The sequence below is a fragment of the Malus sylvestris genome, chromosome 17 (genome assembly GCF_916048215.2).
Source record: "Malus sylvestris chromosome 17, drMalSylv7.2, whole genome shotgun sequence".
NCBI classification, from domain to species: domain Eukaryota; kingdom Viridiplantae; phylum Streptophyta; class Magnoliopsida; order Rosales; family Rosaceae; genus Malus; species Malus sylvestris.
In genome coordinates this window covers 26,815,458-26,885,661 of record NC_062276.1, presented here as the reverse complement: position 1 = coordinate 26,885,661, position 70,204 = coordinate 26,815,458, and the positions used below count along the sequence as shown (strand labels likewise).

The 70,204-nt window shown below is 39.3% G+C and overlaps 8 protein-coding genes across 10 annotated transcripts in view; 3 read left to right on the top strand and 5 right to left on the bottom strand.

Moving 5' to 3' along the window:
* LOC126611351 (probable receptor-like protein kinase At1g80640) overlaps positions 1-3,428 on the bottom strand; it is a 4,119-nt gene extending 691 nt beyond the window's left edge. The window contains exons 1-8 of one of the 2 annotated variants that reach the window (XM_050279577.1): positions 2,914-3,428; positions 1,788-1,961; positions 1,430-1,680; positions 1,206-1,338; positions 1,037-1,100; positions 833-929; positions 654-756; positions 1-109 (exon numbers count right to left, since the gene is read on the bottom strand). The exon at positions 1-109 is cut by the window's left edge and continues 10 nt beyond it. In XM_050279577.1, the coding sequence (XP_050135534.1) occupies positions 1-109; positions 654-756; positions 833-929; positions 1,037-1,100; positions 1,206-1,338; positions 1,430-1,680; positions 1,788-1,961; positions 2,914-3,091 (1,109 nt within the window). In that variant the 5' untranslated portion in view covers positions 3,092-3,428. The remainder of the gene's footprint in view (positions 110-653; positions 757-832; positions 930-1,036; positions 1,101-1,205; positions 1,339-1,429; positions 1,681-1,787; positions 1,962-2,913) is intronic. The other variant, XM_050279578.1, reaches the window with a different exon arrangement.
* A 25,897-nt stretch (positions 3,429-29,325) lies between these two features.
* LOC126609859 (leucine-rich repeat extensin-like protein 3) lies at positions 29,326-35,232 on the top strand. Its single transcript, XM_050277791.1, has one exon. It carries the CDS (start codon positions 31,479-31,481, stop codon positions 32,949-32,951), a length of 1,473 nt encoding a protein of 490 aa, XP_050133748.1. The 5' UTR covers positions 29,326-31,478; the 3' UTR covers positions 32,952-35,232.
* Positions 35,233-37,620: 2,388 nt separating this feature from the next.
* LOC126611933 (uncharacterized) lies at positions 37,621-38,292 on the bottom strand. The gene has a single exon (XM_050280241.1). It carries the CDS (start codon positions 38,290-38,292, stop codon positions 37,621-37,623), a length of 672 nt encoding a protein of 223 aa, XP_050136198.1.
* A 5,333-nt stretch (positions 38,293-43,625) lies between these two features.
* LOC126610736 (uncharacterized) lies at positions 43,626-45,677 on the top strand. The gene has a single exon (XM_050278852.1). It carries the CDS (start codon positions 43,721-43,723, stop codon positions 45,467-45,469), a length of 1,749 nt encoding a protein of 582 aa, XP_050134809.1. The 5' UTR covers positions 43,626-43,720; the 3' UTR covers positions 45,470-45,677.
* LOC126610737 (uncharacterized) lies at positions 45,654-50,703 on the bottom strand. 2 transcript variants are annotated; one of them, XM_050278853.1, is made up of 5 exons: positions 49,641-50,703; positions 48,790-48,875; positions 48,332-48,443; positions 46,862-46,914; positions 45,654-46,143 (listed from the first exon to the last, which is right to left on the bottom strand). In XM_050278853.1, exons 1-5 carry the CDS (start codon positions 50,611-50,613, stop codon positions 45,964-45,966), a joined length of 1,404 nt encoding a protein of 467 aa, XP_050134810.1. In that variant the 5' UTR covers positions 50,614-50,703; the 3' UTR covers positions 45,654-45,963. The 2 variants fall into 2 exon arrangements, with proteins under 2 accessions (XP_050134810.1, XP_050134811.1); XM_050278854.1 differs by having other exon boundaries at positions 48,790-48,872.
* Positions 50,704-52,115: 1,412 nt separating this feature from the next.
* On the top strand, positions 52,116-56,722 carry LOC126609558 (uncharacterized). Its single transcript, XM_050277404.1, has 5 exons — positions 52,116-52,707; positions 54,499-54,549; positions 54,952-55,014; positions 55,104-55,172; positions 56,031-56,722. Exons 1-5 carry the CDS (start codon positions 52,339-52,341, stop codon positions 56,319-56,321), a joined length of 843 nt encoding a protein of 280 aa, XP_050133361.1. The 5' UTR covers positions 52,116-52,338; the 3' UTR covers positions 56,322-56,722.
* A 1,690-nt stretch (positions 56,723-58,412) lies between these two features.
* Positions 58,413-59,798, bottom strand: LOC126612359 (mitogen-activated protein kinase kinase kinase 20-like). The gene has a single exon (XM_050280755.1). The coding sequence runs from the start codon at positions 59,758-59,760 to the stop codon at positions 58,783-58,785; it is 978 nt and encodes a 325-aa protein (XP_050136712.1). The 5' UTR covers positions 59,761-59,798; the 3' UTR covers positions 58,413-58,782.
* Positions 59,799-61,165: 1,367 nt separating this feature from the next.
* Positions 61,166-65,435, bottom strand: LOC126610146 (beta-amyrin 28-monooxygenase-like). Its single transcript, XM_050278130.1, has 3 exons — positions 64,864-65,435; positions 63,943-64,361; positions 61,166-61,858 (listed from the first exon to the last, which is right to left on the bottom strand). The coding sequence occupies exons 1-3, from the start codon at positions 65,397-65,399 to the stop codon at positions 61,356-61,358; spliced, it is 1,458 nt and encodes a 485-aa protein (XP_050134087.1). The 5' UTR covers positions 65,400-65,435; the 3' UTR covers positions 61,166-61,355.
* Between the last annotated feature and the right edge of the window lie 4,769 nt (positions 65,436-70,204).

Genomic DNA, 70,204 nt, shown 5'->3' with positions numbered 1-70,204 from the left:
ATAGATTGCAGTTCAGCTCCAGTGTTACTTTCCACCGACTTTCTTCCTATCAAGAGCTCCAAAAGGACAACGCCGAAAGCATAGACATCACTCTTATCAGTTAATTGACCTAAAAAACAAAGAAAATTACGTATTATCCTCCGAATTACTTAACGCTTATCAATGAATAAATCAGGGCATAGGCAATACTCTTAAGACAATTCACTATTACTACACTTGCAGAACAATGAAATTGAATAAAGGCCAATTTCTTGGATGCAAGCATTCAGCTAAATAACTGGCTTATTTGTATTATTTTTCGCCATGAGAGTTGTTTGCCTTGAAATTGAAAGAAGCGAAATGCAAAACTACATGCTGGCCAGAAAAAAGAAGATTACCAGGATCACTTCAAGGGCCACTGGGGATGATCTATTTAGGGTGATGGTGCTTGTCTGAAACATAAGAGCTAATAATGTCTCTGAAGACTAATTTAGTGGGAATGGATGATTAGTTATCACAGCTTTTTAAGGCAGCCACACTGACATTAACTAATTTCTTGACAGGAGATATGATATGAAAAATGCTCTAGAATTTTAAGCAGTTTTGCTGGTTAGAGTTTCATCTCAAAATGGACATCGCCAGCATATTCGAACTTAGATTGTATATCCACATACCATCCGAAATGTACTCTGGTGCTACATAACCTAGAACCCCAGACAGCTTTATGTTGTCCTCATCCTTCACCCCAGAAGTTACAGCAAGACCAAAATCTGAAAGCTAAACCAAGGCAAAACTCATCAGACAACTAATCTCTTACGCTATTCAATAATAAGGCCTCATATATGGATCTAACCTTAGCATTAAAATTTGAATCCAGAAGAATGTTAGATGATTTAAGGTCTCTGTGCACCACAGGGGGATTACAGTGCTCATGAAGATATTCCAATCCCCTAAAAGAGCATTAATATTAGTGAAAAAGCTAATTAACAAACAAATGTATATATCTATGTAAGAAAGAAAGAAAGAAAGAGGGTGACAATAAGTGAAATGAGTTTACCTGGCTACATCAACAGCAATTTTCAACCGTAGATGCCATGTCAAAGAGGACCCATGACTAGGTCCTGCAAGATTAGTCAAAATGAGTATAAAATAAATGGTATGTCGTGATGATCATTTACAAATGTCTTTTGTCGTCTGCATAACTCGAGACTGATAAAAATTCATACCGCACAATTGAGTATCTAAGGACCCATTCTGCACCATGTCATAAACAAGGAACCTTGCTTCGCCATGAACGCAGTAACCCAAAAGTCTGATGATGTTTTGATGCTGGATTTTGCTCAACCAGTTCACCTCATTCTGCACAACAAGTACTCATAAAAAAGATAAACCCATAGCAAGAAAATCATATTCAAAAAAGCGAATTCAAACCATTTTAAGATGGAAATACCTTAAATTCTCTTTCAGAAGCCTGCCTTGCGCTATTTACTTTCTTAACAGCCGCAATAAATTTCTCATCAAAACTAGCTCTGTAGAGAAGTCCAGAACCCCTCTCAATCAAGACATTACTTTTACAGAAATTGTTTGTTGCAGCTTCCAGTAATGGATAATTGAATATCGCAACTGAACCCTTCCTACTACCGACCCTCAAGGAATTAAATTCAACCATGATTGGATTTAATGGAACCCCTTTTGCAGCCTCTTCAATTGGATATTAAAAGGATGGGGTGGGGGAAGGGAAAAGAAGAACGTTAGAGTATGAGAAATTGAACTTATAGAGAATGCAATGTTAAATGTAAAGAGGATACCCGTTGTCGTTTCCTTTTTCCCAATAGAGTGTTTCCGGGTTTTCTGTCTATAGATCCAAAAACATGACAGGAACAGCAAGCTTCCCCCAAGGAATGTGGAAGCAACAATGAGTGCTATAAGAATTCTCTTATTCAACTCAGAATGGTGAACTACTCTAACCTCAGGCAATCCTGCTTTAACAGAAAAAAAAAGATCCAAATTTTACCCCATTAGAAATCAAGTGACCAATTAACGAGGATATGAACAAGCGTACGCGTGAAGTCCATAAAAGCCATATCATAGAATTCGGAACACCAACACATTTTCGTAAGATATAAAAATGATATATAACTAAATCTTATACTTTGTTATGTTTGGTTGCTGAAAAATCTGTCGAAACATGGAGGACGGAAAGAGAACAAAGTTTCATACTTTTCGTATCTACATGTCCTCCTACACTTTTCCAATTTTCTCATAAAAAGTAAAGAAACAAAGTCACAACTGAGAAGAACCTTTTGGTTTTTTATGGTTTCAGTTTCAGAATACTAATAATGTAAAGGTTCACAATTTGAATTTCCTTTTTCCTTTCCCACATTTCTAAGCAACCAAAAGAGGTTGCAAGATCAATTTCAAATTTATTACTTTTAAGCTTTTAACCAGACCTATATGAGAACCATTTTCCAAAAGTGAAAGTGGACAATGGGGTACCCCAAGAGCTTTCTTATGAACAATAATTGGAGATTGAATTATTCAACTCTTTTCTTTTCCCCAGTATTTTCTCAGCAGCCAAGGCATTCCAAGAACACATCATCTTAAAAGAAAAGGGAAATTAAATAGTATAAATGATGAACTAATTTAACTGAGACTCTACTCGTTTAGTCGGATTTTCAGTGATTTGGTTCAGAATTTAGAAATCAAACAAAGTCATTAACCCATTTAATAAGCAGAACTTAGATTAAAGATAATTTGAAACTAACATCAAACAGAAAAAGAAACTAAACTTTGGCCAGAGCAGTGTGCGACTTTCCACCGAGTTCTAATCCCGCTTTCCCTTCCCGTAGTTCGGATTAGATATTAGATTAGTATCGCTCGAATAAAATAGAACATAAAACAGAAAAGAAACAAAAATGGGGAATGTAGAAATACCTGGAGATTGAGCTTCCATTTTCACAGAAAACTGAGTAATGGGTTGTTCCTGAAGAAGCATACTGTGGCCAGAAATGGTGGAACTTGCTGGCTCTAAGACTCTTCCTGCCTCAATTATGGTTACCAACAAAGGGGTAGCTAAAACCCACATGGGTATTAAGAGAAGAGCAAGTTCCATGTCCAAATTTTGACAGAGAAAGTGAAGGGGTGTCTGGGCACCGAGAAAATCTTCCCTCTGTAGACGTACGTTTTGTATTGAATGCTTTTGTTGGAGAGGTGAAGGGGACAAGGACTGTATTGCAAAGCACTTTTTTAACGTGATCTGTTGTCTGTCTGTTATCGACTAACTAGGCAAAAGCCAAATGGGGCATGAAATCGTGTGGCAGTCATCAGTCAGAAGGTTGAAAGTTGAGACTTGAAAAACGTTATGGATGGGATGATGTTGAAAGTGGGCGGGAGAAGGTTATCCTTCCTCGTGAGTAGTCTCCTCCTCGGGAGATTATCCGTGGCCAAAAATATCATGGCCCATGTTAGTCATTATCTTCTACCCATAAAGTAAAAGAATAAATTTTCATACCCAATATCTATTAAAAAATAAGAAGTCTTAAAGAAACATTTTAAATACTGTTCACTTTTAATGTTAAAAATATTTTTACTTTAAAAAGTCATTCATGGTACTATTCACTTACAACACTTTTTTGTCCTTTTAATTAAAACTCAAAATTTTCAAACTCTTTTCATTAGTTTTTCTTAAAAACTAATTAGTTTTTCTGCTTCGTCACTTTGACTTATCTTGATTTTGACTCATTCTATCAGTACATTTCATGCTAATTCATTTCGTTCTTTTTAACTCTGGTGAGGTGACAGAGTGAGAATGAAAAATGAACAATCATTTAGATACCTAATTATTATAGTTGATTTGTGTGTGATTTAGTTTAAATTCTTTATTCTTATGTATTACACTGAAAAATGGTTGTTTATTATTTCTTGATCTGATACGTGGACACGTTGGGTCTGGTGTGTAGATACGGTGTGCGAGGACTCGTCAGTTCTGGCCTTGGGCGGTGGTTTCAGGTTCAACTTTAATACATCATCAAATTAAGCCCTGAAGGATCGCACATGTTTTGATATCAAGTTGAAGGATGCATCTGTTTTGATACCAAGTTTAATGTCAAGACATCTCTGAACTAGATGACTACATTTTAGGAAACTTTAACGAAAAACTTCAGGTACTTTTCACTTTAACGAAAAATCACATTTTTACACTAAAAAGTCAATCCTGATACTATTCACTTTACCCTTTATTTTGTCCTTATATTTAAAACTCAAAGTTTTCAAGCCTTTTTTATTAGTTTTCCTCACATTTTATCCGACTTATTATTCTACAAAGTTACCGATCACATCCTATTTATAAAGAAAACTAAAACAAACATTAATCTTAACGGACTATGAATTAGAAAAGTGTGTAAAAAGTAAAAATGGATGTGTAGATAGTACACCTCTATACTATGTGGGGCGTTAGCTAGTTTATTAAGGAAAATACTAGGATATCACATATTGTAATCCATATCTAAACTATATATCTAGTAGAGATGAGATCTACTACTGTGTTGTGGACCCTACTTTAATTAGAGAGATAGTTTAAGGTCATGTATAGAAATGTTTTAAAAATCGGTGAAGTGCTTTATGTGAAAATATTTTAGAAGCCAATCATTGGTAAATATGCAAATGAATTCTGAAACAGTATTTGAAGTTATTCATGCAAAAACACAATTTCAAGTGCTTTTGGAACATAAAAGTATTTTCTTTAAAAGTGGTTTCAGTAATTTCAAAAACACTTCCAAATGAGCCCTAAATGTAAATTACAAAAATGAGGTCTCCCTTTTATTAAAACACAACATTGTTAGATAAAATGCTTAGACATGTATCCACATGTTAGAGGTGGCAATTTTTTAGTATAAATAAACCAGTAGCATAGATTTCAAACCATGAAGTGTATTTATTTGTTTCTGTTTGGGCCTAAAATGCAAAGTTTGGCTGAAAAAAGGATATTTTGGGTTGGAAGGCCTTAACTTTTAACCCAAGGTTGATTTCTCAATTGGGTCCTGGTGCCATGAAAGTTAAGCACTCAAATTAAACTCTTTTGTTATCAAATTGTAGTATAAATGCAAGTAGGGATCGTTCTAAACCAGGGATCAAGAGGGCTTGCTAAAACCTCTAAACTTACTCAAAAACATAAAAACAAAGTTAAAAACGTTTGAATAGACTCAAGGGACTCAAAACATGTTCTAAAGACGCAAAACAATTTAAATACACTCAAAATTGCCTAAAAACACTTACTGGGCAGATTTGACTCTAACACAACTTTGGATGAATTTAGTGTTTTGGTTTGAATCAAAACACTCAAAAACACTAACGAAATAGAAATTTAACACTTTGAAACAACAAAGTAAAAGGGGGATTTTGGTTCTAACGAATTCGAAACAAACAAACAACTTATAAAATTAGACAGATTGTAAAGCGAAATTAAGAAACGGATGGATTAGTTAGAGGTCCGTTCTTCACACATGACATACTTGTACATGAATTGATTTCCAATTGATTTCCAATTGCTTTTCAATAAACTATGATGCTCAACACCCCAGATTAACCGTGATGCACAAATTAACCCTCAGATTTTCCTTTACTCATTGAATTGGATGAATGCATGCGACAACCCAAATCATTCTCTAAAAGTCCCCTATATGAATGCATAATAGAGATACAATCAGAGATCATTACGTTTAGTGAAAATCATAAGTGTTGACGAGACAATTGTAACTATGAATGCATGATACGTTTGCCAAGAATTCAATTAACGCGATTGTGACAAGCAACCTTTACTACTCATGAATATAAACTTGTAACAATTAGGTGAAACTCATTTATATTCTAGCATCTAATTCATGAATGAAAACTAAGTATGCATCCTTAATAAACATACAAGAATCAGTTATGAATAAAATAGATAATTGAATTGCAATCACAACTTATCAAATCACAATTGGAAGAAATCAATTCATATCTCAAGCATGTTCATGGCTTCAAACTTCCCCCTAACTAAATAGGGGTTTAGCTACTCATAATTGCAACAAAATCAGAAAATAGCAAAGTAGACATTGAAAGCAAGAACGAAGTACCCCTAAAATGCTCCAAAGTTTCAAGCTTGAAACGCCAAGGACCTTCGTTTTCACCACCTTGTTGCAGCACAAGTGTCTAAGGATGTGTATGGATATATGGAAAGGTTATGAATGTATTTAGGATTGGTGAATGTCTCGGCCAAGGGAAGGGAATGTATGGAATTGTGTTTTGGGATTTATGGATGTGTAGAATGGTTTGTGAATTGTGGGAATATATGGATGAAATGGATAGTGCTCACGGCCAAGGAATGAAAGTGTAAGTGTATGGATTGGTGAGATGTAGTATGGCTAGATGAATGGATGGAGGTCACGGCAAAGAGATGAAAGTGTATGGATTGGTGAGATGTAGTGTGACTAGATGAATGGATGGAGGTCACGGCAAGGAAAGGGATGAAAGTGTTTGTGAATGTAGCTTCTTGGATGGATCCCCCAAATTATGGTGAAGGATAGATGTATTTATAGGCTAGTGAGAGGAATGTATGGAGTTGTAATGAGTGGATGTAATGGGTGTGGTGGGTGAGTGTTGTGGTAATGAGTGGATGTAATGGGTGTAGTGGGTGGATGAATGTATAGGTCACGGCAAGGGGAAAGGAAAAATGGCTGATTTGTGTAAGTGAATGTGGGAATGAATGTGTGAATGTGGTTGTACATGTTTCCCTTTACAAATGCACACACATGTTCTTCATCATTTCAGCCATAAATCTACCCATTTTCTGCCCTCCAAGCTGTCCATGCCGTGTGTTTCTCTTTGCCCATGTGTGTGTCTTTCCTTTGCCCATGTGTGCGTGTTTTTCCTTTGCATTTGCACACACATGTTCTTCATTATTTCAGCCAACAATCCACCCATTTTCTGCCCATGCCAACTGTCCATGCCGTGCCTTTCTTGTTGTGTGTGTGATGTCCATGTTTCTTCCATGTGCCTTGTTCATCTTCATTATTTTAGCTAGCAAGCAACACATTTTCTGTCATCACATGGCAGCTATGATGTTTGTGGTTGTAGGTCAATACACTTACACACACACATGCTGATTTCTAGCCTTCTAATCTTCAAAAACATCCATCCTCATGTCTCCATGCTTGCACTATGCAATCTTGGCTAAAAAATGCTCCAAAATGCACCAAAATGCACTTTCTTGCCAACTTTGTTATTAGGACCTACAAACACACGAAAATAGCTTAAAATACATAATTAACTAAGAAATAACAACATGAATGCACAAGAACAAGCTAACTAAGTCGCATAAATATGCTCCTATCAAATTCCCCCACACTTAGCTTTTGCTAGTCCTCGAGCAAAATAAAAGAAACAAAACGAAACAAAACAAACAAAACACAACCGAACCTTCCAACATTTGCCTCAGGGATTTTCAATGAAACATGACATGCCAAAGATCACCACTTACATAGATTTAAGCATTCCTTACCCTCGAGCATACTTAATCATAGTCACCATTCACTAGCTCACATTTAATCAATTAAAACAGCATTTTGAATATAGTAACATGCCTTAGAGAATTTCCTCAATTCCTTACTAGATACACTCTTATTTTCACACAAGAATTTCTGACTACACTCCTTATACTAGGTATATGTGAGAAGATTGATGTAAACATGAAAGACTAGGACTTACATATGTTATAACAAAGAAAGCAATTTTCTAGAGTTATTAAGCATGTTTAGATATGATCTCATGAATGGAATGCTACTACTTAGATGCGAGAACCAGTGACACCATATGCTCATACCAATTTCAAACTCCACAAATTGAAACGCATAACACTCAAGATGAAGTTAAGGGTTGTAACGGGGTTTAAGGGTAATGGCTAACAAAAAAAGGATAAGGATAAAAAACGTTTTGAAAGCAATAGCAAGCAAAGTAATGAAATAGATGCTTGGAATTCACTTAATAATGCAGAAATTAACTTTTAAACACAACGGGAAGATTCAAGCAACACTTAGGGCCGAATTCCATGTTTTGGACCCTTTCTTCAACAAACAACACTTTAGAGCTCTTTTTTACAACTTTTCTTCTTTTCATTCTATTTTCCACGAATGTTTCTTTTTTTTTTTCTTTTTCTTTTCTACCCATGCCTTATTAAGGACTTTGGCGCACACACACACACACAAGAATCACTTCCCCCACACTTGTTTTTCTGCAAAAGTTCAACAAAAGGAATTCCTTCTAAATTATGTTTTACTATGCTTCAAGAACAAGGGTATGGATGGTCCTAATCTAGGCTAGGTGAGGATAGTGTGGGTTAACAAAGAACATAGGTTACACAAGGCTCAACATGGTTAAACTTAAACACATAATGAAATAGGGCACGACAATTTGGCTGTGGTGGTCACTGCACAACTTCATCTTGAATATGTATTATGCAAATCAATAGCATGTTTTGAATGAAATTGGCATGATTTTTAGCATTTGGAATTAAATGATGAAACGCCTTCTAAGTAGCAACCAAGCAAAGAATAATAAGATCATGCAACGACTTTAGAAAACAATGATGCACATATTATTAACTCTCCAAATAAACGTTTAGGCTCAAGTCTCACAAGGTTGTAGCGTACATTTGAGTTCCTTCTTTCAAGCATGTTACAAAACTGATTTTTCCTTTATGATTGCATGTGAATTCATATATTATAACCACAACCAAGCATACACCAAAGAGTAAATCAAATTTTCATCCATGTTTATAACTCTCTTTAACAGTCATGTAATTAAAAATCAAATCCTCATCATTGTGTTGGAAGGTATCCTAAGACACAAATAAACATACAAAAACAACTCTTTCTGGGGTTTTCAAAACAATTTTTCAAATTTTTATGAGATTTTTGGATTTTTAAGTCAAAACACACTGAAACACTTCAAAACAGCTTAAAAACACTTAAAACCACAAGGAACAACACTAGAAGTAATGAGTGATAAACTCCTACGAATTTCATGCAAAACAATGGTTACCCCCCCCCCCACACACTTAAATCAAACATTGTCCCCAATGTTTCAAACATAAACTCACACAAAAAACAAGCAAACAAACAAACAACGAATAAACATGACAAGTATGGCAAAGTAAAAACTAGACAGAGTAGAGTTTAAGAACGCAAATCTGGTTTTGGAGATAGATGATCTTGTTGTCTTTCCACAGCTTTGATCTCGAACTGGTTTGGAATTCTGAGCGAGGAATATGAGAGTTCCTTGGTTTTAATTCAGACTCCTTCTGCTGGGTTAATTTGATTGTGCAGTCTGTATTCTTCTCTGCTTGTTTCTTCTGCACGGCAAACAAGCACGAGGTAGAGGTGTTGGTCTGTTTCTTTCTTTAATCTTTCCAAGTGCCCACCTCTTGCTTTCTTTCTCCTTGTCCCTAGCTGAGGATGAATTGGAAAATTGTCTCCACATGCTTCAAGGTATCATTTTCACTTCCCTTATATGTTCCCCAGGCAGATATGGTAGATGAAGAGGAAGCATAAAATGATGAAGATGAGTACTCGAGAGCAAGGCTAGGTAAGCAATTAGGAAGGGGTTCCAGGCAGTCGGTTCCAGATCGGAAGATTGATACCAAGTGCTGGTTGATTGCTCTCTTTCTCATTGTCCCAAAACAACGACAAGGAGAAGGACAGGGAGAAAGCATGATATGAGATACTCTTGCTTTCAACCTTCATGATATGAAATACTTTTGCTTTGGATGAGTTGTTTGCAGAGGTACCCCAATGAATAAGGAACACTGAGTGACTCGAAAGGGTTTGTTGGAAAGGCATTCTCGGAGAAGAAGAAGAGTTATGTATGTTTGCCTTGCAATGGAGGGTGAAGGGTGAAGGGTGATATTTATAGGAATTAATAACCGGTACTATTCTTTCACTCTTGTCAGCAACCGTTGGATGATTTAATAGTAAACTTCATGTGTTTTCTACTTCACAAGAGATCTTCAACAGATTGCCCGTAATTTCCGCAAAGCTGACTGTGCATGTGATAGGCGCTGACACATCTGGAAAAGCAAGTGGCTCTTCGATATCTGGAATCGGCGCTTCGATAAACTGCCCGTGATTTCCGCAAAGCTGACTCTGCATGTGACAGATGTTGACACGTCAGGAAAAACGCTCCGACAAACTGCTCGTGATTTTCGCAAAGTGACTCTGCATGTGACAGATGCTGATACGTCTGGAAAAGCAGATGGTTGGAATCGGCGCTTCGACAAACTGCCCGTGATTTCCACAAAGCTTACTTTGCATGTGACAGATGCTAACACGTTTGGAAAAGCAGATGCCTCTCCGATATCTGGAATTGCCTCTTCGATCTCTAAAATCCCGTCGAGTGCAGATGTTACATGTGACAAGTGCGGACAAATCTGGAAAAGAAGATTGGTCGTGGTTTCTGAGCAAGCCCAACTTTTGAGAAAGCTAGCGCCTCTTTGATTTTTGAGTTAGCCTCTTCGATTTCTGAACTCACCTCTTCGATCTCTGAAATCCCATCGAGTGCTGATTTTTATAGAGGTACGCAAGACGTTCAAAGCACACTTGAATTTCTGCCTGTAGAAACTCATTTCTTGCACTTCTACGATTTTGACTTGTCCGACCTTTTCTTTCTTTAACACCTCTGAAAATGTCTGGCCCCTCCGACCGTTGTTTTGACTTGAACCTTGGTGAAGAGGCAGTACCGCCTTCTCCAGACAACATACGGCGCCCATCCTTCATATCCCCTACTGGTCCCTTTACCGTTGGGGATTCGGTGATGAAGAATGATATAATAGCTGCGGTGGTGGCCAGGAACCTTGTCACTCCCAAAGATAACAGACTACTTGCCAAACGGTCTGATGAGTTGGTTGTTAAAGATTCTCTGGTTCTCAGTGTGTAGTGCGTAGGTTCCGTATCTAATATAGCCCAACGCCTATTTGTCCGAACCCATCAAGTTGAATCATTGGCGGCTGAAGTGATGAGTCTCAAGCAGGAGATTAGAAGGCTTAAGCATGAGAATTAACAGTTGCACAGGCTCGCACATAACTATGCTACAAACATGAAGAGGAAGATTGACCAGATGCAAGAATCTGATGGTCAGATTTTACTTGATCATCAGAGGTTTGTGGGTTTGTTCCAACAGCATTTGCCTTCGTCTTCTGGGGCTGTACCGCGTAATGAAGCTCCAAATGATCAACCTCCGATGCCTCCTCCTTCTAGGGCTCCGCTGACTGCTGAGGCTCCGTCGACTACTGAGATTTCTCCTAAGCAGCCTTTGTGAAGGCTCTCTCTTGTATTTATCTGCTTAATGTTCCTTTCTTTTTTATGAATGTAAAAATACCTTGCATAACTGTCAGTGTTTCAAAAATAAACCCACACCAAAAACAATTAAACAAGCAACAAATAAAAATGACAATCATGGCAAAATAAAATAAAATGGAAGGTTTTTAGAAACGAAAAACTAATTGTGGAGCAATTCAAAAATCTTCCTTATTTGAATACATGGGTTGCCTCCCAAGAAGCGCTTGCTTTAACATCTTCCAGCTGGACGATACCTCCATTTAAGCTTGTACAGGGCCCACGGCATGGAGGGGTACATTCTCCACGACATGCTCCTCAAAGTGTTCACACATTGAATCCTTGAACGGAACGGGATAATAGTCCTTCCTGATTTTTGTGTGTTGCTTCCAACAATCGATGTAAACTTCCCTACTACCTTGCATTCGATTAGGTACCTGCATCATAGAAGGTAACAACCTATTAGTTGAAATGGGAATTGAAATTGGGTTAGGTGACGTACCAATGTGCTGCAATGAAGTGGCAGCACTATCAATAAATGCACAAGGATTGCTCTAGGTCAGAATTGGGGTTTTGAGAGGTGTGGTCATGCACTCCTTGTTGTTCACTCCAATTTCCTCCTCGATGGTGGTTCGAGGTACTTTCTTTTTTACTAGTGTTGAACGTTTTTGCCCTATATTTTCAATTACATCAATGGCACAACAAGAACGAACATCATTAGTATTCTCAACAGATTCAGGAATATTAAAGCTAATCACATCACCACTAAATGCCATAGTTACTGATCCTTTGGCTACATCAATCTTGGTTTGAGCCATTTTCATGAATGACCGTCCAAGGAGGATGGGCAATGTAGGGGAGTGGTCCGACTCGTCCATTTCAAGCAGGTAGAAATCCGCCGGAAAGATTAAGTGATTGACCTGTACTAAAACATCTTCCAAAACTCCCTTTGGATAGGCATTAGAATGATCGGCCAATTGTATAATCACACAATCATTTTTCAATTCGCCTCAGTGCATAGATGCATAGATTGAATAAGGCATAATATTTATAGATGCACCTAAGTCTAACATGGCCGATTCAAAACGAGTATTACCAATTACACAAGGAATGGTAAAACTTCCCGGATCCTTGCATTTAATGGGCAGTTTACGTTGTAAAACAGCTGAGACATTTTCACTTACCTTGAAAACCTCCTTGCTCGAAATTCTCTTCCTAGTTGTGCAAAGTTCTTTTAAAAACTTGGCATACCTTGGAACTTGCTTAATTGCATCCAAAAGTGGTATATTAACTTGAACTTTTCTAAACGTTTCCAAAATATCCTTTTTAGCCTCCTCCTTCTTTGATTGCATAAACCTACGAGGAAAGGGTACATTGGAGGAACAACATTATAATTAATCAAAATTGGAACTTCCTTACCTTTGTTGGCCGAATTAGATGGTTTAGGAGCTTTTGGGGCCTGCGGCAAAGGTGTTTCCACCCTTTCCGTGGGGGTGCTTTGCTCCTCCTATTCAATTATCAACTCTTCAACCTCATTGGAATGTGAATTGGACAGTTGGAGATCAGATCCAACTTATTTTCCATTTCGCAAACTTATGGCTTTTGCAGATTCGAATCCTCCACTCGGGTTGACAATGGTTGAACTAGGCAACTTACCTTGCTCTCTGAACTATCCTACAAACTCCGCAATCTGCCTAATTTGCTTCTCCATTTGGTCCACCCTTTTTCCTTGGTTTTACATTGCTTTGGCTTGATTTTCTTACCCTTGAGACAAATTGGTGAGTAACTTAAGAAGTGTCTCATCATCTAAAGATGTACCTGAGGTATTTTGGGCAGGTTGTTGTGGGGCTTGTGTTGGTGCGTATTGCTTGGTATAGAAGCCCGGAGGTTGCTGCCTAAAGCCTCCTTGTTATTGGGGTTGTTGGGGCTCCCTCCACCTGAAATTTGGATGGTCTCTCCAACCTGGATTGTACGTATTAGAATATAGATCGTTCATTGGCTGGTTTTGGCCTTGAAATCCAATTGCATTGGCACTTTCCCATCCACCATTTTCAATCAATTGCGGGCATTTTTCAGAGGCTTGTCCTTGGATAGAACACACACCACATACACTTGGTTCTTTCATCCTCATTCCTTCGGCCATCTGAGACACAATGGAAGTAAGATTAGCTAATTGCGATTGAATGTCGGATGTGGAACTTACCTCATTCACTTGCTGCCGTGGGGTGTCCCTTTGACCAATGCATTCATATTGTTGAGCATTCAATGCTCGGTTAGCAATTAAGGTCTTGGCAGCCATGGGTGTTTTGTCCACCAAAGCTCCTCCCACGGAGGCGTCCAGCATTTGGCGTTCGATTGGTAGAAGCCCTTCATAGAAATATTGAATAAGAAGCTCCTCATTCATCTGGTGTTGTGGACATGAAGCAATAAGGGTTTTAAAACGCTCATAATAAGTGGGAAAAGATTCACCTTGGTTTTGCTGAATGCCACTAATCCTTTTGCGTAGTAGAATGACTCGAGAAGTTGGGAAAAACTTCTCCAAAAATGCCCGTTTCATACTGTCCCATGATGTGACAGTTCCGGGGGCTAGCTCATACAACCAATCTTTAGCCTTTTCTAAGAGAGAAAAGGGAAAAGCCTTCATTTTTAGAATGCTCCCATCAACGTTCACATGGGTCATACTCGAGCAAACAACCTCAATCTCTTTCAAGTGTTTATTAGGATCTTCCATGGACATCCCGTGGAACTTAGGAATGTGATGCAACAAACTTGATTTCAATTCAAACTCGTCCGTCCTGAAGCGGAAAGCTCTTTGATTGTTCGATTGTCCACTGCCATGTTGGGATCTTCCTCTACAACCTGTGCCGTGGGCTCCTCTTGCTCTTCTACTTTGTCTTCTCCAAGATCTGGTGCAGGTTGAGATGGTTGGGGTTCTTGTTGATTCCTTGCTCGTCTCAAAGTTTGTTCAAAATCGTCGTCAAAGTCACGGATGTGCTTATGAATAGGTTGAGAACTTCGAGTCATAAACCACCTAAAACAAGAAAACAAGTAAAGTCATCAACTAGGAACAAAAACACATGAAAATAAACAAAAAGAAATAACAAGGGATTAGCAAAATTGCTAATCCCCGGCAACGACGTCAAAATTTGGTGCCATGAAAGTTAAGCACTCAAATTAAACCCTCTTGTTGTCAAATTGTAGTATAAATGCAAGTAGGGATCGTTCTAAACCAGGGATCAAGAGGGCTTGCTAAAACCTCTAAACTTACACAAAAACATAAAAACAAAGTTAAAAACGTTTGAATAGACTCAAGGGACTCAAAACAGGTTCTAAAGACGCAAAACAATTTAAATACACTCAAAATTGCCTAAAAACACTTACTGGGCAGATTTGACTCTAACACAACTTTGGATGAATTTAGTGTATTGGTTTGAATCAAAACACTCAAAAACACTAACGAAATAGAAATTTAACACTTTGAAACAACAAAGTAAAAGGGGGATTTTGGTTCTAACGAATTCAAAACAAACAAACAACTTATAAAATTAGACAGATTGTAAAGTGAATTTAAGAAATGGATGGATTAGCTAGAGGTCCGTTCTTCACACATGACACATTTGTACATGAATTGATTTCCAATTGCTTTTCAATAAACTATGATGCTTAACACCCCAGATTAACCGTGATGCACAAATTAACCCTCAGATTTTCCTTTACTCATTGAATTGGATGAATGCATGCGACAACCCAAATCATTATCTAAAAGTCTCCTATATGAATGCATAATAGAGATACAATCAGAGATCATTACGTTTAGTGAAAATCATAAGTGTTGACGAGGCAATTGTAACTATGAATGCAGGATACGTTTGCCAAGAATTCAATTAACGCGATTGTGATAAACAACCTTCACTACTCATGAATATAAACTTGTAACGATTAGGTGAAACTCATTTATATTCTAGCATCTAATTCATGCATGAAAACTAAGTATGCATCCTTAATAAAAATACAAGAATCAGTTATGAATAAAATAGATAATTGAATTGCAATCACAACTTATCAAATCACAATTGGAAGAAATCAATTCATATCTCAAGCATGTTCATGGCTTCAAACTTCCCCCTGACTAAATAGGGGTTTAGCTACTCATAATTGCAACAAAATCAGAAAATAACAAAGTAGACATTGAAAGCAAGAACAAAGTACACCTAAAATGCTCCAAAGTTTCAATCTTGAAACGCCAAGGACCTTCGTTTTCACCACCTTGTTGCAGCACAAGTGTCTAAGGATGTGTATGGATATATGGAAAGGTTATGAATGTATTTAGGATTGGTGAATGTCTCGGCCAAGGGAAGGGAATGTATGGAATTGTGTTTTGGGATTTATGGATGTGTAGAATGGTTTGTGAATTGTGGGAATATATGGATGAAATGGATAGTGCTCACAGCCAAGGAATGAAAGTGTAAGTGTATGGATTGGTGAGATGTAGTATGGCTAGATGAATGGATGGAGGTCACGGCAAAGAGATGAAAGTGTATGGATTGGTGAGATGTAGTATGGCTAGATGAATGGATGGAGGTCACGGCAAGGAAAGAGATGAAAGTGTTTGTGAATGTAGCTTCTTGGATGGATCCCCCAAATTATGGTGAAGGATAGATGTATTTATAGGCTAGGGAGAGGAGTGTATGGAGTTGTAATGAGTGGATGTAATGGGTGTAGTAGGTGAGTGTTGTGGTAATGAGTGGATGTAATGGGTGTAGTAGGTGAGTGTTGTGGTAATGAGTGGATGTAATGGGTGTAGTGGGTGAGTGTTGTGGTAATGAATGGATGTAATGGGTGTAGTGGGTGGATGAATGTGTAGGTCACGGCAAGGGGAAGGAAAAAATGGCTGATTTGTGTAAGTGAATGTGGGAATGAATGTGTGAATGTGGCTGTCCATGTTTCCCTTTACAAATGCACACACATGTTCTTCATCATTTCAGCCACAAATCCACCCATTTTCTGCCCTCCAAGCTGTCCATGCCGTGTGTTTCTCTTTGCCCATGTGTGTGTCTTTCCTTTGCCCATATATGTGTGTTTTTCCTTTGCATTTGCACACACATGTTCTTCATTATTTCAGACAACAATCCACCCATTTTTTGCCCATGCCAACTGTCCATGCCGTGCCTTTCTTGTTGTGCGTGTGCTGTCCATGTGTCTTCCATGTGCCTTGTTCATCTTCATTATTTTAGCTAGCAATCAACACATTTTCTGTCATCACATGGCAGCTATGATGTTTGTGGTTGTAGGTCAATACACTTATGTGGATGCAAATTTTCTCCTCCTCGATCTTGGACGATTTTGCACCTACAAAACAACTAGCACCTTAGGTTAAGGCCAAAAGCCTCACGCGCCCACGATGAATGGGGGGCGCTTTGGTCGAAGAACCTCCGATGCCAAAGTTAGAATTTTAGAGAGAAATAGTGTTTAGAGTATTTTGGTTTTTTGCCAAAGTGTTGGAATTGGCTTTTTTTGGTGAGAATGAGAGTATATTTATAGGGATAGGAGGTGGCTAGGGTTTTTTGGGTTTAATTTAGGTTTAATTAGGAGTTACAAAATTGATTATTTGTATAAATGGGATAATAAAATGGAGAAAAGTGAAAAAGGTTAGGAAAAGGGAGGTGGATTAGGTTTTGAATGGGGATAGCCGGTCATGTGGTGTTTTTGGGTTGAATTGGATGTGTTTTGTGGTTATTTGAATATAATGGATGGTTTAATTGACAATTAATGGGTTAATTAGGCAATAAACCCATTAATTAGCCAATTAACATAATTTAAAAGGAATGTGTTTGGGAATTACCTTGTAGAAAGGATTTGATGAGATGGACTTTGAATTGTTACCTATTTTGGGTACTTCTGTCTTGGTTGAAAGGGGGTTGCCCGCTGCTTGCGCGTAGGAACCTCATTGTACTGCAAGGGTATTTTTGTCCTTTTTGTCCAAAAATCCACGTGTCGCCTTGAGAATATTTTTGGCTCCACAAATGCCCCCACACCTGTTGGGCTACTCACAGAAAAGGGCAGCAGGTGTATAGATCTTCTGGCTTTAGGAAACTTAGGACTGCTTCCTATTTTGATGTAGATTCTCTCTTTAATAGGAAATTAGATCCTTCTAGGAAAGGGAAATAAATTTCTCTCAAAGCCTATTTAAGTCCACCTTAAGTGGGTTATTAAATTAACTTTGGAGAGTGATTTATTCTACCCTACAAGAGAGAGATAGCTTAGAGGATATTTGTTCCCCCTCCTCTAGCAATCTTTTACATCTTGCCTGTGCGAAGGACCGTCTTTCGTTGCTTTCTTCGTCTTCTTCATGCCACACTGAGGTAAGAAAAAATTAATTTTCCTTGTCTTCTTCTTGGATGGTGCTACCGCGGGGCAGCCGTCGGGGTGGTGCGGCACGTCGGCTGGCATGGGCCAGGAGTTAGCTCGGCATGGGTCGATGAGGTATTATGGTAGGGACCACTGCTTTAAGTTGCTTGACTTGGCTAGAACCAAGGGCAGCTTGTGAGGCTGGGGCTGCGGATTGTGGCGCTGGGGCGCAGTACTAGGCGAGTCACATGGCTCATGTCCTTTTAGGCTTTTGGACACGGCGTGAGCTAGGCCGGTGATTGAGAGAAATGAAGAGGTTGCGGGCCTCATGAGCTGCTGGAATGTTGGGTTTAACTCCCCTGCTAGGTACCACGAATGACGTTGGCTACTTTAACTCTCTTTGTCAGGAGAAACATGGGCTGCTCCCAAAATACGAGGTGAATAGGATCAAGGCGGATGCATTGGCTCGTCCAATCACTGTTGTGGATCCTGCTACAAGTGAAGGTGGAAAAAAGAATATTCCCTGCCTGCTCAAGAGAAGCCGGCTGAGAAAAACCAAAGACTTCTTTCGCTCGCGCGGGTTCGTCGACTGCCTTCAGGCTTGTGATTGACTTGACTTTTTCCAAGGGGACGAAAAATAAGGCTGCTAGATCTTAGCATGTGGCACATGCCATGTCAAGAATGGCTAGTACGATTGCTAATAGGATTGTTCGGCATAACGGTCCTGTCATGCCTCTAGTACCGAATTTTGTACCAAGACGTCTGTTGGGAGCTAAGTCTGGTTCACCATTGGAGAGGCTTGCTATTATGAAGAGCGATAAGGTGGACTCTATTGCTAAAGTGGAGCCAAGGCCCATTCCTTATGCTGCTGAGACTGATTCGCCTACTGGGAATGAGGAGACTGCTCGCGTAGGCAGCTGTGAGAAATCCACTAAGCCTGCTTCTGGGGAGGCTGCTGAGATCTATGTGCTTTTGAAACCAGATCTCTTGAAAACATGGACGCTTGTGCCAAGTTTGTTGATGGCGTCAGAAAGGTGTTTGCCCAAGCTTGTTTGCGAAGCATACGACCCAATATAGAAGAACTGTTTTGCTTACTATGATGCAGATATAGCAAGGCTGCTAAGGAGATGGCAAATACTATGGCAGATTCTGAGCTCATTACTTTGAAAGGGTCTAATATTTCTGCCCCCACTTCTTTGCAGCTTGAGACCGCTCGCCAAGAGATCGTTGACTTGAAGACTACGCTTGACACGATCCAAGTTAAGCATGAAAGTGCAGAGAAGAAGATTGGATGTCACATACCTTAGATTCAAGATCTTAAGCATGTCATTTCTGAGCTTCGTTCTGCTACAAAGGATGAAGAGTTGATTGCTGCTTATAACTAAGTGATCCATTTCAAGATAATCATCGATAGGCTTGAACCCCAAGTGTTGGAACTTCAAGGCATACTGAAGATCAACGAAAGTCTGAAGAAGGAAGTGGATGAGCTGCAGAGCATCCATGTTGGTCTGCTCAAGGAGGATGAGCAACTGAAAAGGTGAAAAGGCTGGGCTCGGGGTTTTGAGACCTTCTTTATTTCTCCAGAAGACTTGCTTGATTTTACTTTTGAGGCTTCCATTGGTGAAGTAGTTGGAGAAGTTAGTGCCCAGGCTGGGGCAGCCGGGGGTGAAGCGTCAGATGATACCGCTGCTAAGAGCGTCGTGGCTGCTGAAGGTGTGGCGACCGAGTAGTCGTGGGATGTCCAAGCTGCTATATTCTTTTAGATAGCCTTTAGGATTTTATTTGTTTTTTCTTGTAGCTCTTGTTTTGCTTGAACTCATTCGGCCTTTGCTAGTTGTTTATAAATATGTTTTCCTTCGCTTTTTTTCATTTTCGCTTCTTTTGTTCATGCCCTAACCTTTAGACTTGATAGACCAGTAGCAGGCATGCTACTTTTTTATAAGCAGACAAGCCCGCGTAGCCTATGCAGCCGTAGGTGTTGGTGTAGAACTTTGCAAAGTTGTTAGCCATAGGGTTGGTAGTCGGATACCTTACTTACAGAAGCAGACAAGTCCGCGTAACCACCTGGCTGTTAACTTGACTTTCTCCAATTCCGTAGGTTGCGTAGCAAGTATCACAACACTTTAGGACTTGGTGTAGGTTGTTCCGCACTTGGCAGAGGTGAAGCTTATCGACTACGTAGCATGTCGGCAGTGGATAAAACTTCGTATATGGGTGCTAGCTTGTTTAACCTTTCACAAGAATGTGCGGTTGTAAAAGTCTAGTGCGGCTTTACTGCTCGAAGGGCAAGCCGTAGGCAGTCTTCCGGAATCCGTAGGCTACCTTAGTGCAGTCGATAGCAGCTTTAGGGTTCCAGGGCAGCCATCTGTAAGGCGTACTGCATAATGTGCCCCCTCCGTATCTAGGGCCCGGTTTCCCACGGATTAGGCCAAGAGACCCAAAATCCTTCAGTTAGCTAAGCCTTGAAAAAGACCATTGTGGCTACTTCTAGGAATCCCGATGCAAGCCATCGTGCATCTAGTTATACTAGGGCAGCCAGGCTCATCCACATCTGGATATTCGGAGTGTAAAGTTTATCCTCCCATCTTAGAGAGCTAACCCATATGGGTGTCGGGGAATTGGTTTACCCTCTCGTACTGAAGAGCATGGTTGGTCCCTCGGGGGGCGCAATTACTGCGATGAGTCCCTAAGAAGGGCGCAGTCTTCTTTTGAAGTGCAAGGGTGATTAGTTGTTGTAAGCATGCAGCCAAGCCAAGTTGTGATTACTTCTTAATTCCTCATTGAAAAACGAGTGAAACGAACGAGAACTTTAGCTGTAAGGTAGGAACTGCATAACAACTGGATAGTCCTCAGCTTGTGAGGTGGTGCCCGTCGAGCTTCTTGAGTCTTCACGTTTTGATGTAGCGGGAGGTCACACATGGTACTTCTTCAGATTGTAGGCCATCCACTGTTTTTCGATCTTTTTTCCGTTTCATGGTGGCGAGGGTGTAATTACTCTTGCCGCCTACTCTGCTGATCTTGTACAGACATTCCCAGATGAGATTCGTCTTTTTGGATCTTTCTCTGCAGGCAGTGATGATGGTTTTTTTGCGCCGTCGACATGCAAATGCCAGAAGTCTCCATCGGGTGGAGTAGGCGCGGCTGGAGTGTGCTCGGCTACTTCTGAGGCATCATTGGGCTGCTCTGTTGCGTCACCTAGGCTCGGCGTGAAAGCACAGTAGGGAGCTGTGGAGATGGGGCCATGTCATATGCAGCAGGAAATGCTCAACTGCCGGTATTGGGCCACTCTAGAGTTGAATCATTAAGCAAGGGTTGGCTAGGGCCGTGTGGTGCGCAACAAGAAGTGGTACTCAAATGCCGGTACATGTTGCTCCTATGTAGAATCTTTTAGGGTGACGAGGACAAAACTTGCTTCTGAGTGTGTCATTCCAATGTTGCGTTCGTCAGAAAACTTTACATCCGCCGGGTCTGTGCCTTTATCGTCACGCGTCTGGATTGGGTAGAATAGTACGTCATAAGGATGACTGCATGCGTTTGAAAGTAAAACTTGTGCTTCCGGGTTACAACAACTATCGCCAAAGTTAGCTTTTGAATTTTTAATAGCATCGAGGAGAGCTTTTGAATTGTAGAATACAGGTAGTCGGGCCCCCATCTCTTCTCGCATGATGGTAGAGCTTATTACTACTTTAGATACCGTCAAACATGTGAATAAGTCCTTTGCTGCTTCTATGGAGGTGATGTCGGGTACTTCTTCAAGTCCTTGAATGTGCATTGGCGAGCCTCATCCCAAAGTGCAGGCTTCTCTGCCAAAGCAAAAGAGTCTGCCAGAGTTAGATCTTCTTTCATGATCAATTTTCTGAATAGCGGGTGGTCTGCTGGAAGTCCTTTTTAGAAGGCTGCTCTAGCTATCGAGTCGTTGCATCGGACTATTTTTGCCTTCTCTACTTTGAATCTCCTCACATAGTCGCAAAGCGACTCATTTGGGTTCTTCTTGACGTCGAACAAATGGTCAGACTTCTTTTTGATCGAGCGATAGGATGAATATTCTTTGGTGAAAACCAAAGAAAGTTCGTAGAAATTCCGGATGGATTGTGGCGGCAGGGTGTAGAACTAATCTTGCGCCTCGCTTTGTAGAGTGGTGGCGAATATCTTACACATGAGATCATCGTTGTTTCGATAAAGGATCATTGCGCTTCGGTAGTGCTTTATGTGTCTCTCCGGGTCTTCATCCTCTTTGAAAGATGTGAAATGTGGCATGCTGAACTCGCGTGAAGGCTCTGCCTGCTCGATCTCATCCGTGAAGGGTGACCTGCTTATGTTGGTCATGTTCCGTCGAAGTGCCTCTTCAGTGACCTCGTTGCGTTGGAAATCATGCAATCGCTTGGTCAAAAGTCTCTCTACTTCTTCCTGAATTTGCCTTTGTTGGGGTAGCTGAGCTCTCGGCTGCCCCCATCCATAACTTGCTGGTCTAGGCTGCTCTTCCAGGTGTTTGGCTCGTCTATGCCGCGGATACAGTGCATATGGTGCGTTCTTAGCAGGCGAGCGAGTTCTTCGCAGGCTGCTGGTTGAACTTGAGCTGGATTGAGTGACTACTTCTCTCCGTCCGTCGTGCTGCCTACTTTGATGTGAGGTAGATGATGCTCCTTGTGGGCTTATCTCTGAATGGACACTTTGCCCGGAAGGTTGCTCATGTTGACTATCAGAGTACGACCCCAACCGTGAATGTATGTTCATCCGTGGGCCTAGTCGAGAGTGCATGCTCCTCCGCGCGCTAAGACGGGAATGTATACTTCCCAAACGTTCTGCTCGTGGCTGGTTGAGTGGCCGCTTGCTGGGACGCTACTGGAAAGGTCTGTCTGCCCTTATCCTACTTCGAGATACCTCGTCCGGGGCACGTTGGATCTCGATGCGTTGCAAAAGTTGATTCACCAAGGCTGTCTATTATGCAAGGGAGCTCGTCAACTCTATGACTTGTCGAGACAAGTGTTGTTCGCCAATTGGATTGGAAGAGCTTGGAAGGAATGTGCCTCCTTGGGCAGTGGAAGGGTGGTAGACTCCGGGCACGAGATTTGAGTTGGGAAATGTCAAATCCGTAAAAAAATGTGGTGAGAATGCCCCCGGCTCGATGGTAGGTCCGGATGGTTGAGATAGTCTTGGGCCGACTTGGGCTACTTGGAAAGCCACGGGACCAGGCTAGGCCGTGAGAGTGGGCTACTCGACTGGAGCTGCTAGGCCACGGGAGTGGGCTGCTTGTCGGGAGCAGGCTGGGTCATGAGAGCAGGCTGCTCGGCAGGAGCAGGTTGGGCCGTGAGAGTGGGCTCGTCGGGAGTGGGCTGCTCGTCGGGAGCAGGCTGGGTCACGAGAGCAGGTTGCTTGGCGGGAGCAGGTTGGGCCGCGATAGCAGGTTGCTTGGTGGGAGCAGGCTGCTTAGTATGTGATGCATGCGAATGCGAGGCTTGGGCCCGGGCTTGTGCAAACTTGGATGGCACGACTTGGATAATGGCCTTGGTGCCGTGAGCCTTGGATGGCCCGGCTCGAGCCGTGATGAAGGCACCATGGACCTCGCCACGGGTGGCTACCGCCTTGGATGGCACGGCTCGAGCCGTGATGAAGGCACCATGGACCTCGCCACGGGTGGCTACCGAGGTAGCCACCGTGGTGGTTCCCATGGTGGAAACTCGTGGTGGTGGTGCTGCTCCACTTATTGTCGCATTTAGCCTCACGGATCTCAGCAATCCCATTTCTTGAACATTAGAATTTTCACTTGTGGAATTTTCTAAATTTCTAGCCATTATATTTTGCTTATACGATTTATAAAAAAACCTTTGCAAGTAAAAAATTCTAATAATAAGAACGTATGAAAAATATTCAAATGGACTAGAAAATAAAGAAAAAACCTTTTTGTGCGAGAGTCTTCTACGAGTATGGATTTCAACTCTCAATGAAAGCACCAATTTGTGGATGCAAATTTTCTCCTCCTCGATCTTGGACGATTTTGCACCTACAAAACAACTAGCACCTTAGGTTAAGGCCAAAAGCCTCACGCGCCCACGATGAATGGGGGGGCTTTGGCCGAAGAACCTCCGATGCCAAAGTTAGAATTTTAGAGAGAAATAGTGTTTAGAGTATTTTGGATTTTTGCCAAAGTGTTGGAATTGGCTTTTTTTGGTGAGAATAAGAGTATATTTATAGGGATAGGAGGTGGCTAGGGTTTTTTAGGTTTAATTTAGGTTTAATTAGGAGTTACAAAATTGATTATTTGTATAAATGGGATAATAAAATGGAGAAAAGTGAAAAAGGTTAGGAAAAGGGAGGTGCATTAGGTTTTGAATGGGGATAGCCGGCCATGTGGTGTTTTTGGGTTGAATTGGATGTGTTTTGTGGTTATTTGGATATAATGGATGGTTTAATTGACAATTAATGGGTTAATTAGGCAATAAACCCATTAATTAGCCAATTAACATAATTTAAAAGGAATGTGTTTGGGAATTACCTTGTAGAAATGATTTGATGAGATGGACTTTGAATTGTTACCTATTTTGGGCACTTCTGTCTTGGTTGAAAGAGGGTTGCCCACTGCTTGCGCGTAGGAACCTCGTTGTACTGCAAGGGTATTTTTGTCCTTTTTGTCCAAAAATCCACATTTCGCCTTGAGAATATTTTTGGCTCCACAACTTACACACACATATGCTGATTTCTAGCCTTCTAATCTTCAAAAACATCCATCTACATGCTTGCACTATGCAATCTTGGCTAAAAAATGCTCCAAAATGTACCAAAATGCACTTTCTTGCCAACTTTGTTATTAGGACCTATAAACACACGAAAATAGCTTAAAATACATAATTAACTAAGAAATAACAACATAAATGCACAAGAACAAGCTAACTAAGTCGCATAAATATGCTCCTATCAGGTTCCAGCCCAGAAGAGCATTGATTTGACTGGTTTCTGATGGAAGAGGGACTACTAAGGGATCAGACTTAGACGTGGCTTGGTCAAGTCCTAGTTGAATTATGGCTATTATGGATCAAACTGGGTTTTGGTAAAATTCGAATTATTCCAGGAATCGAAACCTATAGCTGATCAAATAAGAATGAATTAAGTATATAAGGAGACTAGGTTCAGAATCTTAGTTCAAGTCAAAGAAGCCAAGATTAGATAGAGATTGTGTTTTAGCTAAAAAGGGGTTTAAAGAGAGAAATTCAAAGGATATCCAGGTGAGTGCTAAGTAGGTATAGTCCTACCAGGACTCTACCTCGGCAAACCTTGTTACCATGAAACCCACCACTATAAATAGAAATGGTTTTGCAACATAAGAGGCCCCTTTCAACTCAATAAACAACTCAAAACGCTTAACATAAAAAACCTCTCCAGTAAAAAGAGGTGTTCTAAGATTGGTTACTTCCATGTGCACTTCATAGTATGACATCTTGACAGCCGAACCACATTCACCATAAAGACATTCATCTATTTTAAGTATCTTTTCCCATACATCCTGATATCGATTTGACGCACTTATATACTAATGAATATAGTTGAAGTCGTCGAAATTGGTGCAAAAGATCATGAACTTCGTAGTGAATTAAGCAGCCTTATTTTCAGGTTCTAGGACCCTAGGGCGAGAGGTGTTTTTTCCTCGACCGCAGTTGGTCAGGTGCATAGTCAACAGCACATTACCACCACCACCACCACCACATCTATTCTACACATCCAACCGAGCTCGGTTGTGAGTTGAGATGCCCACATTCACAATAAAAACATAGTTAACTTAGTAATTGGTCAACTTGTGCGCGACATAACACTACAACACTACGCACTATAAATTATTTGTGCCCTTTGAGGCCAAAGGGCACCAACATATGTGCCTATAAACCAATGGCAACAGTGCAACTACTATTATATTGTATGTGCCCTTTATGGGCGTCACATTTGATGAAAGGGCACAATATGACTTTTTGTGCTCAAACAGTTAAGTACCAATCCGGTGTATTTGTGCCTTTGTTTTGACACCTGTGTTAGATGACTTTTCCAAGCCATGTTTGCACAATTTTGTTATTATGCCCAATAGGTTAAATATTAAAAAAAAAACATAAATTCAAATTTTCAAAATCAAACCAAATAGTGATACCATCATTAATAAATTATTCGGCAGGTTTTACATGCACATCCAAGATACCAATTATTAAACTAAGGGCAGAGCTAAAACATGCTTCTAAAATTTAGTTCTACAATCAATTCATACAAATATAAGCACCATGTAAGCAACCAAATCCTTCTAGTATCTCGCCTAGCAAGAAAATAAATGATTCACCCACTGTGAAAGATTCATGAATATTTACTTAAAAGGCATAAAAGAAAATAGCCTGTGTTGAGGCCAAATTTGTTCTCAATAATTACAAATCAAGTGAGATAATATTTTTAGAGCCAGAATTTGATCCTAAGTGCACACCAATCCACAACTATAATGCCAGTAAAGAAAAAGACCAACCTCTACCTTCTCGATGATTGGAGACTTTTTGAATGGCAGTAAAATATGTGGGAGCAAATACATGTAGACCACAATTGATCAAATCACTCACGTGCATTTAGAAAATAGATAACCCTTACATAATGTGGCCTGGAGCAAAGCTCATAAAACAAAGAATTGAGATCATCAAGCACCAACTTAATGAACAATTTTGGGATAGTAATTGCATCGTGTACATACAAAAGTCACTGACTTGTCAGTATAATGCAATAGTTCTTTGGTGGCAAGATCAACAACCAACTGCCCAAACTAGTTCAAAGATTCAGCAGAAACTTACAGATGAACCAAAAAACGAAGTATGGCATGACGAAAAAACAAGAGGAAAGAACATCAGGAATATGCAGGAGAGTTGCAACATTATTCAATTGTTCAAGCAGTCTGTTAACAAACTAACCTTTTATTACTAACATTGTACCCATCACCTTATATCCTTTATGAGCATTTGCAATGACGAACAAGAAGCAATAAAAGGAATTAACTTTTCAAAATCTTGCCTATAATTCCAAGCAATAATCACAAATAATTTTCATTAAATTCCAGAAATGAAATGTATAGTGGTACAACTAACAACTACTAATTGATCTTTTGACATGTCACAACAGGCCACACCACAATCAAAATTTAGGTCCAGTGACTTCAATGACACTCTAGATTAGAATTTCATTAACCTTTAATGTTTATCGTGTTTGAACTCCAATCCAAATCAGTCGTGACTATGTGTTCAATATATGCAAATGGATTTGAGTGTGTAAAAAGGATTAAAGCAACTGCAGAAGAAGATGGGATGGTGCTTAGATAACTACACAGGCTTAGAAACAGGTAATTATTCTTCCTACTATCCAAACAACAAAATTTGAAACATCAATTTGTTGCTTTCCTAATTTTATTATGCCAATGCAAAATGCAATGCCAATTAATATGCAGTAAGCTGTGTTTAAGATTCAACAGTTCTTACCGAAGAAACATGTGAAACTCGCCAGGGCCTAGCTCGTCCCATAATCATAGCAAAGATAAAGAAATAATTAGATGAAATTAAAACCCATAACCTCATGTATTCCACACACAAAAGTAATAGAAGAAAAAAGCACAGCAGACATGCAGAGCTATAAACAATCAACCTAAACAAAATTAAGAACCAAACAGATGAGTGAATTGTTTCCGCACCTCATAATCGCTTCGACTTTGTAAAATTTGAAGTCTGGGACATAACCTACAAGCAACCAACAATATAGAGTCAGAAGCCATGCCAAAATTTAAAATTTAAAATCCGAGACACCCAAATCATAATTTGAATGGAATATGCAATAACATTAAAACCCATGAACCATTTTTCCAAAAAATGGGAAGAAGACGAACCAGAAAAACTTTGCACTCGTACGACCAGAACAATGGACGCATTTGGTGCGTGCTTTAGAGCAATAATGGGTTGACAGAGCCGAAATTTTGCGAGCTTGGTGCAGATCGAGGTTGAACCCAAAAACAGAAGCTTGTTGAGGTGGCAATAGAGGTGCGGCTGACTCCAAATTCGAAGGCTTCCACGACGGCGACGAAATATTGATAAGGACCACGACTCCTCATTCCTTCTCCGACTCGCACCTGCCTTTCCCTCACCCTCACCAACACCTCCTAACCCGATGCACCTCCTTCCTATGATCCCTCCCTATCAGACTCGGATCACAATGCGATTTCTAATTCAGGCTTTACATCCACTGATCTTCCCAAACCCAACCCACCCCTTCCCTTGATCCTTCACTACTATACCCTGATCTTCCCAAACCTTCCCCCATCGCATGCAGGGTTTCTGCTAGGGGATTCTGGCGATAATGGAGCTCAAGAGCCTCCACGATTTGTCTGGAAAAGGTAGAGAGAGAAATAGGGGTTGGAGAGAGAGAGAGAAAAGTGTGAGAGAATCTGAGGGAGGCAAAGCGGAAGAGGAAAGTAAAGGGAAAGAGATAGAAGGGACCCGAGACAAAATTAGGGTAGAATTTTAATTATTATTATAAGAGTTAGTGGGCACAATTATTATTATAACAACTATTTTTTAATTATTATTATAAGAGTTAGTGGGCACAATTGTGTAATGCGGTGGTGGAAACCCAAGTTTTTGAATTTGGTGGTGGGAAACCCAAACTTGCACCATAAAATAGAGGGAGAAGTCCAAGTTGGAGAAGGGGAAACTTAATATAAATCCAATTTTATAAGCTTGTCACTTCCCAATCCCAACATACGTCCTAGATCGACACGTGACGTCATCAAGTATCCGTACGTCTATCATACTCCACCTCTTGGATATGGCAAAGCACAACTCGAGCATCGATTCACTTAGTAATTTTTTTTTCTTTTTTATTTCTGATTGGTTGCTCAACCCACCCCCTCCCCCCTTAATTTCTGATTGGTCCTCCACCATTTAACTGATTGGTTCCTTCCCTTTGGCCTGAATGGCCTCTTTCCCACAAGGTGGGAGTTTATATTCCTTTAAATTTATAGTTTAGTGAAACAACTTCAAATGTCTGTAATTATACCGTTATAATCCGGACTCGCAAACGATTTTCGTTTATGCGTTCATGGTCTTGAGATCTATTTGAAAACATCAATTGTGAACTCAAAAGGTCAACGAATTTTAAAGATTGATTACAAAAATTCAAACCCAATAGTTATTCAATTTAATTCCAAAAATCAACGAAATTAAAATTAACTAATGAAAATAACGTAAACGTGAAATACGAATTTAAATAACGAGATATGTAATTAATAGTGAAATTCTGGGGACGGAATTTTTCAAAGCCATTATTAGTTATAGTCCAATTTTGTTTTAATTTTGAAGTTCTATCAAAGGTTAATTGTGTTTAGCATGATAACAGGCTTGTGTTGTTCTTTTATTTTTTTTTTCCAATTTTGTTTTAATTTTGAAGTTCTATTCAAGGTTAATTGTGTTTAGCATGATAACAGGCTTGCGTTGTTCTTTTATTTTTTTTTCTTTTTTCTTTTATGTATGAACCAGACGGGAAACATAATTATAAAACAAAAAATATACAATGCTGGGAGTATCTATATCATGGGCCCATTAGAAAGAAAACATTATTATATTGTAATACTACATAAGTTGATAAAAGGACCCAAGAGGAGTCCAGCATAGCATAAGATAATTATATTTTCACACACCAGTGAAGTATAACATAATACAAAATATATTAATTGTCCTCATCATCGCTGCTTAAAATCTCAACGGTAACATTCTGCATATTTCGTGAGCTCATCTATGGGAGAGACAAGCCTCTAGGATGAATTTTTGCTTGATAAGTGCGTGGTTCTTCAATAATAACGACATAACTAGTAGACTCTTCAGTTGTTGTTTCAACACAAACCAAATTGACAGGGTATTGTTCTGTCCTACTTGGGTTTTCCCATGCTAGCAATACACATCCTTGAGGTGCGCGTACGCATCCGTTACTGGAGGGTAATGCGTAGCCAAGGTGACCATCAGCAACAATAGTAAGAATGTATTGATTATCAATAGAACAAGGTATGCGTCTGCCATTAACAGGTTGTCTTGGAAATTGAGCTGGAGGATTTGTTGTGGAATTTGCTGTTGTAATGTTGGAAGCAATAGAAGAATGTGATGCTGGAGATTCGATTTCAATTCTAACTTCATGACGTCGCCTATCCGCCATTCTCAATGATGTAGAACTTGATCAAATTCAAAAGAAACACAAGTGTATGAAGCAACCTTCTAAGTTTCCATATACAAATTAGTAAGGGAGTGTGGACGTTTTATACTAGAATAAAGGCACAAATCCATAATTGTGCCAACATATTCTTTTGCTTTAGAGTGGTTTATTATTTATTAATATTTACTGGACACAATTTCTAACATTTGTGTCAGAAAAAGGAATTTATAATTATTAAGATATATTCTCTATTTGAAGACCTAATGAGAAGTAGAGTGATTTATTATTTATTAATATTTAGTGGACACAACTTCTATCATTAGTGTCATAAAAAGGAATCTACAATTATTAACTCATTTGTCTATTTGAAGACCAACTAACTTTTGCACAGAGACCGACCCTAAGGGCTAATTGTTGGTTATGGTCACTGCAGGTAGGACTTTTAATACAATAAAAAAAAAACACTTACTATAAAACCAAAAACCATATCACCAAGTATAAAAAACAAACCTGCAGGAAGATAACAATCTAAAAAGCAGTTCGAATCTAACAAACATTCATTGCACCTGGAAATGATCCTTTGTAAATCTAAAACACGCCACTTAGTATTACGGTGTAATGGTATTCTTCTTTACTTATAAGTGAGAGATCTGAGGTTCAGCTCTTGCGAAAAACGAATTTGAACAACATTATTGCTAACTTATTTTGAGGCTAAAATATTGCATAGTAATAAACAGCTTCATACCATTATTTACCACAATTTTATAAATTTTAATTATTGGTGTGCTAGAGGAGGTAAAGACAAACGAGAGAGAACATATAGTGCCTCTAACAAATAATTTTTATAGACACAAAATGTTTTTTGTACCCATTTTCAGTAAAAAAAGTTGTCATTTGACCCCACTCAACACGGTTTTCGTGCCCATTACTATTTTGTGTCTGCTTTTTTTAACATTGGGCACAATAGATGGTGCCCTCTATGGAATGAGAATTGTTTAAGCTTTTTGGTGGTCAAACTGACACAAAATTCTCAATTGTGCCCTTTATTTTGTACCCAAAGCTCATTTTTAGGGTCTAACAGTTTCTTACAATCTGCATCAACTAAAAAAGAAGATTAAATTGATTGGGATCTTTCCCCAACTGATTTTCAGTACAAGCTTGAGAATTAAGGAAGCAAATGTGTATTCAATAGCATGCACATAGGGATGCAACATGCAGGACACCCCCACCATATTTTCATTTCATTTCATTTCTTGCTTGTCTTGTAAACATTGGCACTTCAAACTAGGCAACCCACTCCAGCCTTAGCCAGAGGGAGATACAGAGAGATTGATGTTTAATGTATTGATTTTTCGACGTGATTGTCACACGTTTTTATGTACGTATTTTTCTTACAACATTTAAATATATTTTTTAATAATATATTTGAAGTGTATGATGTATTAACAATGTCGTGTATATATATATATATATATTCTAACACAACAACTAATAACAACACATGATAATGTAAAAGTTGCTCCAAAATATCAAATCCATATTGGTAGATTCTTATCTGATTCATAGTAACTCGGTAACAGCAGCACATAAATGCAGACTGGTGTGGAATTAAAGCATCGCACAGGTTTAGCAGTTGACTTTTATTCACCACCTCATTCTAAACCAATTAGAAACATGTTTGACAAATATTTTAATCTGACAAAAGTCAAATTTAGATACGAAATTAGTGATAAGATTAAACTCAACCTTTTGTTCTCTGTATATAAGTTTGAACCCTCTCAAGTACGAAAGAGAAACGAAAAACATGCACCAGAAATGAAAGCAAACATACTAGTCATTGCGAGTATTTTCGCACTGCTTCTGGTCACAAAAACAATAACAGATGCTCAGCAAATTCCTACACACAAAGAAGTAGAGGAAGAAAAGAGATCAAGAGGCACTAGAAGCAGTCCCAGAAGAAGCAGCAGAAGCGGAAGCAGAAGTAGAGGTAGAGGTAGCAGTGGAGGAGGAAGAACAAGATCAAACTGTGATCCCTTATTCCAATACCTATTTGGAAGCTGTGGCCAATGGCCTTTTCCTACCAACCCTTCCCCAAACAACCCTTTTGCCCCAACACCTCGACCACCGCGAATTCCACCTTCTCCTCCTTCTCTCCCCTTCCCACCTTCACTCCCATCTCCACCACCAGTAGTACTATCTCCACCCCCACTAGTGTTATCTCCACCACCAGCGGCACCCCCACCCGTAGCCACTGCTCCACCACCATCATCACCGCCACCTTCCGCACCACCGCCATCATCGCCACCGCCTCCGCCGTCCCCGCCGCCACCCTCTCCACCTCCTCCACCACCCTTAGTTCCCTCACCCCCTCCACCATCTCCAAGTCCACCACCACCACCAGAATTCCTCCCCCCACCAATCCCTTTTGTATTTCCCTCCCCACCACCAGATCAATCGATACAACCACCGACCCTTCCGTGGCTAACACCTCCACCGTTGGTACCAACAACACCAGCGCAACCAGTTTTTAGTTTTCCTCCACCGTTAGTACCAACAACACCAGAACAACCAGTTTTTAGTTTTCCTCCACCTATACCAGGCATACTACCACCAGGTGATGACACTAGTACTACTCCATCACCCCCACTTGTTCCTATATTTACATCACCGCCGCTGCTGGGTGATCCGCCTCCATTTTCGTTTGCACCACCTATTATATCAACCCCAACCGCACCAGACCCTGGTGTGATTGATCAGCCACCGTCTCTTCCGATTCCACAATCACCAGAAGTCTTTCTGCCACCCCCAATTCCAGAAGTGCCCTTAACTCCACAGGAACCATTCCCATTTGGGTCCACACCACCAGCACCAGAACTCCCTTTTCTGCCTCCTCTTAATAAGCTTCCACCGGCGTTTGATCCACCTCCAATTGAAATGCCCTTAACTCCACAGGAACCATTCCCATTTGGGTCCACACCACCAGCACCAGAACTTCCTTTTCTGCCTCCTGTTGATCAGCTTCCACCAACGTTTGATCCACCTCCAATTCCTGAAGTGCCCTAAAACTATTTTTTTTTTTTTTCGTAGATGCATGCGGCTAGTTGAATAATAATTTTTACAAAAATGTACGAGTGCTTTCTTTTCATATATTTACTGTGTCCTGGAGTAATCAGATATTATTTATCTAAGAACTGTTTTCTCACCAACGAGACTAAGGAAATTATTTGCGTTTGAAGAAAAAAATTTCCTTCATGCTATTGAATCTTTATACATATAGGGAGCTGTGATTCTGCACTCAAGAAAATAAAACTATCATGCACTTCTCTGACTAAAACAAAAAATGAATGAATGCACAATAACTTTTGTTTTGACTTTTTTGCAATTAATTCAACCAATTTTTTTGCAGATAAGATCATAAGAACTTGCATTGATCTGTGTTCACGTTCATATCGATGCTCTGTGGCTGGGGCGAAGCTGATGAAGGGCTGGGGGCACGTGCCCTGCCCACTCTCATTGTTTTTGGTCAAAAAATTAAAAATATACAAGTTTTAAGTAAGTGGAAAAAAAACTACCCCAAATAATCTCTTCTTCAATCAATGGAAGTCTAAGAGTGTATATGTACCAGATTGTTTGCTGCAAGTTCACCATCGACGAGGTTAAATGCTTTCGGGATGCCATTTGATGGTTTGTGCTCGAAATAGTAAAGAGGGAGAGAGTATGGTGATGCGGATGTGCCAATAGAGACATATGCTAGCAGAACATCCTGCGATTCATCACTTTTAACCTGTGAGGTGGAGAAGATGACTGGTTGGAGAAACTTGACATCATAAGAGGGGGTGATAACGTTGATTAGAGTTTCGCGACGTGTTTTCCTGATTATCTTGTTGATTCTGTCATTCAGAGCAGAACCATTGTATTTGGGGCATAACACTTCTTTGTCGACCCATGCCACGAATTTTGCCGCCTTTTCTACCTCCATTCCTATCCATACCGCCCATTCCTTCAGTTTTTCAAGCCATCCGGATATGCGGAAGAACCTAATTCATCAGTTCAATTTGTAAGGTAAATATGTTGGAACTCAGAGAAAATGGCAGAAAGCTTTTGTACGTGTATAGTTTGATAACACTAGAAACCCGAGAGAATGTCCTTGTTTATTGAATGAAACTTGTGGCTGTTAAATAGCCTTACAATGCAATGAAATCGGAAATAACAACCCACGATTTACATGGCCTAAGATCGTGGTGCATGACTAAGTCAGAAACAGAAAGATAAGTTTGTCCCTCAAGAATAGGAGAGATTATTTGCACGGCTAGAAATTGAACCCTAGAAATAAGGAACCCTAACCCTAACGGCTAGGAGACTTCAAATACTTTAACATCCTCCCTTAAACTGAATATCATTGATAATCAGTTTATCCCTGGGTATTTGCAGACACCCATTGCTTCTCGCAGCTTTGCAAACACTTCTAACTTCAATGGTTTAGTCATAGCATCTGCAATCTGCTCCTGGGTTGAACACTGTTTGAGCTTCACTACTCCATCATTGACCAAATTTCGAAGAAAATGAAATCGAATGTCAATGTGCTTGCTACGTCCATGCATTATTGGATTTTTCGAGAGTTTGATGGTTGAGATGTTATCACAGTACACGACAGTAGGTTCATACTGCTCACAAGTTAGACTTTGCATAATCCTCTTTAGCCAAACAACTTGACAAGCACTTAAAGCTGCAACGATAAACTCAGCTTCGGTAGTGGAAAAAGCAACCACTGGTTGCTTCTTTGAGGACCAAGATACTGCACTTGAATTCACCATGAAGACATATCCTGATGTACTTTTCCTGTCATCTTGATCTCCTGCATAGTCACTGTCCGTGTAGCCAAAAAGCTTCTCATCTCCTCCCTTCCTATAAAATACCCCAAAACTGGATGTTCCCTTCACATACCTTAGAATCCTCTTTGCTGCCTTCAAGTGAGTCTCCGTGGGGCATTCCATATACCTATTGATTAAGCTTACAACAAACATCAAGTCAGGGCGTGTGGCTGTAAGGTACATAAGACTTCCCACCAGTTGCTTGTAAAGAGTACCATTGACTCCTACTCCTTCTTCATCCCTTGTGAGTTTGAAACCAGGAATCACTGGATTTTGAACCGAGTTGCACTGATCCATGTTGAATCTTTCAAGGACCTCGTGAGCATATTTTCGTTGGCTTATAAAAACCCCATATTCCTTCTGCAACACTCCAATCCCTAGAAAATATCTCATTTTTCCGAGATCAGTCATGTCAAATTCAACCATCATAGACTTCTTAAATTGTTCAATCATAACTCCATCGTTCCCAATGTATATAAGATCATCAACTTACAAACAAATAATCAATATTTTACCTCCATTTGCTGTTTTAGTGAACAATGTGTGCTCATGAGGACATTTGTTGAAGCCTTCTTTGAAAAAATATGATTCTATGCGACTGTACCAAGCTCATGGAGCTTGTTTGAGTCCATACAGTGCTTTCTTGAGTCGATAGACTTTTGATTCTTCTCCTTTCTGTATGTAACCTGGTGGGTGATCAACAAACACTTCTTCATTGATTTCGCCATGTAGGAATGCTGATTTGACGTCAAGTTGGTATATCAACCAACCTCTCTGTGCAGCAAGTGAAAGCACTATACGAATTGTGTCCAAGTGAACCACCGGTGCAAATACTTCTGCATAATCCATTCCATACTGTTGACTGTACCTTTTAGCCACTAGCCGCGCCTTGTACTTATCTACTTCCCCATGCTCATTGAGTTTGGTTTTGAAAATCCATTTCACTCCAACAGATCTTCCTCCTGGTGGTAGATTAGTTAATTCCCACGTCTCATTTTTCTCTATTGCCTTGATTTCTTGATCCATTGCTTGCCTCCATTTCTCACTTTTCACTGTGTCTTCATACGTCATCGGATCACCATTAGTGAATAAGGCTAGATGAGCTATATTCACATTTTCTTCATCAGAGAGACCTTAACCAGTCTCATAATCTCTCATCCATGCAGGAGGTCTTCGTGTTCGTCCTTCTAGGAGTGAGGTGACATTTGAAGTGTCTTCTTCGAAAGAACCACAGCTGTTGGACCCATGTTCGTCTAGTTCTTCAGCTGTCTCAGAACCATTTTCATCGTTTTCCTCTTCTGTACTTGCTTCTTCATCAACTTCCCATTCTAAATCAGCCAATATGGTTTGCTTATGAGCCTCATCCCAACTCCATTCTTGGCCTTTTTCAAAGACCACATCTCTGCTAACAATTATCTTGGAAGATATAGGATCAAACAATCTATAAGCTTTAGATTCGTCACTTACCCCCAGAAATATGCATTTGAGACTTTTGGCTTCAAGCTTCACTCTTTTGTTATCAGGTATGTGAACATGTGAAATACAACCGAAGACTCTGAAGTGCTCCACTGATGGTTTGAGACCCTGCCATGCCTCTTCAGGTGTTTTGCTTTTCACGGCAATGGTTGGACTTCTGTTTAGCACATGTACTGTCCAATTTACAGCTTCAGGCCAAAAGGTTTTAGGAATTTTCTTCTCTATCAGCATGCTTCATACCATATTCATTATGGTACGATTTTTCCTCTCGGCGACACAGTTTTGCTACGGAGTGTATGCAGCAGTTAATTATTTATGTATCCCATTCTCATTGCAATAGTTTGTGAACTCTTGTGATGTGAATTCACCCCCTCGATCCGTTCTCAGACTTCGAATGAATGCTCCAGTTTCCTTCTCCACCCTAGCTTTATAGGTTTTGAAGGTAGCAAAGGCTTCTAATTTCTCTATCAAAAAATAAACCCAGGTTTTTCTACTATAATCATCAATAAAGGTGATTAAATACCTTTTGTTGCTATTCGAGGTTGGGTTGATCATACCACAGATGTCAACATGCACTAACTGAAGAACTTTAGAAGCCCTCCATATGCTTTCTTTTGGGAATGGATCTCGATGATGTCGTCCTACTAAACAGCCTTCACATACTTGCTGAATGGCTTTGAATTGGGGTAACTCTTCCACCATCTTCTTTTGTTGAAGTACTTTGAGTCCATTCCAACTCAGGTGCCCATATCAATGGTGCCAAAGAGTGGCCTGATCTGTGGTTAGAGAGGAGAAGCACTTTGTCTCACTTGGTGGTGAGCAGTGAGCAACCACGATAAACATTCTATTAGGAGTCATTTTAGTTTTAATGATGAGCCTCTTCTCAGGGTGAAATATCTTACATTTGTCTCGTTGAATGAGCACAGTGACCCCTTTTCTTGCAACTGCCCAATACTTAATAGATTGTTCTTCAGTTCAGGTACAAAGAAAACTCCCGTGATCACATGAACTATCCCTTTTACCTCCACTCGAACTGTGCCTTTGCCTTGAACAATAAGACTCGAGTCATTTCCCATCTTTACTGATTCTTTGAAACTGCTATTAAGACCAACAAAAATGTCTCTCTTGCCGCTCATATGGTTGTTATACCCAGAGTCAAGAAACCAGATATGTTCAGTTTCAGCTTTTTTGAAATCGACATGCACCATCAACAGCATCTCCTCTTTTGTTTCTGTATAGTTTGTCTTTGAATCCCATGCTTTCTTTGGGCATTCCCACTGAAAGTGTCCTAACTCATGACAGTTGTAACATTCTAGGGTTGATTTATCAAACCTAGATCTGCCCCTTCCTCTTCCTCTTCCATGATAGTTACTACGACCTCCACCTCATCCTCCTTGTTGAGTCCTAGATGTGACTTGCAGTGCTTGTTCCTCCACTACAACATGGCGACTAATCTGTTGTTCATGCACCAACAAACTGCTTTGAAGCTCATCGATGGATAAAGCATCCAGATCATTTGATTCCTCAATAAAACATACAACATAGTCATATTTTGGAACAATAGACCTTAAGATCTTCTCTATGATCACCGCATCCTCCATGTGCTTTCTGTGAATCCTTATCTTGTTGGCAATGACGAGAGTTTGTCCAAAATAGTCATTGATAGATTTTCCAGCCTTCATGTGCAGCACTTCAAACTCATTTCGAAGAGCCTGCAATTGAGCACGTTTGACACGTGTTGTTCCTTGATATTTCTGCTTCAAGGAATCCCAGATGTCCTTCGCAGTGTCCTTCTTCAATATGGTCTCTAAGATCAAACGATCGATGGCTTGAAACAAATAGTTTTTGCACTTCAAGTTTTTCAGCTTCTGATCATCAATCACCTTCTTCTGTGCTTCACTTGAGTCAGCTCCATCTGCTACTGCAGTGACTCCTGTTTCCACCACGTTCCAATACTCTTTGGAACGTAGAAAGTTTTCCATTAGCATACTCCAGTGATCGCAGTGTCCATCAAATCGCGGAATCGCAGGTTGTACAAAGCTGCCTTCGGACGTCATATCTTTGTTCCTCCATACTAGTTCCTGTGTAGCAGGTTTTGATCAGGCCCCGTGGTGGGGCTCTGATACCAGATGTTGGAACTAAGAGAAAATGGCAGAAATCTTTTGTACGTGTATAGTTTGATAACACTAGAAACCTGAGAGAATGTCCTTGTTTATTGAATGAAACTTGTGGCTGTTAAATAGCCTTACAATGCAATGAAATTGGAAATAACAACCCACGATTTACATGGCCTAAGATCGTGGTGCATGACTAAGTCAGAAACAGAAAGATAAGTTTGTCCCTCAAGAATAAGAGAGATTATTTGCACGGCTAGAAACTAAACCCAAGAAATAAGGAACCCTAACCCTAACGGCTAGGAGACTTCAACTACTTTAACAAAATACACAAAGATAATTGTTATCAGCATTTTAAAATAGTCTCGTCTTTTGGTACATACACTAGAGTGAGTTTTGCTTGGCTCGGGAGGGAATATGTGTGAACTCCCATCAAAATAAAACTTTATGATTTCTTGTGCTTCAAAATAAATCTTTGAGTCAATAACACAAAGATTTAGTTGAAGCCCCTAAATGAATTCTCAAAAAGTGGCGGTAGAGTCCTTGTAATGGAATGTAAAACTATACATATTGGTATAAAATGTTACATGTAGGCAACAACATCCAAGTTCATAATTTAATGTTGTCCCGTTATCCATATTTTATAAATAAATTAAATCCACATATATTTCATGACATGGACAAAACAAGAGGTCAAAACAATAAAATTAAAAGTCAAGCAACCTACCTAAGAGGAGATCATGCATATGGTATACAATTTCTCAATGCTTTACAACTAGAAATTATAGTTCTCCTACTACCAATTAAAAAAATATAAGTTAACAACACAACCCTTAGTTGATCAAAATCAACTATTTTGAATTGAAACTTACAAGAGATCATGGTTGAAATGGGTGGGAGATAGAGAGAATGAGACAACAATACGTGATATAGGTGAAATGGAAAGAGGCATCAATTCATGATTTTCAACAAAATGGGCATTCTGTCGGTTAAAATTTCAAAAATAATATATTAATTTTCCATTTTAATCGGGTCTATATTTATAAGCCAAAATACCACGAGTAATATTAGGGAGACCAAATTTTTTTAAACCAAATTTGCAAACTAAATGATATGGTTGTAAATAATTGGATTATTAATTAAGTGTTGATTATCATGCTTGTTTCTTATTGGTGACACATCATTTGGTTTGTAATTTGGTTTCCCTAACATTACTCAAATACCACATAAGGGAAAATAGAAAGAAGGAAACAAAGTGAACCCAATAAGAAAAAGATAAATTGAAGTGCAAAGCTGGAAAAAAAAAAAAGAGAAAAGAGACAAGTGGAAATTGGCGTTATGGTTAAGAGACCAGAACGAAGAAAAGATGAAGGTGTGTTGGGGACTTTTAGGTTAAGGTAGACTCAGGCTTTGAGAACGTCCTCTTGTCTCCCTCGGTTCAGTTTTGTACCAAGTTCCGGAATATCTCGAAAGGATTAGCACGTCTTAGGAAATATCTCAGTTGGATTAATGACTCAAAGATAGCATGGTTAAACAAATAATGACTTGCTCAAGTGAGGTATGATTGGAAGCTAGAAGTTTATCGGTTTAGCATGAGATAGAGAATTAGCATGGTTGCATGGTGTTCTTGTTTGAATAATCTAGGCTTCCTAGGGTGGTAACAAGGTTTCTGATGGCTAGTATGCTCAGAGGAAGGTTATGGAAAACACTAAGGTTGCAGGGGTGATGCTTTCTGGGATTTGTGGCTGTTTGCACTAAGGGAGAGATTTTCCTAGCTTGGTGCAATACAATCCTCCTAACTTTCTAAGCTTTTCTCTCTAGGTTGAGTTCTTGGATCTCCTTTAATGGTTTCTAACCTTCCTTTTGTAGGATAATGACCCCCTTTCTAGTATTCCCAAGAAATCTCTAACATTGGCTTGGTCTTCTTCTTCTTTCTCTTGGTCTCACTATGGCTTTTCTTCTTGTATAAGACAGATATATATCGTTGGTCTCGTAAAGCCTACGTTGGACTTTCTTCCGAGGCGTTGCTTTTCTGGGTCAACTTCCACATGTGTTATTTTTGGTAATGCGTCTCCTGGCTTTCAAGCGTTGATCTTCAGAGTGAGCTAGGAAATGAAAGTCAACTTCTCTCTTCATTAAAATGTCTACTTTGCTAGGCTTTCATGTGAAATTAAGGCTAGGATTTGGTTCCTTCCTAACTAGATTGGTTGGCTTGCTAAGGAAATAAAGAAACTAGGCTGGTTTTCTCTCAAAATTGCCCATGTGAATTACAAAGGTTATTGGCTTAGATCTTTGGGCTCCTAAGCAACCCAAAGTCTTCCATAATCTTGACTCCACGTAGGCCTATTGAACTTCCATAACGATCCACACCACAATTCACTTGGCAATCCCCGAACATGTGACATGGGCTTATTTTAGCATGAATAGTGATTTAAAGTGATAAGGCTTGGCTTGACGTATATGCACGGATTTCCGTAGGCGTAGCGTGATTTCTATTTGGTTTAATAACTGTAGCGTGGCATGATTATAAGTACTCATTTTTTCTCGATTCTATTCCTCTGCATGTGTTTAGGCTTGGTTTGGGGTCTTTTATACGATTGGGTCTTGAGACTTGGTTGGGCTTGCATGTGACATTTTGGGGCGTCAACAGAGTGCAAAGCTTACCATTATCGTCTTCAACCAACAAGAATGAGTTTGGAGAGTGTTTCAGAACGTTCAAGAGTGCAACGCCCTTAACTGCTTTCTCATTCTACAGAGAGAGTGGTTGAAAAAGAGAGACAAAGCGACAGATTGAAGCAAAGTGACTGAATGAGTTTAGTTGGTATTTTTCTTTTTTTTTCTCACGCCAAACGACCCTTAGAAAAATATTGGGCTGTCTGCGAGAAATTATTTTCTCGCTGAATCCTTATTCAACCTCATTAAAATATTTCTCACTATATTTTTGAATAAAACATCGCCATATTTGACACATTTGGGAATACAGGAGTGCCATAGTGGGACTCATTTTCTTGCTAAAAATTTTATTTAGCAAGAAAAGTAATAATTTCCTAGCCAATATTTTGGCGAGAAGAAAAAATAATTCCCACTAAACCTAGAGTAAGATGAAAAAAATTTCCACATTAGCATGGAGATCAAAGTGAGCTCACTTTTTGCTAGAACTCAAAATTTTCCTCGCCAAAGGAACTCTACAGAGAGAAAGATAAGTTTCACACTAAAATGTTTCTAGGTAAATGACCGATTTGTTGTAGTGGGTAGAGATCTTAACATACGGTCTCTCGTTGGAAATACGCTAAGCAAGGTGGTGTTAGGTCGAGGAAGGACTCGAAACTCGAGAACATAAATCTTAAAGATGAGACTCAGCATTCTAGTGTAAGGATTGCTGACCAGAGACAGAGTTGAAACCTTAACTTAAACGAGGAATTTTCAACATAGGACTTGATACTCAATACCTAAAATTAAAAATCTAAATCTCATAGCTACTGTTTAGATTAGATTAGAGTATCGTTCAAATAAAAAAGGGTCAACTATATTTCAATAATTTTCAAAATTTTGTGCCTCTGGCATATTTTCTTTAGGTTGAATCCTGTTCTGTAGATACTTCAATTGTAAACATATTTGGGGTTTTAAGTCAATCAGACAGGTATTTTTAAGGAGTGAAATATCACACCCCTTGCTATTCAAGATACTCTAAATCAAATTAGTACTACGACCTATTGCATTGGCGAATACATTCTCGATGAGCATGAAAACTGGATATGCTAAAAGAGGAACGATATTGTATCACATTATCTCGATGTGAGATATGGTCAGTAAATGTACTAGAAATAGTGTGTTGCTTTTTCTTTTATGGTTTGTGTTGCCTTTCGTGAATACATGCTGTGTGGGTATAGAATTTTTTTTTTTTAAATTTTATACAACGGTATATTTATTCTAAGGGGTGATGAATAAATTGGTAACGAACTCGACATTCATGAGATTCGATACTAAGACGTCTTAATTATTGGTGAAGAACTGTTGGTTTCCTTCTTCCTTCCTCCATTACTCTGCAACTCTGAGATTACATTCTCAGTGATTTCATGCTTTAAATTTAATTGGAAATCGAGCTCATTAGCTTTGAAAACACTAACAAAATCGATTACAACACTCAAGAATCTACGTTGGATTCTTTCTCTCAATTCTGTTATAAAGAGAGCATGAGTAGTGTGTGAAAATAGCCGTTACTAGGCATCACACCTCATCAACATATGGACTACATTGTTGTGGTAAAGGTGGTAATGTCAGAGGAATCATTACTGCGGGGCATAGAGAGGAAAGTCATAAGCGTCTATGTCGTAAAATTGATTTTCGATGAGAGCGGTACCAAATCGAGGTAAAATCTGAATACTAGATATGACCTCAAATAATAGGAGTCAAGGTCGGCCAATGAGACGATAGGGGATAAACTTCATCGTCGAGAGAGAAACAGCCCGAATCACCAGCTAAGGCCCCTAAGACCATCTTCAACCCTTGGCCTAAAACCTAAAATTTTTAGCCCATAAAATTTAGGTTTTAACCCAGAAACAGTTTTTCTATTCAAATCCTTCTGGCCTAAAATTTTAGCTCTAAATTATTAAAAAATGAATTTAGACTAATTTTTTTTCTTAAAGTAACTTTTTTTTTTAAATAAAAAATTATGTAGACAATCTTAATTGAATTTATGAACATTTTCACCTAAAAATATTTAGATTCTGACAAATACTGAAAAATCACTAACCAACACCATGAAACTCGTTAAACACTATGAAAAAAATATGAAACAAATAAAAGATTTTTTTAATTACTTTAGCCATTAGATTTAAATTTGTACTATTAATTTTTTTTTTACTGTTGAATTTCATCAAATTAGATCTTAACCGTTGGATTCAATGAATTTATAAATATAAAACTAAATAAAATATACATATATGGTAGGCCAACCCCACTAATGCTGAGCTAAATTTGACTTTCATTTGAGTTTTAGGTTTTAGGCTACATTTTAGCCTTAGGTTGGGTTGAGTTTTAAAAGGAAATAGAAGTGGAAATTTGAGTTTTAGCCCAAAATTGAAGAAGGCTTAAATGACCGCTCAATGATAAAGGAGGTAGAAGGTAGGAGTGTAGAGACTGCGAGGAGATTTGCCTAGAAGCTAGTCACCAAAATTTTCAAAATTTGAAACCAAAATTTCTACTTTAGAGAGCGTGACCATATTTGAAATATCATATATATGATATCATAAGTTCTTTTTATTTATTTATTTAAGTGAACTTCTTCTTAAAGCTAAAGCCCGCAACACCCACCTCCTCATATCCACTTCTATCGCTTCAGCTTTCTTCCAAACCTTGGGGAAGAACAGCAATGGCAGAGAAATCTGCAGATTTGCCAGAAGAATGCTGGGAATTGATACTTAAACAGCTACTGCTAGACCTAGACCCAGACCACCCCTCTCCCTTCAATTCACTCTCTCTCGTCAGCAAGCAGTTCCTCTCCTTCACCAATCGCCTTCTATCCACTCTCAAACTCAAACGCTCCGATCCAGCACTCCAATCCCTCCTCCCTCGTCTTCTCCGACGGTTCCCTCGTCTCAAACACATCGACCTCGCCAAATTCCATGGCGACATGAACCCAATTCTCCATCAAATTGCGCTCTCTGGGTTGAACCTAGAATCCCTCAACGTTTCCGATCAGGCGACTTTACCCGCGGTTGGTTTAAGATCGTTGGGTTCGAAATTGGAGAATTTGAAGAGTTTGAACTGCTCCAAAATCCGATGTTTTGGGGATTCTGATCTGAATTTGATTGCAGATTCTTTTCCATGCCTTGAAGAGCTTGACATCGGCTGCCCTGATGATGAATATGGTTTTTCCCCAATTGGGATTTCGGATTCCACCCCTATCTCGAGGCCGATATCCGATTCGGGCATTTTATCGCTGTCGAAGAAGCTCAAGAGCCTGAGAAAGATCCACCTTTCTGGTAATAGCTTCATCACTGATAAATCGCTTGTGTGCTTGTCCACCAACTGTTTGTTTTTATGCCAAATTGTGTTGAACTTTTGTCACTTCATAACACTGAATGGCATATCTAAGCTCCTCTGTGACTGTCGCCAATTGAATTATATCTCGGCTAGGAGCCTTTCCCTTGATGTACCACCCCAAGTACCATTCATAAGCTGGAAAGCCTTGTTGGCTATTGATCTTTCGGGTTGGATGATTTCGGATGAATTTCTGGATGCGGTTGCAGAAGCACATTTGCCTCTAAAGCAGCTCATTCTTTCTGGATGTACAAACTATAGTTTTGCTGGAATTCGGGTTTTGTTGAGTGAGTACCAGTCCCTTGAGTACTTAGATCTTGAGTCGGCACATTTTCTCAGAGACAAGGACATGGCCGAGCTATCCCTGTTCCTCCATAGTATCAGATATATTAACCTTAATTATTGCAGTAAGGTGACCGATATCACCTTCTACATCCTCATAACAAGCTGTCTGGTTTTGGATACAATCGAAATGGCAGGAACAGGTATTGGGGATGGAGACATTGAGACGGATTGTAAGGCAAACAATCAAATGAAATCGCTGAACTTGGCTCAAAATAGCTCAATAGACGATGCCTTTTTGACAAGTTTCGCATCTATTTTCCCCAATTTGGAAGTGCTTGATTTGAGCGGCTGTAAGGGAGTATCAGAAGAAGGCATTATGGAAGTACTAAAGAGATGCTCTGAGATCAGGGAATTGAAGATAGATGGTAGAGTGAGGAAGAATCTTTGTTTACTCCTTGAGTTTCAACTTCCGAAGTTGACGGTATTGAAATGGATGCGTTCGGGAATCGATGATGAGGCACTGGCTATGATTGGGAAAAGATGTCCCAGCCTACAGAAATTGAACTTGGCGGGCAGCGGGAGTTTGACATCAGAAGGGGTGAAGGGAGTCGTGAAGAACTGCAAAAGGCTGAGGGAGATAAATTTGTGGCATTGTAAAAATGTCAGTGCTGATATTGTTTCGTGGATGGTTTTCTCTTCGTCGCTGAAGAAAATAGTTCCGCCTCCTGGTTATGTTCATACCGAAAGCCAAAGGAACTTTTTCTTGCTTCATGGGTGCCTTGTTTGTGAGTGAGGAAAGCGAACCACACATGATTTATGGTACTTCTCCTGCAAATAAGACTCAAAATATTGTATTTATGCCTTTTAGGAGTAAAGATGTGTTAAAGGATTGTATTTGTGCAAGTTTAGAGTCTGTTTTACGGATGGTTTTCGCTTCGGAACTGTAATATTCAACCAATTTGCATCCGAACCAATCGAGAATGAATTCAGATCTTTCAATATGCTTAATATAGTGAAACTTAATACATTTATCCCCTAATTTGTAATCCAATTACAAAAATTCTATCCTGTCGGCGAAAAAAGAAACGACCAGAAATCGAATGCAGAAGGAAGTCCGAAACTTGGAGAGAAATAGCAAACAAAAACGAAACGTAGAGATAGAAAATATAACCGAAACTAGCACTGGCCTTCAGTTTCGCTTTTCTTCCCCGCAAAACTGGAAGAAGTAATGGTTGCCCGGGCACGAACCAAAATGCTTGAAGAAACGGAGAAACAGTGTCGACTGGTCTAATTCTTGTTATTTTCCTTGTACCGGAGACCAAGTTTAGAAAGAAACTCTGGCTTGTCCCGGAGACCAAGTTTAGAGAGCACAAGGCAGTAAGAATCCCAGTCAGTTCTTCGAAGATACTTCAATAACCTCTTCCTCTGCTGCACCATCGCTTGAAGACCCTTCAGAGAATGCTTGTCCTACATAAAACAAATATGCAAAGATTTTACATTGAGTAATAAAACAACTTGGCACACATTCGGTATCCTAAAATCCAACACCAGCATATGGTTTTTTACTTTATTGGTCACAAGGAAAACCCTGACGACTCATTCCTTTATTGGGTACAAGGCAGTAATACATATCTCACGACCCATATCTATCGACAGTAGTTTTTGGTCCAGTGAGGTTTAAAGGGAGTACTTAAGGCTAACAATAACTACGATAACAGCTATAAGAGTAATGGGAGGGTGGCAAGTACGTACCACCATGTATGTCGGTGTCTGAGCATTAGATATGTATTTCAAAATGTCTAGTACTCACCTCTGTATTTACAAGAGTGCGGAATTTGGTAAACAGAATCATGAAAAACTTACGAGTGTAAACCCAAACACACCAGCACCTAGATAGTTGCACACTAGTGTCAAAATCTGTTTTCAAGGTCAACTTTCAGAGTAAAAGCTAGGAATAGATACATTGCGTTGATCCACCCAACATGCCGACCATTAACTTTATCTCTAATTACTATGGACTAATAAAACTCCACAAATTATCTCAAACCCAAGTCAAAGTTGTAGCATGTAAATTGTACACTAGAAACAGAAAAGAGTCAAATTGCCTCAAATATTAGCATGACGATAAATTTATGAAATATAAACGTGAAAGCATAAAACAGAAGATTATTGGTTCCACAGAGACCTTTTTGTGTAAAACTGAAGATAGATGCTTGATCTTTGTTGTCAATTGTGCCACTGCAGAGCAACCAAGAAAACAAAACATTAGTTAACCTTCAAATCAAGTGTCAGAAGGGATAAACGTGCTATGTATGTACTAATTTCAGCACAGTTAAACCCTTTATTTTTCCCCAGCAAAAGGAGTGTGGGGTTGAAGATTTTTTCTCTTCAACTCAGTTCTTGGTCATAAACCATTTTAACTCGTTTAACAGCTAAAATAATAAATCCCAGTTTCAACTTGTTCCTTTTCTCCCCTTTTTTGATAAACAAGACAACTTTTTTTTCACATAAAAGTGTCTACTGTTTCTGTCTCTTCGTATACACAAGGAAGCCGTCCGCCAAAGGAAACCTTTCACTGAGCCAGATATAACTAACTGAACCACATAGAAGTAGAGGAAAGTAGACGACAACTCTGAAGCCGAGTATAGCAGAAAGTGGTGAACTGATTCCTAGCATTTTTTCAGCTACAAAGTATTTACCCAAAATGACCTCTTGAAATTTTCAAAGGTGAGGACTCTACCCCACACCAAAGACCAAGCAAAGAACCACTCTGGCAGTATTCAAGCTCAACAAACGGCCCTCGATGAAGAGGATGCATGACAACCAATGTTATTTTTGTAGAATATACGAACGTAAAACACCCTTATTGAACCCCACAGACCATCTAAGTACATATCCAAAACTCTTGAACCTTCACTACATGAATATCCAAAAACATAAAACATTTCTTCCTATTTGTCTGTTTAATTACTTTAGTTAGCTCCATTGATGATGGAAAGGCGCCTAGAATTTTTTATTGTTCTGATGTTTATTTACCAAAAGCAAAAGTAAAGGGGGCTATCACCCGTTAAAATAATAAGAGGACACAACCCTGCGATGCAAACCAGTGTCAACATCTTTGTGTGTAACCCTTCTCACCTTTGTCTTCTCTATGAATAGTATAATGTGATAGCAAAGAATAAATATTTATTTTTTGGATGAATCCAGGGTATCCCCCGCAAGTAGGCGAGGACTAATCCCTCGAGCCAGGTCGGACCCCATTTGGGGGGCAAGCTCTCCCAATGTTGGCTTCTCCATTCACAAGGTTTGAACTCGAGACCTTGTTTAAGGGGAACAAGCTCCTTACCACTTGAACCACCAAGCATTGGTAAAGAATAAATATTATAACAACAACAACAACAGAGTTTTATATAGAAAGAAAACTTTCAAAAGATAACAAAAATGTTATGGATGAAAGGAGATTGAAATATTGTTTGCAAGTAAATTGAAAAACCCAAAAGAAAAAAGGAATTAAATTTCTGGACAATTCAAAAATTAGCTTGAATGTATGTGCCAATGATAAAGATAGAACACTTGGCATGATGGACAAGAAAATCAGAAAAATTCATTATTCTGCAAATAAAAGGTGTAATGAACCCAAAACTAAAACCGATACCTTGAACTCGAGCAGAACCACAATCTGACTCTGACATTTTAAACTCATCTCTAACTTTGGCAAGCTCAAGTTTCAGTTTTTCTGCAGAAGACATGTTATCTGGATGGAAATACTGCATAAACATTTTATTAATATATTAGGCACCAAACTATTGATCAAAATTAACAAAATTTGCAATGTAGAATTATTTCGTGTGAGAATCACAACAATTCAAGCATCTATTAAGTGAAAACCAAAATTTTTCTGAGCTTTCAAACAGATAGCATACAACATGAACCAAATAAGACCTCAAGTGATAACAGACAGTCGTGCATACTATGTGTTGTTATGAAGGCTGATTAATATTGAGGACAACATCATAGCACGTGGTGGCGTAAGGACAATTGAGTATTTGAATTACGTGAATCTTGTGCAAATTCTTAACTGACGTGTAAAGTTAACAGAAAAGCTATACTTGCCTTTTCAACCAAATTTTCCTTTGGAGGTTGCAGCATAAAGTTTGGAGTTCGACCTATATGTGACAAGACATCAATTCTCTGGACTGCTGCAACAACAGAATCAATCAGTAAATTGCAAGATACTCATCCAATAAAATCAATCGCGCAACACAATTTGAAAATTTTGTTGTAGCTTTAGCTGTAAATTAAAAATTTAAAACATACAAACCAACAAACTGAAATTTGTTAATTCACTTTTTTACTTTACATTGTGATAATCCAGCACTTCTATTTGGAAAGAAAACAGAAGATAGAACTTGAGCCAATTCCTGTACCTAGTCCTCGTTTTCAAAATTTTAATCAAACTAGGAAGGAAAGCAAATTAGTTTCAGTTGGGGAAGATCACTATATTTGAAGCACATATAACTTACTCCAAACATGGAAAAATTTCACGCGTAGTATGAAAGCAAGCTTAAACCTATGAATTCTGTAAACAAACAAAACATATAGTACGCAAACAACACAATACTGAAAAATTCAAGTTTATCCCAAATTGTCAGAAACAGAGCACCAGACTAGACTCTACCTTGTCATAAAGCCTGGAGCCATTACAGTCATAACAAACTTTGGAACTAAATCCAAATATAATTTAAAAGGTTCTTGTTCAATAATTAGCAATACGGAATTGTGGCACCTATCTAGCAAGTAGCACAAAAGTTTTTCCAGAAAATGGCTTGTTAAGCTGGAATCTGTTCAATTTCATCCCATTCCATCAGTACAACATCTCAGCAAACAAACTTTTTATTTCAAGAAGTAAACTTTTCAAATAACACAAGACAATAAAGAAATCCAGCACAAAACTGCTCACTTACTCGATGATTTCTTCGCCTTTTCCTGGTCCGTCATCTGCAACTTCACCAAGCTTTCCCTTAAATCCCGGAATGTAAGGTTGCCAATGGCGGCCTGAGTCTCCTTCTCTTCCATCTCCCTCAACTTCATCAGCCTCTCATTTAACTCCTCCAATGAAAACCAGTTTTGCCCCTTCTCGTCCGGCCTCAACTTCCTCAACTTCTCCCCCAACTCTGCATAACTGTACATCTTCACGAAATTCGTCTTCATTTCAATCGAGCCATCTTCTGCATTTTTCTCCTTTCTTAACTCCTTACCGAAAATCGACGATGGCAAAGGAGTGCCAGTCCCACCGATCACATTCGGCTGGTTCGGCTCCAGGCGCAAACTCTCTGTATACCGCGACAATGACAAAGGGTCCTTTCTATCATTTTGCACAATGGGATTCTTTATCTTCCTCAAACTCTCTCGAATCGTATCGAAAGAGAGCTTCCGGTCACTATTGGCATTGCCACCCTCAGCCTTGCCAAGCACATTTCTCTTGTAGAGCTCTTGAAAAGAGATATGCTGTGGAAAACCTGGAGCCGTAGAAGAATGTTGCGAAGCCGCAGGGCCTGATTCGGTGGGGTCCGGCACGGAGGTTCGGCGCCGGTACTCGGAGAGGTTTTTGCGGATTTCTTCCAAGGAAGCAACTTTGGAGGTCCTGGAGGGAGAAGGGTTTGGATATGAGGGGTTTTGAGGAGTGGGTCTTCTCTGTTCCGGCGGCGGCGGCGGTTGTTGCTGCTGTTGATGTTGCCTGAGGCTGGCTTTGACGTCGCTGAAATAGGAAGAGAGAGAGGAAGAGTGAGATTGGGGATTTGGGTCGGTGGGTTCCTTCGGGTCAGATGGGTCCTTTGGGTCAGATGGGTCGGAGGAGGAGGAGGATTTGGTGCAGAACAGGTGGGTGAGAGATGGGTTCGTGAGGTTTCGGTGCCTGGATCTCAGTTGGAGAGCCATTGTTAGCCGAAATGGATGATGGCCTAGGTTTTGGAATTTGAGGAAGACGAAGATGGAGAGGAAGAAAACTACTGGGTTTAGAAGGGTACTTGGGTTTAGGAACCGGTTTTTTGTCGAGGTCGGACCGGGTTTGGCTATGTGGCAGTTTTGAGACTTCCAAAACCATGTGTCATTAACTCAAATTTGGAGGACCAATTACAATCATTTACTTAATACGATGATTATCTAACGGTTAAATATGATATTTTATCTATTTGGCTGCAAATCTGATCGTTAAATAGTAAATGTATAAAGTAAATACAAGTATCTTAGTCCAATATCAACTTTTAATGGGTCAAATGTTGATTATGTAGCGGTGATTTTCAAACTGATTGGATAAAAAACAATGTTTACTCTTTATTTCAAAATTTTAGAATCAAAGTAGATCATTTTTTTCAACTTTAAAATTTTTGAGAATGTTTGAAATCTAAATAATCTTCAATGGTATCTCGAATATCATTCAAAAAGATGCGTAGACTTTCGATGGTCACTCTTGCTTGGGTGTTTGCAACACCACCTTTTTTACTAAGATGCTTTTCTTGGCAGTTTTGTTTGTGGTAAATCTACGGACCTCTTTCAATTTCTGATCGAGATTGACGCGGCATTCGTGGCTAGATAATGGGATTTTCCTTCTTTTAATATCAGCGGTGCTGCTTGGTAGGATTTTTGATGTCTGCTGGGGAAATCGATTCGGTTTGATAGGAAAATACTATTGTGGTGGTGGTAGAAGGGTTTTAGAATTTTCTTTTATTTTGTATCTAGCTTTGGACCCTTGGTTGGGCTCTTTTATGTTAGCTTTAGGTGCCCGTGTTTGTTTTGTTTACAAGTGTATTTGGGGTAAATTAATTTTGGAAAAAAATTGTCCCTTTTTACGGAAATGATTTACTTAAAAAACAAAAAAGAACTCCACAATTAAAATATAAAACTAACTCGTACACATCCGAAGCGAAACGTGCCGCATCACTAACTGACAGACGTCACTATCTTCTAAACCTGCCCCAATTCTTGGTTCTGAAAGATTTTTCAGTGTAACCAGTATACGAGATGATATATCACGTATCATTATACAAATAATATGATATGTGTGCTAAAAAATTAATAATTTAAATAATAAAATTTTCCACTACTTTTATTAAAACACGTAATGTACCATTTATGTTTCTGTCGCAATTAAAAAATTATTCTCACTCACCTCCAGTGCCACCTTCGTCTACCCACACCACAATCCTAACAAATGAACTTTGTGTGTCATCGACTCATCCATCAAAACCATTAACAAAGACAAAAAACATAAAAATAAAAAGGCCACGCGAGGTTGGTCCAGCACTGCCACTTGTTCCCACTGCGATGGCCCACCATAAAATTGAGAAAAAGATCGCCAGAGAAAAAAAAAAGAAAAAAGAAAAAAAAAAAAGAAAAGGGGAAAAGTCCACACAAAGAGGAAGAAGGGGAAGAGTTGTGACCTGTGAGTTTGTTGTTGATGAGAAACACAAGAAAAGAAAGTCGACAAAGCTTCAATTATATTTATATTCTTTCCTTCTTTTCTTCTTTATGCACACAGACAAACCCTCATAAATTTAAAAAGATTTTCTTTCTCCCCTTTTCTCTCTCGCCACCCTCTTCTTCTTCGTCCTCTCTCTCTTTTCAAAAAACCAGGAGAAGCAAAAAACCGTCAGTGAATACACTATGACTTCCCCCGATGACAGTGACGGCGGCTGGGTCAACCTCGCCATGAACGACGAGGCGGCGGTCGTCGACCTTCTTCTCCGCCTCAAGCACTCCGCGCCGCCTCCGCCGTCGAAGCGCAGTAGTATTCACAGCTTTCCGACTTTGCGGTGGTGCGTAAGGCAGCGCCGCTCCAGGAACGTGCCACGTCGCCACCATGCCGACGACGTCGATGCTGAGGACAGAAAGAGCAAGAAGGGTGAGTCGAGCGGCGCCAGGGCCAGCCCCACCACGCCACTTTCCTGGAGCGGTGCCACTTCGGCTGGCGGCGTCGACGGCTCCGAAGAGTCCAGCAAGCTGCTTAAGCCGACCGATGCCGCGAGATCTAAGGTGTGTATATGTCTCTGTCACTGTCACTCATTAGGGTCGGGCCGGGGTTTGGTTCGGTGGCTTTTTTTTTGCTACTTTTTTATCTTAATTTTTGGATTATCTAATTGACGAAACTACCCCTTAGAAGCTAGGGTATTTACACGGGAGAGGAACCCGGCCGTCCGTCTCTTTCTATTTCCGCAGTCTGTTTGTGGAGGGGGCTTCCAACCAGTCGTTGTCCTTTTGACTATTATGCCCTTACGTTGCATTTGCTTGTGGATGCATCGTTGCCGCCGGGGAAAATTCGGTCATTTCGCACACCGTACCGGTTTCTCTGCTCGCCGGTCGTTTGGACTGGGCGCTGTCGTTTTACCATTGTCAACGTCTTCCGTTATTTTCTAGGTTTTGATTTGAGGGTTTTTCAGAGGACGCGATGACGCTTTGACGTTTTTTCACTCGTCTTTTCCGCTCCTGTCACGCTTGTTCCGCTGGAAACCCCAAAATACCCTTCTATGAGTGGCATTTTCGTCATTGAACAAAGTCTCAGCCAACCCCCCAGCACTCCCCTAAGCCCAACCCTCTTCTGTCGGAGTGATGAAATGACGTAATACTTTCTGCCAAAGTCAAACGGTACTTGAAACTTCGAGGGCAATTGGGGAATATAGAAACAGGGTGACCTGCTTTATCGGTGGCGTGCCTTGGTGGCAAAATAGGTCTGCGTGTTGTACTGTTGTGTGGTTTGGTGTGGTGCTGGTAGTGGTTGTGCAGTGAGGGGGAAATCATTGGGTGTGGTCGGCCGCAGTTTGGCGTTTCCTGCAGACGCATGGTAACGACCAAGTCGAATGGGCGCCCTGCGACGTCGTTTATTCCATATGCAGCATTAAAACAAGAATTAACTCACCTATTTTACTTTTCACTCATTTTTTTAACTTTTGATCGTCGAATTAGATGAATTAATGAAAATCAACGAATACAAATTAACAAAAAGTACGTAAAAAGTAAAATTTGATGCGTGGATAGCGTAGCCTTACAAATATTGTTACCAATGGGTACACAGTCCCTCTTACGGAAAGACGAGGTCAAGCTTGGATCCAATGGAAACTCAGTCAAATGGGAAAACTTTTTGTTCGGACTGTCTGTCACGAGATCGTAAGTGACAGCCTGGCATGTTAGCCTGTTTATGCTTTGGTGGGTCCCAAAGGAAGATGTAAAAAAGTGGCTCTTTGGGTGGAGTTGTCTCTCCCAAATTGTTATAAGCTGAATTTTTGTTGCTTGGTGCCCTTTAGGGTTTTCTGTTTTTTTATTTTATTTTATTTTTGGTAGGTTGAATGATTGCAGTAGGCACATTTTTTGGTCGAAAACTGAGACGCGAATTGCTCCAAGAAAGTAACTAAAAAGAGTATGGGAAGTTTACATAATGTGTGGGCTGCTCATTTGAAATTGTCACCATATGTACATAAGTGAAACGCACATTGACATTGTCACGAGAAAGTCATTAAAAAAACCCTTTAAAAGTTCTTTTTGGCCTCGGAGCGGTGCGAGTTTGAATATCTATAGGAATATGCATAATAGAACTCCTTCTAACAACCTATGTGGATTTATTGTTACATGGACTTTGCAGTGGTTTCGATCACTCCGTTTGACATGTGTACCTGGTTATATTTTTTTTCACTTGTAAGCTGTTTGCGGCCTTTTCTATATCCACCGAGCCGGCTAGCTCTGATATGTATTTTTTTTTTTTAACTGTACAACTTGCTGAGTAGTGTTTTGTTTGACTAATTTATTGAGTTGTGTTATGTTCGGTACGTGCAGGTTGCTGTTAGAAATGAATCAACCATCTTCAAGAGGCCAAGAAAGAAGAAGGTAAATATACCGTTACGTATTTGCACTAGTACGATATTCGTGGAAAGTTTATGAAGAAAGTCCAATTAAGTTTATGTATTCTGGCTAATTGAAGTCTTAGCTCAAAGACTCAAACCACAAAAAGTTCTAACTCTTAATGGTAATAAGTATCCGAAAGTCATGAGTAAGATATCTTTACTGAGCAGATCATACTAAAAGCTCTGAACGAGTGACCTTGACGGGGCTTAAACTTGGGACCTCTTTCATTTACAGCGTAAATATCCTCGGAATTACTTACTCAATGGCTGTGTTTCAATAGTTTCTCCTCCCCTGTTCTTTCTTTGGTTTGTTTGTGGTGGTGTGCTGAATATTGTTGGATTCATATGTCATAGCGTAGTGATAAAATCTTGTGGCTGCATGCAGACTTTAGCTGAATTAAAAGAGGAGGAGAGTCTGCTGTTGAAGGAAAGAAGAAATTTGGAAAATGTACGTCTTAAAGATACTACACTATATGTCCCAATATGTCTTCGTGGAGATACCTGGATATTGATTTCTTTAATTTATTCTCTGAGCAGGAATTGGCAACTCTACGCCTCACTGTTGAGAAGCAGAGGGCCACAAATGAAAGCTTGAAAAAAGTGAAGGTGAATGCGCTGTTACTACTCTCTGTAGGCTCTAAATATGTATGCATTTATGATATACCTAAAACTTAGTCCGAAAAGTCGTAACGGAGTGACTATTGTGCGGAAATATATGTGCCTGTTGTGCAATAGCCTTACCTAATAGGATTACAATAAATTTCACTAATAGGATTTTTTATGCGTAATTTGCCAGTTTCTCTCCTTACTATGTATTGTTTAACATGATTCTTTAGCCTTTAGTCATTTCAGAGGAGTGGTTGACGCCTGCATTTTGCGGTCTCTTTTGTGTCGTTAAGATGCAGATGTTGAAAGTTGTAGACTTTTCGTTTCATCCTCTTAGAGTTGCTATCCTGGCAAAACATTTCCCATCCCATTGCACTTAAGTAGGAAGTCCACCTCTGTCAGAATATGTACATATGGACATTATGTGTATATTATGCATCAGTGACCAGCTTGCTCCATGAATTATGATGCAGTGCTTCATCTTTTCTTGAGGGTTGACTTTTTTTATGCATGGATAGTGCAAAATATGGTCTTCTGGGTTTGTAGTTTCCTCCAATAAGAATTGCTTCTTCCATTGAACTACTTGTTTCGTAGCTTATAGAATAAAATAGAAAAAGAAAACTTAACTGTTCACACTCTGTTTGAAAATTCTTGTATTAAGAAATTATCAACATGAAAGTTTGAAGAAATTACTTACTTTTGAGGAGTACATAACTTATGTCGATGATAGCTTAGTGTAGATTTGCTTTTTTAATCATTTGCGAGACGACAAAGAACCAAGTATGCAATCATTTACATTTTCAGGTTACCAGCATGTATAACATGTTTTGTAATATTGGTTTTATCTTTTGGTTACAGCTTGAGTTGCAGTTGCCGCAGACAAAAATGAAGGCTACAACACCTGTATTGTCTGGTGAAGCCATTTGGCACCAACATGAGCAAATAAATGCGGTTGGTGACACTGCTCCAATAATGAAAACAAGTGTTCATTGCAATAACGTTGGCACTTCACAAAGCTCCTGTCCTTCAAATGTTTCTTCCAAGGTACAACAAGAGGTTGGGAGCCGAGACACTGCCTTTTCGCTACCTGATCTAAATCTTCCATTTGGGGAGGACCCTGGCTCCGAGGTTTTATATGGAACGAGCTGAGAAGATTCAGATTTGTACTATTATTCAGTTTTCTAATCACGCGGCGCCAAGATCTGCAGCAGCGTTTAGCTTAATAAGATAGAACTCATCCATCCTACGTTCCTAACGGTATTTTAGGTTGACAAACTGAAAGTGCAAGTATAAAAGCCCGTCTCCTCCGCCGCTTTATGAAGTGAACGCGGCGGATATTATTTTGTTTCTTTATAGATGAAATCACTGAGGGTAGTGTAGAGATCCTAACCCTTAACACATTTTCACATTTCCAGGTTTCTATGTTTTGTCTGAAGTTCTTTGGGAACCCTCCTCCCTGTCCCTTTTTTTTCGTTTATTATAATTTTTTGTGGAAATATTGACTCTAATGTAATCACACTCCATAATACCTTAATTCTCTGTTATTGTCACTCTTGCATTTTATTTTATTTTTCATCATCTTTTCGGGTCCGTTTCCTTGTATAATGGAGTTTTGGACAATGAAGGTTGGAAGTGTAGGCAGAGCTGCTGCTGCCAACCCTGCTAATATTGGTCTGGGAAGAACTCAAATTATGGAGATACGGATTTTCAGGTACCGATTCCGGCGACTTGATGTTGCCATGACGCCATTTCCGTCTTTGGCTGTGTGGAACGGCAGTTGGGTTTCAGAGCTATTTGCAATCGAGAACCTAAAAGACTAACGGCTGCTGGATCAGTTCCTGAAAGGATTATTTCCCAATAATTTTGTTAGTTGTTTTTTTATCTGTAGCCTTCAATCATAGCGATAAAATCGGGTTGGTAATAAACCACTATGGTTACTTCCTTGAGCTGAGAAATAAAGTCCAGGCTTTGGAGTTCCCAGTATCCCCTATCAAACCTAGATGCCTAGAAAAATTGTCGAAGAAGCAAATCAATCAAAACATTCCAAAGCCATATGTACTACCTCAACACAGAGAAATACAAGTTAAGATTTTCAACGTTCCTAGTCTGGGAGAGAGTTCACTCAAACCATTTCCAGCTCCAAACTTACGAGTACCGTTATGTTTGAAGTGTTTAAATTAGGGAGTCTTGGAAAGAGTGATCATTGTCAAGACTAGGTTGTCATCACAATAGTCCTGAATACTCACACTCAAAGACCAAACATTGTGTGATGGTGGTGATGTGTGGTAAGAGATCACTTGCAAGCGCCTAAAGAGTTAATTCGAAAGAGATTGAAGGAGATTCACATCTAGCTTTGAGGATCTATATTGGTACGTTGTTGTGGTTCTGATGTGTAACTTTCCTTGAATAAGCGGTTAAGAAATCACTTGCAAGGGCTCTAAAGAGTTAATTTGAAGGAGATTCATAATTGACATAGATTCACATTTTTATTTGAGGATCCATATTGCTATGTTGCAGCAACGCAACTCGGTACATAAACTACACACCAAATGCATAAGTACGAAAACTTCATGTCGTACCCAGTAAGCGACTGTAACACTATAAATAGAATGGATGGTGATGGGCCTCAGGTGGACAAACATAATTGGCACACAAGATTGTATAGCCCTAGGCAGAAACCAAAAGCTTGGTGCGTTCACCAAGGTCTGGGTGATCAATTGATTAAGCTATATGACTGTTCTGCGAGATTTTTGATTGGGGTGAACATAGGGAATATGATGTTCAATTTCAAACACAAAAGACATGCAATACTTATCCAATCATCACCCATTCCGTAGGAAAACTGAACAACTGCCAAGTCCACTTGTCGTTGAAAGTCGCCTTGGTCTCATTAGCTCATAAGGGGTCGCAAAAGCAAAGTGTGAGCGGATCGTAATTATTTATCTAGTCAAAACATTTTGAAAGTACTAACCCATGCTCTAGAAATCTCATATAGTCAAAACATTTCAAAGAGTGTGTATAAACCAATCAACTCCATCTGCATGTGTTCTAATATCTTAGTGGATAAAGTGTAGGGTTTGCACCCCTACGTCCCGGATTCAAAACTCCCCCTCCTCTTAAATTATTGTAATAGTTTTGAACCCTCCACTCTCTTTAATAATAATTATAAAAAAAAATTCAACTCCATCTGTATGCCGAGAAGCCAACCTGAAATCATTCTGAAACATTGGACAATAAACCTTGACTTGCAAGATTAATTTGAGTTTTATTACAATTCAGTCTACGAACTTGAAATAATTAATTTCAAGCAACTTTACAAATGTTAAAAAAACAAACGGGTAACAAATTAATCTACAACAACAATAACAATCAAGTCTTATCCCACTAAATGAGGAAAATATAAATCCACAACCATATAAATATTATGCAAAACACTAACACATTAGAATCCCTTTCGGATGCTAAAATTTTCTGCTTCTTTCAGAAGCGCGGTCAAGAAAATGTCGCTTGACTCACTTCTATAGGGTAACTGGCATGACACGACCTGCAGGATGGGCATTAATTCTGGGTACAGTGGTAGACCTTGTGTGGTAGTCTGCACGTGGTTTAACTAAGAAACCATCTGGATTGCCGAAAGTTGAGCTGATGACGCCTTCTTCAACATTCCTTTCCGCTGTTTAACCACCTGGATATGATGACCATTGGCTTCTGATGCTTGTGGCTGTGCTACAAAACGATGGAGCAAGAGCTTTTCAGCTGTCAACCTTTCCCGAGGTCTCCGGGCAAAGCAACTCTTCAGGAAATCTCTAGCCTCGCTTGAGATCTCAGCAGGGCTATTGGGAGTTAATTCAAAAGAAGCCATGTCCAAGAACTCGACAAGTTCACATGGGAGCTTGCCGGTTAGCATTTGAAGTACAATACAACCCAGGGACCATACATCAATTGACGTCTCATCCTGTGCATTATCAGTCCAAGCACATGCGTCTGCATACATGGGATTGCCTTTCCATCGACTCCTTCTCTTAGCCAATCCTAAATCTGCAACCTTGGCTACCAAGTTAGCAGTACTAACATTAGACGCGGTCGTACTAGGCATAAGAAGAATGTTTTCCGGCGTCAAATCGCAGTGAACATAACCACACTTGTGTATGTGCTTAAGCCCTTCAAGAATTGTCCTCGTGTAGTGCTTAACATCGGATTCAGGCAATCCCTTACCGTTGGATTTCTTGATCAAACCGTCAAGGCTTCCTCCTGTGGCAAATTCCAGCAACAAGTTGTAGACCATGTCACCCTTGTCAGTGGTTGTGATCTCTTCACCAAAGCGCTCGATAACAAAGGGGCAACCCTTGATCTCAAAGAGAACCTCCGCTTCATGCTGAATAGGATCTGAAGTAGAAACCTCCGCCGATTTAACCGCCATCACAGCAGGCAAATCAAACATACTGCGAAACTTGCTCGTTCTTGGTTTCTTGGGAGTGGCAAGAAACACAGACCCAAAGCTTCCTTCTCCAATCATCTCCCCTCTTAACCAGTGCACTCCATGATTCTTTTGTCCCTTTTCTAATTGTTCTTGAGCCTTTCGTTTCATGATTCTTCTTCACAACTTCTTATTTCTTTGTTTTCTTCACAAGAAATAAGGTGATGCCGCTCGTCTGTAATTGTTTCTTAGAATCGCGACTTGCTTGTTTGTTCTCTCTCTCTCTCTCTCTCTCTCTCTCTCTCTATATATATATATATAGATAATAGCAACATGCATAGTAGGGTTCAAGAGATATGTATAATAAAGTTTTTGTATATAACTGTCAGGTTTAATGTTTAGCAATCTGGATTTGTCACGTGAATGACAAGTTACTAGGTAAAAGGTATAATACTTTCAAAACAGTTTCTTCTCAAGTGTGTTTAATTTGACTCTGGAAACTACATCCATACAGCTAAGCAAAGAGTAATGACTTGAATTTAGGGAAATTATCTCAACTTCCACTACTACTTGGATATGAAGCTACGGGCAAATACAATGGCAATACTGAGTTAGGGTTTAAAGTCGCATCTTTCTTGGATATTCCTCCAAGTTCAGCCGTCGCCTCCACAAAGCTTCCAGTTTCCACTAGTATGTTCTCACACTTTGATTTGGGTTCCACATCTTCCACTAGACGTTACATCAACCGCCTATTATAATTTACAATACCCAGTATTATTTCCGCTCCTTTTTACCATTCTACCCATTTTTGGAAGATATTTTATAAAAAGAAAATATCCTACTTTTTCTAAAAAACAGAAGAAAAAAAAATGAAAAGAAAAGAAAGGGGAGGAGATCCATATCCTATGCACACAAAATTTTAATTTTTTTAATTGTCCAGCCGTAACAAACCCCCTTATCCTTGTTTACCAGCACCCGTGCCCAGCGCGTGTCCTTCCTCACAATTTTTTTTATTTCAAAAAATAAAGACAACTGGTGGCAAGCAAAATCTTATAAAAAATCACATAACCACAACCACCACTGCCAGCGGCCGTGCCCAGCGCATGTCCTCCTTCACTTTTTTTTTTGCCCAGCGCATGTCCTCCTTCACATTTTTTTTTTCTTTCAAAAAATAGAGACAACAGGTGGCAAGAAAAATGTTAAAAAAAATCACATCACCACAACCACCACTGCCCAAAGGCAACAAACCCACCTTCAATTTCAAATTGTTGAAAGATGAGAGGCAAAGATGGAGAGGAACGATTGGTTGGGGCTCGGTTAGTTAGTTTTTTAATTTTTAATTTTATATCAATTGACTTGATTAGTTCATAAAAAAAATTATTTATTTTTATAACAAACAATATTATCTACACTAAGGGGAGGAGATATGCTTAGCCTCATAATGAACTAGTAATTATATGGTTTAAACTCACATTTGGCAATAATCAAACATAAAACCTCTCACTTACAAATGAAAGAGGAAAACCACTAGATCGTAATACTAAGTAACTATAAAAAAAATTATTTAGAAAAAAGGTATTTTAGAATCATACAAATTTTTATTCCAATTCAAACGAATTATAAACAATTTATTTTCAATCAGTACCATTTCTACTCCAATTTCAAAAAACTGTAATAACAGTTTTAATGGAAATTTGGATTTAAAATCTCCTTTATTCAATTCATCTACAATCCAATTCCACCTATTTTTAAACAAGGCATCAAGCCTAAGTTGATACTTCTTTTTGGGTGTGAGGATAAAGGCGGATCGGAAGTCCTTCAGCGGGCACGGGCAATGGATTAACAACAATCGTCTCGTCCGCTACAACTTTCTCAAATGTGAACCTTTTCACCAAGTTGTGCATGAACACTAGTATTGCCAATCTTGCGTACTCTTTGCCGGGGCACATCCGTACGCCTCCACCGAATGGAACATATGTGTATGGTGCTGGTCCGCTTCCTTCAAATCTTGACGGGTCGAATTTCTCCGGCTCGGGGAAATAAGCCTCGTTCTTGTGCGTTGAGGTTGCACTCCAATATAACTTCCACCCTTTTGGAATGTATAAACCATGAAACATGAAGTCGGTCAAGGGTTCCCTCCAGCCTCCTTGAACAGGTGAAGACATTCTCAGCACTTCGGAAGCTACATTCCATGAGTATTTCATCTTCTTAAGGTCATCCCAGTTCAGTAACTTCCCTGGACTTTTTGAATTTGCAATCTCCATTTGTTCTGTTAAGTATAAGACAATTTTGCGCTGTTAGTCCACCACACTCGACTAATAAATGCATATGTGTTGCCATTTAAAATTATTTCAATAAATATTCTTATTTGCTTACTTGGAAATTCATGTGTACCTCTGTCTTTTCCTAGGAAAAGGCAATCTCTAAAAGATGTGAATGTCACACCTCACATTATATTATATAAAATAAGTGGACAACAGCATCATTAGTATATTATAGACTTAGAATAATAATAATAATAAATTTATATCTTAAATCATTTTGTGACACCACGACTCTCCTAGAGATTGGGAGTGCGAGAGAATAAAACTAAAAATCTTATTTTTAAAAGGAAAATTAATGGAAAGTTCAATTTTTTTTAGATTAATGAAAAATAACAAATAAATGTGTAAGTAAATGATATTAGAAAAGATAAAAATATGATTTTTTGTTAAAAGTGAATAGTACCAAAAGTGTTTCGTTAAAATTCTCATTTTTAAAGGGGTGTGATATCCACACACATCTTTTTACTTTTCTCACACTTTTTTAGTTTTCGACCGTCGGATCGGATGAATTGAAGAAAATCAACGAACATAAATTAACAAGGGGTGTGTGAGAAGTAAAAAATGGTGTGTGGATAGCACATCCCTTTTTAAATGCTTGAAAAACTGAGCTCATATGATCCATTGGCTTTCTAGAGACACGCGGCTCCTTTCCTATTTAAGTTATATCACGTAGGGCTCAAATCCATCGACTTTCCTATATATGTATACAAAAGCGAATACTATCAACAGGATCAAACTTTAATTGGTTTTTCACCTTCTCTTGATTGTACTTGTAGCTATATAAAAATTTCATTAAATTTTCCTTCAATAATATCAAAATTTCTGTTTACAAACAAAATGATACTGTATATATTGAATTATGGGAAAAGAGATTCGAACACAGAATTTCGAGTATAAATAAAAATAGGGTTCTTTAGATATAGACATTTGCAATTCTTATTTCCTAGATAAAAATTCATCTAATTTTAAACATCTAAATTTGAAAAAGACTACCAAATAGAAAAGTAATTGACATATTATTACAAAATATTTACAACTTGTGCCACAATATTCAAATCAAATCATTAAATATTATTACTTACCTTAATTATAACGAACAAATAATTATTGCACATACTATTACCCCTAACATATATAAATTATATATATACATAAATTCATTCAAAAGTATATCATACTACTAAAAGTTCAATATACATATAATTTACTTATATGTATATAGTACTACTATACGTTCAAATATATGCCCAGTACTAACATATATGTTAACAAATTATTATATGTAATTGATTTACCTATTTGTAAATTTATGATTAGAAATAATATATTTTGTAGGTAAATTAGTATTAAATAAAATAATGTTGCTTTATTATGTAGGTAAATTATTTTGCATATATTGGGTTTGTTTATTATGTAGGTAAATTATTTTTCATGTATTTTACATAGATAGGGTAAATTATTTTGAGCAATATAACATTTTAAAATTTTAATAGTAGGTGCACTATTTGAATCAAATAACATTTTTTTAGGTAAATTATTTTGCATGAAATTTTACATATATTAGTCATTTTTTTATATATGCGTGTGAAATAATTTACCTATATTAATATGTAAAATATAATTTTAGTGACTTAATTAAGAATGTCAATATATTAGACATGTTTTATTGTTATTATATATTAGGCAATGAATTTGTAACAAATGTTTTTTTAGTAAAATTATTAATTCTCCCTTATAATTTGCATGGCATTAATTGTGTACATCAGACATTCAAATAGGGGTATTTTAGGCATCCACAAAATTTTAAATGTGTTAAGTCAAACATATTTAATAAATTTGCTGATGTGGAATCGAGTAAATGAGTTTTATTTGAGTAAACAACTTATTTCGGTTTTATGCGGAGAAAATTAAGTTTTAAGGACTAAAGTTATATTTTCAGATAAAAATATGATACATGTGACTAAAATGGATAGTATTTGACAAATATGTTGACAGTTTTTTTGGTCAGAATATGTTGACAGTTGGTTACCGTTGTAGACTGCATCATAGACATGAGGAAGCTCGGCAAGATACTTGACAATGAAAGCGCAGGTAGCGCTAGTCGTTTCATGGCCAGCAATCAACAACCCATTAATCCAATCAGCAATTTCCAATTCCGTCGCGGACGTTCCGTTCTCATCGCACGTTAACAGCATGTGTGACAATATGTCTTGTGTTGGGGAGGCCTTGCCCTCTGCCAAATCAATCTTCCTCTGCTTAATTATCTTATGCAGCTTGTCCCTGATGAATTTGGAGGACTTTATGGCAGTATGAAATGGGGTCCCTGGGAAGTCAATCGGCATTGATATGATTCCGGCGTTCAACAGATGGATTGAATGACCGATTTCTTCCATTTCCTTTGGGTTCTCAAGGCTCAGAAACAGGCGTACAGCAAGACCAAAGGTGTAGCTATATTCATGTACGTAACACACATTATATATCATATAAAAACCAAATATTCGTACGTCCAAGCTTTATATGGGGTTTTTGAAATTTCATTCTTTGAAAAATTGAAAAAGAATTAGAACATGGTGTTCTAATTCAAATTCATATTATATATTGTTTTAATATTTAATGAGTGTTATTTACTTAAGCATTGTTTAACATGTTTAATTTTTATTGGTGACACATCACATGGTTTACAGATGTGGTCTAAAAAGTTAGTCTACTTAGCATTATTCATAATTTTTAGCTTCATTATTCATATCCCTATCCGAAATATATGGAATTGATCTATAAATGTACATATGTGTTATCAAACTATAAATCTTGCGATGTTAATCCATTATCGTCATATTTTAATGTGAATCTAAATAGTAAATTTTTGTTGAGATTGAGATTCACAAAAGTCTACCAGAAAGAAAATATATAAATTAATAAATTTCTTGATGTACACAATAGTTGGACTTACTCGTTAGTGAGGGGGAAGGCTTGAACTTGGTTTTTATTTTCCCAAGCATCAGCAAAGTGTGTACGGGCACTAGTGTCCATGATGCCGATGTATCGTTGCAAAACCTCAGGCTTCATGAACTTCGGAATCAACTTTCTAAACTTCTTTTTAGAAGTTTCAGTGGAAGAAGGGAAGACCTTTTGGATCGAGCTGGGATACCAAACAGCGACAAGCTTGTTCTCGTTGGAGAACAAGAACTTGTTGCAAGCCGCACCGCAGAAGATGGCAGCTTGCTCCCCAAAGAGGGAGGTCTTGAAGACTTGGGAGGAAAATTTGGTTATTCGGTCGAAGAAGAACTTTTCAGGTTGGCCTTTCCATCCAGAAGCCAAGAACTTAAAGCTCTCTCCGATCACGGGGTAGCCCACATTTCCTGGCGGGAGGTTTTCGCTAGTGAATTGGGATCTGTGCCTATATAAGAGGACAACTAGAGAGAGGGAGACGAAGGAAACTGAGGTAGCCCAGAACAATGGGTTGAGAAAGAAATAATGCTCCTCCATTTTTCTTTTTGTTGTTTAAGCAGAGCCCCAGTTTGTTAATCTGAATGTTTCAGTTTGTAACTCATGATATTTTATAGGCGGTTTACGTGAGAATGACAGATCATATTAGGCAGTCTTTGATGGTGCAGTCGTGCAGGCCATAATATTAGGCAGTCTTTGATGGTGCAGTCGTGCAGGCCAGTCTACGTAGTAGTAGTTTTGAAGGTTCTTGTTGGTAAGAGCTCTAGCGCGCCAAACACCCACGAAAGGTTCTCCCAAAAAAATAAATAAAAAAACACCCAAGAAAGACTCCGGAGAGTCGATCGGCGTCTGAAAAGATTACAGCCTACGTATGAAAAAAAAAAAATGACGAAGATATGTAACATCATTATTATCCACCTATGAAAAAGATTCGAGACATTTGACACAATTATCTCCGTATGAAAAATATTTATCATCCTTATCCACCACTAACAAAGATACAAAAATTGAACATCATTGTCTACTTTTAGTAGTTATTTCCTTACAAAAAAAATAAAATCGGGAAAAAACTTCATAAAAAAGATATAATATTATGTTACAAATGTTATATCATAACATTAAATAAAATCAAAACTTGAAGTGAGACAAACTTTAATAGCAAAGGTAATACAATCATTAGAAAAGGGGGTGATTTTATTACACTAGCAAAAAAAACACTTTGCGCGACGCAGGTCCTTCGTCCTACAAAGTCAAAAAAATGTCGCGCAAAAATTAACGCAACAAACCTTCGTTGCGCACCAACCGTCGCGCCAAGGCAATGACAGTAGGGTTTGCGCGACGTAGGTCACTTCTTCGTCGCACAAACCCTTTTTTTTTTGGCAAATTTTTTTATTTATTTAGTTTTTAATAAATATTGTAATTAAATTCTAAACAATAATTAATAAACCAAGAAAAATTATTTAATTATAAAATATATGAAAATGTACATACAATATGTCTGAACAAAAAAGAAAAAACTACAAGTCTTCTATGTTTAATACATCATGCTAATGGGTATCGGCTGGGCAAAGTGGCTAGGAAGTCGAAGGTGAAGCAGGTGCTGGCATCGGGATTTGGAGGCCAAACATCTTTAAGGCCCGTACAATCATACTCATCTTTTCGTTCTGGGCCTTTATCTGCTCATCCTAGGCCCTCATTTGCTCGCCCTGGGCTGCAAGCTGACCTTTTAGGGTTGTCACTTCCTCCTTCAAGGCATTGACCTCTCATGTGGATGATCTGGAAGATGAGGTACTTGTCTCACGAACCCTCGCCTTCCCCATACACCGAACAATCTTGCCATGACGACGACCGAACTTCTAATCCAAGACCTCAGTCACGATCTGAAGACTTGCATCCTCGGGTACATCAGTGTGCTCTTCCACCATAGAACAAAGAAGAAGCAATGGCTGAATACATCGCAAAGGTGAAGCAGCTGCAACAACAAAAAGTAGCCTCCACATAGATCATACAACATTAATGGAGTTCTATATCTATATCTTAAACATTTCCTAAGTGTTTAAAACTTTCAAGAAGAAAACACATACCAGAATGTAATAAACCAATCATTTTCAATTTCCATAGCTTCTGCTTTATAATTAAGTCATGATTTAAAGGTGTCACACTTCAAATGCTTGTGTAGTCATCCTCACAAGATTAAGGAATGGAATGCATAGGTATAAAAGTATTAAGTGAGAAAGTATATAACCTAACCAAATTAGGGCAGCTATGGAATTGTCTCAAAAATTACAGCCTAGTATCAAAGTGAGAACAAACATCTAGTTTATTTTCATTACCAATGAACACACCATGTTTAATCAAGTGAAATGTTCATCTGACTTAAATGTGGACAAGGAAATGCTCAACTAATAAAACAAAATTGAATTTGGGGTATGCTTATGTGTATCCAGCAGGTAAACATTTTCTATACATTTCCTCCAAGCATTTGAGTCAAATACTGTAAATTCTAAGAAAATGACACATAATATTATATTTAGAAAGAAAAAAATTAAGGACATTCAAAGAAGAAAATAGTGAAGGAATAGAACCAAGTCCTCGAGCAATATGCTAACCTGGGTCAATACCTGCTGGCTGGCTGTGATTTGAAAATCTATACCGAACAATTATAGTGTTCAGCTCTAATGTCAATGTAACTTTTTTCACACAAGCATAAAACGTTTTATCAGCTACTAAACCAATTCTACATGCATACTTGTTGATGTTTTCGGGGCATAGTTCAAATTAATCTCAAACAATTTATCAAGGAACATATAGCTGTTGACCCTAAAAACTACCAAGCCTACGTGGCGCACAGGCCGAATAATCTATAAGCTAACTACGTCCTTCGGTGAACGCGGGGCGTGCCAACTCGTCGGCCGAGCTCGGCCAAGGAGTAAATTTGTTGATGTTGCGTTAAGTGCGCGGCTGACTTCTGCGTCTTGCGATTACGGCCGAGAAAGGAACACGTCTCGGCCTCTTGGGCTCTCGAACCTAAAGACAAGGTTACTATTCTTACGAAGTTCACGAATCGCCGTCGTCGGATTCGGTCACAGTGATGTTATTCGTCAGAGTAAATTCTCGCCGAATCGACACCAAAGTATAAGGGCACAAATACTCAAAGCAAATATAAGTCTTAATAGTAAACGTGGTTCGGCCGTCTGAATGCCGAACTCTAAATCCCACTTGGGAGTATCCAATCATAAAATAACTCGGCGTGCAATGCGCCGAGCTCAATACACTGTAACACCTCACTTCGCCGAGAAGGCTAATAAGACGACCCCAATCAATAAGGATTCGGGAATCCTTCTCGACCGAGACTTGGATGGGTAATCAACTGTCCTCGCCGCAGTGCTGTTGATGCCAACTGAAGGTACTGCGAGACCAGCTGATTCTACGATGACAGAGCTATCTATGCCGACTTAAGATATCACCGGTTGCTTTCACAGTGCTGTTGATGCCAACGAAAGATGTGTCAGCGAAAAGAGAAAATAAAAATCTCAAAGTTGTTGAGAAAGTTTGCGCATGGCAGTTGTGTGTTGAATTGGAGGGCCCTCGAATGATGCACAGCCTCCTCTATTTATAGCATTGGATACCTTTAAAGCCGACTTAAAACCCTACTCGGACTAGGTCTTCTTCTCCTGATCAAACACCAACTCGACCAGTCCTATTTTCACTATAATTGTGAACCTGGTTCTTTATCGAGCCGGATTCATTTCTGGGTTATTGATCTTGCCGAGACTCCTCATTGCACCAGGATTCGACTCGTCTTGTAGTATGGCATAATCGACCCGGATTTGGAAGCCCACGACCTAACCGGTCCAAAACTAACTGATCCTTGAGAACCGAATCCTGTCGTAAGGCCTTCTGGGCCGAGAATAATTCTATACTTGGCCCAAACTAATATTTTGGGCCCAAACATTGCCCCCTCGCTTCTGAGGTCCTCGGCCTGAATTCTTTGGTCAAGTTTTAACCTTGAAGAAGCGAATCTAACACTCAGAACCCCAGTACTCTATTTTCAAGGTGCATTTATTGAGCACGATTGCACGATCTTGAGTCTGCTGACCAAAACACCACATGGCATCCTTTAACACGACCAATCCCTAATAATGACATCTAAGGCGTGCGGCCCCCTGAACCGTCGTGCCATCATGACATTATTGCTGAACATAACCATGCTGCCTCAACCCGCGAGCCTTTCGTCATCGTGCAGACGCCAAAACGTCTTTTGCCCTAAATCTCGCCGTCACACGCAATCGTGCGCCCCTAAAACCAGAGACCCTCGGTCTTCTCAACTGCATTTCCTAAATTTCCATAATGATTAGCGATTTCTTCGGTTGATTTTACCCTTTATTTTGAATTTCGAACGATTTCCCTTCTTTCCACAATTTTATAAATATCGAAATTCTCTCATTTGTACTTCACGCTTTTAAACTTTCTGAAATTTCTCGCCATCATTCTCCAGTGCATTTCCTCTTTCCAGGTCTTCGTTCTTCAATCTTTAACCTAGAAAGTCATTTTCTTGTCATTCCTTCAACCAATCACCATGGCCTCCTTTATCTCTAAGCTTTCTAAGAAGTGTGACCAATGCCAAAAAATCATCAATCGGAGTTCAATCAAAACCATCCGATTTGAGAGCGACATGAGCACCCCTCATCAAATCTTGGGTCCTCTCTTTAAGGCGGCAGTGCCATCGACCATTACTGGACTTCTCCAGGAGCATTGCTTATCACCCTTGCTACAAGGGTTCGACTAGTCGAAGTGGGATGTAGCGAGGCCCCAAGGCTCTTGGCCCTCGACCACTACAACCTAGGTAGCCTGGGTTGTTCGAATGGAAAAAATCTTCGGCGAGCAATGGAAAGCCCTAGGCATCTACGACGCCATTCGCCTTTCGTCTATGGAGGTCATTCTGGACAAGGAGCTCCTCCTAGCGGCTTTATGCTTTTGGTGTTCGGCCACTAACACCATGGTCCTCCCTCTTGGCCCCATTGGCCCTACCATCATCGACCTTACTGCCATCTTGGGGACTTCCCCGACTGGAATCCCAATCGACTCTGCCCTCCCTAGGTACCCGTCGAACCTTAATTTGAAGGTGTTCTTCGACAAACAGGCCCTTGAGACGCTAAGCGGTGAAGGCCAAACACCCTCGAAGGAAAAGGTTCACAAGCTTCACAAGAACTTCTTCAACTATAACACCCTTTACCTCCATTTTGCCAGCCGAGGAGAAGAGGCTCTGCGAGAAGGAGAACACGAGGCTTTCATCTTCTATTGGTACATCGGCTGTTGATTTTCCCATAGCTATTTTCTTTTTC

Excerpts from the sequence above, each read along its gene's own strand:
- LOC126609859 (XM_050277791.1), top strand. The coding sequence starts at position 31,479 with ATGCAGACTGGTGTGGAATTAAAGCATCGCACAGGTTTAGCAGTTGAC.
- LOC126611933 (XM_050280241.1), bottom strand. The coding sequence starts at position 38,292 with ATGACGTCCGAAGGCAGCTTTGTACAACCTGCGATTCCGCGATTTGAT.
- LOC126610736 (XM_050278852.1), top strand. The coding sequence starts at position 43,721 with ATGGCAGAGAAATCTGCAGATTTGCCAGAAGAATGCTGGGAATTGATA.
- LOC126610737 (XM_050278853.1), bottom strand. The coding sequence starts at position 50,613 with ATGGCTCTCCAACTGAGATCCAGGCACCGAAACCTCACGAACCCATCT. Across the intron at positions 48,444-48,789 it reads AGGAAAATTTGGTTGAAAAG|TATTTCCATCCAGATAACAT; the intron begins GCAAGTATAGCT and ends ATGTTTATGCAG. Across the intron at positions 46,915-48,331 it reads TGGTTCTGCTCGAGTTCAAG|TGGCACAATTGACAACAAAG; the intron begins GTATCGGTTTTA and ends GTTGCTCTGCAG.
- LOC126609558 (XM_050277404.1), top strand. The coding sequence starts at position 52,339 with ATGACTTCCCCCGATGACAGTGACGGCGGCTGGGTCAACCTCGCCATG. Across the intron at positions 54,550-54,951 it reads AGAGGCCAAGAAAGAAGAAG|ACTTTAGCTGAATTAAAAGA; the intron begins GTAAATATACCG and ends GGCTGCATGCAG. Across the intron at positions 55,015-55,103 it reads AAAGAAGAAATTTGGAAAAT|GAATTGGCAACTCTACGCCT; the intron begins GTACGTCTTAAA and ends TTCTCTGAGCAG.
- LOC126612359 (XM_050280755.1), bottom strand. The coding sequence starts at position 59,760 with ATGAAACGAAAGGCTCAAGAACAATTAGAAAAGGGACAAAAGAATCAT.
- LOC126610146 (XM_050278130.1), bottom strand. The coding sequence starts at position 65,399 with ATGGAGGAGCATTATTTCTTTCTCAACCCATTGTTCTGGGCTACCTCA. Across the intron at positions 64,362-64,863 it reads GCCTTCCCCCTCACTAACGA|CTACACCTTTGGTCTTGCTG; the intron begins GTAAGTCCAACT and ends ACATGAATATAG. Across the intron at positions 61,859-63,942 it reads CTATGATGCAGTCTACAACG|AACAAATGGAGATTGCAAAT; the intron begins GTAACCAACTGT and ends TATACTTAACAG.